The sequence below is a fragment of the Hordeum vulgare genome, chromosome 7H, assembly GCF_904849725.1.
Source record: "Hordeum vulgare subsp. vulgare chromosome 7H, MorexV3_pseudomolecules_assembly, whole genome shotgun sequence".
NCBI classification, from domain to species: domain Eukaryota; kingdom Viridiplantae; phylum Streptophyta; class Magnoliopsida; order Poales; family Poaceae; genus Hordeum; species Hordeum vulgare.
In genome coordinates this window covers 315,601,403-315,673,491 of record NC_058524.1, presented here as the reverse complement: position 1 = coordinate 315,673,491, position 72,089 = coordinate 315,601,403, and the positions used below count along the sequence as shown (strand labels likewise).

Below are 72,089 nucleotides of genomic sequence, written 5' to 3'. Positions count from 1 at the left end.
CATTCACGAAGAGGATATTCCGAAGACTGCTTTTAGGACTAGTTTTGGCTCGTATGAGTATACGGTCATGTCTTTTGGTCTGGAAAATGCTCCTCCGACATTTTGTCGATTGATGAACTACATATTCTCTCCGTTCAAGAATGAGTTCGTTTTGCTGTATCTCGACGATATTCTTGTCTTTTCGGAGATTGAGGAAGAACATGAAGAACATCTCAGATTGGTGCTTGATAAACTGAGAGAGTACAAATTATATGCCAAGTTTTCCAAGTGTGAGTTCTGGTTGAAAGAAGTCGTCTATCTTGGGCATATCATCTCTGCCGAGGGCATCAAAGTTGATCCGTCGAAGGTGCAGGCCATTGTTGAATGGAACCTCCGCAGAATGTGAAGCAGCTTCGAAGCTTTCTTGGGCTTGCAAGCTATTGTAGAAGGTTTGTTGAGAACTTCTCCAAGATTGCTAAGCCACTCTCAAATCTTCTTCAGAAATGTGTGAAGTATCCTTGGTCTCGAGAGTGTTAGTTGGCCTTCGACACACTCAAAGAGAAGCTCACCTCTACTCCAGTCTTGGTTCCTCCTGATGATTCCAAACCCTACCAAGTGTTCTGCGACGCCTCTCTTCAAGGTCTTGGTGCAGTTCTGATGCAAGAGAAGAAAGTGGTTGCTTATACCTCCAGGCAGTTGAAGCCAGCGGAGAAGAATTATCCTGTGCATGATCTTGAGCTAGCAGCAGTGGTAGATGCTCTGATGACTTGGAGACACCTCTTGTTGGAACGAAAGGTTGAAGTGTTCACCGATCACAAGAGTCTCAAGTACATCTTCACCCAGCCTAACCTGAATCTCCGGAAAACTCGTTGGGTGGAAATACTCCAAGATTTTAATCCGAGCGTTGAGTACATGCCAGGCAAAGCTAATGTCGTGGCAGATGCTTTGAGCAGGAAGGCTTACTGCAACAGTCTCATTCTGAAGCCTCTCCAGCCTGACCTTTGTGAATCTTTCATAAAGCTCAACCTTCAGTTAGTACCTCAGGGATTTCTTGCAAATCTTCAGATCTCTCCTACCTTGGAAGATCAGGTCCGAGCAGCACAGCTTCTTGATGCAATGGTGAAGAAAGTCAAGATTGGCATGGCAAAGGGACTTCCCAAATATAAGTGCTTCAGTGTTGATGCCAGAGACACGTTGTTCTTTGAGGATCGTCTTGTCGTTCCGAAAGGTGATCTCAGAATGGTAATCATGGAAGAATCTCATAACTCTCTGCTCTCTATACATCCAGGAAGCTCCAAGATGTATCAGGACTTGAAACAGACCTTCTGGTGGACTTGCATGAAGCGTGAGATTGCTCAGTTCGTAAATGAATGTGATGTATGCCGAAGGGTGAAAGCAGAGTATTAACGTCTAGCAGGTCTTTTGCATCCTTTGCCCATTCCCGAGTGGAAGTTCGACCATATTGAGATGGATTTCGTCACCGGGTTTCCAAAGTCCAAGAAGGGTAATGATGCCATCTTCGTCGTCATCGACAAGTTGAGTAAAGTGGCTCATTTTCTTCCAGTCAAGGAATCCATCTCCACAGCTCAGCTTCCAGAGTTGTACACTTCCAGGATATTGTCTTTGCACGGCGTGCCTATGACAATTTCTTCGGATCGCGGGAGTATCTTCACTTCCAAGTTCTGGGACTCTTTTCAGTCTGCGATGGGCACGAAGATACGATTCAGCACAACTTTTCATCCTCAGACTAGTGGTCAAGTGGAGCGATTCAATCAGGTCCTTTTGGCTGAGAGCATGTGTTATCTCTTTTGGCATGAAGTGGGAAGATTGTTTGCCTTTCGCTAAGTTCTCGTATAACAACAGTTATCAAGCTAGTTCAGGCAAAGCTCGATTTGAAATTCTCTATGGCAGGAAGTGTCGTACCCCGCTCAACTGGTCCGAGACCGACGAGCGTCAGATTCTTGGGAATGACTAGATAGAAGAAGCTGAAGAGATGTGTCGAGTCATTCGGGATAATCTCAGAGCAACTCAATCCTATCAGAAGACCTATTATGATAGCAAGCATCGCGACATGTCTTATGAGCTTGATGACTTCGTCTATCTCAAGGTGTCCCCTATGAAGGGTACACAACGCTTTGGCATCAAAGGCAAGCTTGCGCCTCATTTCGTTGGTCCTTTCAGAGTTGTTGGCAAGAGAGGCGACCTTGCGTACCAGCTCGAGCTCCTGTCAAACTTTGCAAATGTGCATGACGTGTTTCATGTCTCTCAGCTTCGGAGATGCTTCAAGACTCCCGAGCGCACTGTTCATCTTCAAGACATCGACCTTCAACCCAACCTATCGTATCGTGCGCATCCAGTTGTGGTTCTTGAGGTGGCTGAGCGCAAGACCAGCAACAAGACTGTCAAATTTCTCAAAGTGCAGTGGTCACACCATTCCGATAAACAGGCTACTTGGGAACGCGAGGATCACCTCCGTTCTGAATTCCCAGAGTTCTTTCAGTCTTAGATCTCGGGGCGAGATCTTTTTGTATTGTGGGAGAGTTTGTAATGCCCCAAGAGTGTAACTTGCCATATCTGGAACCTTCTGTATGTGGGTCCTTCTTGTCATTGCAATGAAAGCGCAATGCATGTGTTATTTCATGTGTCACCTTGTCTTGTTTTCCTTTGCATGCATGCATCCATTCCATTCATACATGCCTATTGTGTTGTTTCCTTGTGATCATATATATGAGATGATGATATGTGATTATGTGGGTGTTGTTTGAAAGTAGGAGGTTATGTTGGTTTGCACTAGGGTTTTAAAAACAACTCCCTTTCTCTATTTATCTCAAGCCCAAGATTCACTTGCTCCATTCCTGATTCAAAACTTCCCATGATTTAGTATGTTTTGTGGTGGATGTGAAGATATGTATCTCCTGTTTTGAACTTTGTTTGAGAGGTGCAACTATTCACAAAACAGAGGATTATATTCTGTTTTGTAAATATTTACTTGCTCCAAAAATCCCCTTTTCTTTTTATTCAAATAGGTCATAATCCCTTATGACCAGGGGTATTTTTGCTTTAGTTTTAGCATTATCTGATTAGCATGTGCATTTATTTTTTTGTCTGGTGTAGGGTTTAAATAAGAAACCCCAGTGGGTTTCTTTTTCCTTACCTGTCACCAACATGGGCCACTTCCCCCTCGGTGAGGCCCATCTCTCTCTGTTTCCCCAGCGAGAGCCGACCGTGCGTTCCTTCTTCCTTCTCCTGACGGCGTCCACCTGTGCCTGCTTTCCGTTAGAGACTGCAGGGAGAGAGCGAGAGGGTTTGACGGCGGCGTCCCATCCGCGGCCCCCATATAGCCTCGGTTTGCATGCCCCCCTTGGCCTAGGGTTTCGCGTCCCCCTCGTTGCGCCGCCACTTCCTCCCTCCATCTCCTTCTTCCTCCCCATGTAAGCTCTGTGTAGATCGGCTAGCAGAGAGAGAGAGAAGTAGCCGCCGTCGTCCTCCGCGCACCCCTTGCCTCGCGCGCCGGCCAGCAGGTCAGGGAGCGTGGGGAAGGTGCCCGCGTTCCATTCCCGTCGTCGGTGAGGCCGGGGAGTGACCACACCGACGGGAAGCTCCTCCTCTTCGGTGTGTTCCCGGCGGCCCCGTCCCTGCCGCGCTTCTGCGACAGTTCAGCTACAACTTCTTCAGATCGTCGTCTGGTCTTCTACAGGCTTCTTCCCCGATCGGTGACCTCTCCTCCTTCCCCTAGGTGAGCCTAGCTTCTTCCTCCCTTCCTCCTCGGTAGATGTGTAGTAGGAGATCGTTGCCGTGCCTCTGTTCGGAGAGGAGCACAGCAGGCAGGTGTTGTTACTTGTGTGTGCATGTGTGGTGTGCTCGGCTCGTTGTGACTTCAGGGGAACGACTTCCCACGCAGTAGAGCAGGTAGCCGTAGTTGATCCCACTCGCACAGCAGTAGGAGTAGAAGGCCAAGCTCCGGTGTACGTCTCTGCCGTCGTCTCTGTGCAGAGCAGGGCATGGCGATATTGTTGTCTGTGTGTTGCCTAGTAGAAAACCCCCTCTGTTAGGCCAAGATCTGTAGCGTAGCGTAGTGGTTTGCAGTGTGGCATGTAGATGCAGGTGGTCGTGGGTTCGAGTCCCTGCGGTGCCACCCCCTTTTTGTTATATTTTCCTCTCGGGCACAGTAGCGCATAGGAACAGCTTAACGTGCTAGACTTCCCTGATCTGCCAAGTGTGTGTTCCATAGCGCAGTGGTATGGGATGCAGGTGGTGATCAGGGGCTATGGGGTTCGATCCCCCCAAACCTTTTATATTCTTTTGCCTTTTTCTTTCTGTTTTGCATTTGTTCACTTGCATACTTGTTGTGATAGGCTTAGCACTCATGTGGTATTTATTTTAGCCCACAACCAGCAGGGATTCCTAGTATTTTGCTAGCAATGTGAATATGCATGTGTAGGACCTTTTGTGCATATGTGTTATGAGAGCTAGCTCATGTATGTGAGTGTATTTAGCATGTGTGTAGTGTAGTGATGATGTGTATCTGTTACTTGTGCTCATGGGTGATGTTCTTGAGCACTAGTTAGTGCAAGTGAGTGTATGTGAGTGTGTGTGGGTTCACCCCCCCCCCCCCACATACTTTGTGTGTGAGTATAGTTGATCATGTGTGTATGTGTTGTGGTGTGCTTGTGTGTGTGTGTCTCACACATGCCCAAGGCAAGTTGTGCCTTGATAATCACTTGTGTGTAGCATGTATGTGTAGGTGTAGGAGGCTTGATGTAGTGTAAGTTAGTGGGGTGTTCTAACTAGCATGTGTAGGGCTTGCTATAGTTGTGCTTGATGTAAGTGTGTGTGTGGTGATGTGCTAAGGCACATGAACATGGGGTCTAACCCTCATGTGCACCATTGGATTTGTGTATATGTGCAAGTGCATGTGTAGGAGATAATCTAGTGGAAGCACATGTGATGATGCACTATTCATCTCTATGTGATTCCATGCTATTTTTCTTCTTAAATTTGAGCCCATTTGTTCTATGCAAGTGCCTATGTATTATATATGTTTTTGGGGTAGAATCATCCGAGGAATCCAATGGTGGGTTCAGATTCCACTTTGGAACACTTTCTGGAAATGTCATATTTCTGTTTTGTTCCATGTTTAAGAGCTTGGTTCCATGTGATGTGATGAGCCCAAGAGGTTGAATCCTTGTTGTGGCAGTAGAGGGTGAACACCTCTATAGCATGTTGGTTTTGTTTTATTCTTAGGAGTTCATATGTGCAAGTTGTGCCTAGTCAAAGTAGGCATGTGGCTGAAAATTTCAGTTTAGTGAAAATCTGTGATTTTCACTAAGTCTGAGAATCTGCTCTTATTTTCTTCCCTTGTAGTTGTGCTTGTAGAAGTTGATGTGTTGGAAATCAGCCGCTGCAATCAACTAAGATGTTGTAGCTTTTGTGTTTGTCTAGGTCTCTGTCAATTTTCATTCCATTTGGATTCCTGTAGATATTGTTTTGGGTGTTGTCAAAACGCTTCAGAGCATAAACAACTAGTGAGAATCTGAGATTTTCACTAAGTTCGTGAAAACCGATATTTTTGTCCAAGTTAGCAGCTGTATAACTTTCTGTGTGAAACCCCTTTGTATTATCTTTTTGCTTGTGCTTGTAGAGATTTTGAATAGCTACTGCCACATATCTTATTTGGCACATTTGGGTGGCTGTAGGTGCCTTGCATGTAGCCCTCCAACTGCTATGATGTGGTTTATGACAGATTGTATAGTTTTGATGTTTGATGCTTGTGAGTGCATAGTTGATGGTGTGGTGATATTCCTTGCACTACCCATCCATACTTGTTTGTTTTGTGATATGGCAACCTAGGAATACCAGAAGTAAGCCATTGGAGTGTGTTGTGATGGATTTGATACGTAGGACTCCATTTCTTGTTTCGTTGTTTCCGGTTGATCTGTAGCTCCATTAGTAACGTCCTTTATATGTTTTTCATTGTTTTCGCGTGACGCATCTGTTCATGTCATCCTCATGCATGTCAAGATAGCTTAGAGTGCAGTTCTGTCCAGGGACTTGTATTTTCTTCTCATGCTTGTGCTAGTGACTAGAATAGAGATGCATGTTCATTTTCATCTCATGCATCATGTACTTGTTGCATCTTGTTGTGTTGTTGTTCATTGGATGCTATTCTTATGTTGGGTAGCACTGGGATCGGAGAACGAGTACGTGGATCCAGGAGAGTACGTGCAGGACGAACAAGAGCAGTTCCAAGCTGAGGACATCACACGCAAGATGATATGACCTTGATTCCATCTCTAGACTTGTTATGCTAGATTCATGTTTCCTTCGTCATATGCTCGCTGCCTACCACTGAATTAATTGCCTCCTGATATTGCCATGAAACCCAAACACTTATCCCTACCTAGAAAATCTTGAATGGCTAAGTAGGCTTGCTCAGCTTCTACTGTTAGCGTTGCTAGTTGTAGGTGCAATTGTCTCATGTGATAACATGAGTTCGATATCATTATGTTAAATCTGTTATTTAATTAATGCACCTATATACTTGGTAAATAACGGAAGGCCTAGCCTTTTGCCGGGTGTTTTGTTCCGTTATTACCGCCATAGTTTCTGGCTACCGGTGTTTGATTCCATAACTGATCGCTCCTAACACATTCGGGGTTGTTATGGGGACCCCCTTGATAAATCGTATAGTGTTAAGACTTGTCCGGCAGGACCCAACATTGGTGTTAATTTGCCAATAACTTAATAATAATATGCACAGGGAATAGCTACCCCGAGGAATTAATCAACAACCCGGGCCAGGGCTCCTCATGAGTGTTAGTCCAAACTAGAGCACCGTGCGGGGCCATCCCGGGGCAACTCGGGAGATTTCTCTGGCCAGTGTACGCTTCGCTTATCCGGCGTGTCCTAAGACTGAGATACACGGCTCTTATCAGGGTCGTCCACACGTCGAGAGGTCCTACTAGTCTTGTCTTACCTTAGCGATATATCTTGCGTATAGGAATCCCGGTTAAGCTTTGGTTCTCCCCAGAGTTGAGGTTTTCCTCTAAGGAATCCGACGAGATCACGAGATTCGTGATAGAAGATTACTTTGCGGCCCGTGACCGTTTGTGATGGACTAGTTGGAGCACCCCTGCAGGGTTTAATCTTTCGGTAAGCCGTGCCCGCAGTTATGTGGCAACTTGGAATATTTGTAAATATCCGGTTCTAGATAACTTGAACTATTCTAATAAAATTGCCAATTGTGTGCGTAACCGTGACTGTCCCCTTGGGAGACCTCTCTTCGATCAGGAACACAGTGGGGTTATGATTGACGTAAGTAGGTGTTCAGGATCACTTATCGATCAGCTATTCATCGATCGCTAGTATAGACCACCTTCTAATACTTGGTCTACGTATGTTAGCCACTATAAAGCTTAAGATGCTGCAAACCTAAACACTGAACCTTCCTTTCCTAATAACTTGACTAGTTCTCGCACCGAGGTCATAGATTGTTGAGTCCCCGTGGCTCACAGATTACTTCAACACACCAACAGGTATAGGTATGCCCGACACAGGTCATCCCGACGGCACGCAGCTGGCGTGGCAATACGATGAGGAGAACCACCGCCTGTACGTGAACTATCCAGAAGACTGAGGCGTGGTCGTGATCGTGGGCAAGCATGCAGGGTAGCATAGCCTTTTCTCATGTGATGTAGTCCATAGTGGAACTACCTTGTTTGAATAAATGTGTGATGTAAACTCTGATATTAATTATGAGATGGCAGTTGAATCCCTAATTGTCATTCTATTATTATGTAAGTGCTATGTTACCGTGCTTGCGAAACGCTTAGATGCGCTTCTTTCCATTTTGGGGCCTAGTTCCCTAAATCCGAAAGGACCGCATCTTAGACGTTACACCGCGGCCACGCAGGAGGCGGCTTGCGTGAAGTGTGCCTTCTGCGCGAGGAAACGACCTCCACACATAGGCGCGGTCACTTAACGGGCGGGGCCACCCGCCAACTTCTTCGGCCGATGACAGGCGGGGCCCGCCTACCGGCAGCTCGTCTTCAACCTCCCGCTGCACGGCGGAAGAGGGGCTCGTCGAGGCTTGCCAACGCCACAAGGCTCCATTCCTAACGGCCCGGCCATCAGGGCGTACGCGGGGAGGAGCCGCACCATCCTGGGTGCTTTACCTCCGCCGGCTGGCTCTGATACCAGCAATGTAGGGACCCCGACTTACGAGTCAAGACCGTCGAATGAACATGCTCAGTGATCCTAGAGATCAATGCTCACCGAACACACTGTAATGAATATTAAGAGTCTTACATCCATACATATCGTTTGATGCAACAAATGACCATTTCGGTCAAGTCTTACATATATAGGGCCTTGAGGACCAACACACCGATCTAGTCCAATAGCGGAAATATCGGTCAAAGCGTGAACCCATGCCATCAGCCTTAACCTACATGCATTCTGACTCGGAAGCATCCTAGCTCGTAAGAACGTCATCGAGTTTCTCTTCACATATCCTGCTCTCTCCTACCTGGTCAATGCAATAACCAGTGGCAAGCCAATGAGTACTTTTGATTGTACTCGCAAACAGCCCATGATATGAACAATGCAAGTGAAGGATAACAATAACATGCTCCTTTGGTGCGTATCTCTTGGTGGTAAATAAACATGATCACAGGTATGCATCATAAGTTAATAATCACTTTTGAAGAACAGGTTACAGATATCAATATATCTGCCACAGGCTGAACCACCCGGGTTCACCCTATATGCCAAGTCACCAAACTTGGACATATCGTTACTTTCAAAATAACTCCTTTTTCTCACAACTCACACACACCTGATTTATGCGGAAATTACTGGACGTAGTTTAAGCAGCACCACCCAACTGTCCTTGACCGTGGACACGGCTATTCGAATAGTTTTACACTCTGCAGAGGTAGTACGCTGGACCCACGAGATATGGGAAACTTCCATGTCATCCACGACTCGTTGTATATAACATACCCGAGGTAAGTACCCGATCAATGCCTTTCCCCTGACGATACTAGACAAAGAGGTCGACTCGATTGGTACCCAGCCCACATGTTGTACGTCTTATGAGCACCGACTCTGGACAATATCAACCATGCGGGGACCAATGGTGTGCGCAAAACTCATAAAAATGGCATAGTCGCCCTACCTGGCATGACCCCATCACGAGAGTGACCACACATCACTCCCGCCACTAGTAATGTGGCTCTTTGCTAGCACCGACCAGAGTAATCAACACAGCCCCGTCCCATAAAGGGGTAACGTGGTCGCACATGTAAGGTTGGGACGGTCGACATATCAAAAATCTATTCCCATTTCCAAAACCATACTCACACAAATACCCGGTGACCACTTCACCAAAAGTGGCCACCTAACACATCATCACCCTCAGGCATTAGAGGCACCCGACGGGGTTTTCATAAGTCTTTGATTTATACCAACAATATGCTCATGCTACTGTTACTCTAGCTTTACTTGTCAACATGATACAAGCATGACCCTCATAGGTGGTAGGATCAAGCTGAATGCATGTGCTCCGGAGGAGCCATCGGTAACATCACATCAATGATTTACGGGCACTTATGATCATATGCACTGGAAATACTTGCTATACTAACATGCAATATAACATATGCTCAGTCATGGTCAAAGGGCTGCTTGCCTTTGCTATCATAGCTCTCGGGGTCTTCAAGGTCTTCCGATCCAACTCTGAGAACTCCGTCTACTCATCAACTATTGTCAAAAACAATCACAGTCAGGCACACAACTAGCAGAACAAAAGTGCTATATAAAATAGAACTTATATTTTTCTTGGACCTCTCTCGTTATAAGAAAAATACCTGAAGCTTGAGGAGGTTTGGATCATCAGGGATTTCTGAATGGAGGAAAGGAGGAGTAGGGGATCCTTAATGAAGCCCACAAAAAATATTATGATAAAAATGAGTGGAGGCACTCATTTAAAAATACTACTTGTATAAATATTTAGGAAGTTGTTTTAGTGGATTTGGAGTTGAAATGAATATTCTATGGATTTTCTAATACTAGATAAATAGCAATAGGAAGCTATTTAATTAATGCAACACAATAAAGCCTGATAAAAATGTTGACCAAGGCTTCAAAAATAGGGCATGATATCAGAAGGCTCTAGAAATTGGAATCCCTCCAGTTGGAGTTGATTTGAACCCTATAGGATTTTTAGAAAGTGGGGTTTAAATTATCCATATTTGGATTCAAATAAAAATACCACAGAAAGACTGCTTCGAAAAATGTGCAAAGCACATATTCGGATAGCCCTGAATTTTAGAAACTTGCAGGAGTTTGAATCAAACAATTTGGAGTTAGAATGATGTTTGAATGGATTTTTGAAGTTATGCAAAAAGAGGAAAATGAGAAGATGGAGCTCAGCCTTCGGGGGTTATCTTGCGCCCAGGGCGATAGATAGGCCTTTCGGCTGGCCCACTGGCTCGGCTTGGCCAGCCGCGATCACGCAGGAGGCGGCTTGCGCGAAGTCCACCTTCTGCGCGAGGAAACGGCCTCTACAGAGAGGCATGACCACTTAATGGGCGGGGCCACCCGCCAGCTTCTTCGGCCGATGACAGGCGGGGCCCGCCTACCGCCAGCTCGTCTTCAAGGCTTACCTCCGCCACAAGGCTCGTCGAGGCTTGCTGGCGCCACAAGGCTTCGTTCCTGACGGCCCAGCCATCAGGGCGTTCGTGGGGAGGAGCCACACCCTCCTCGGTGCCTTACCTCCGCCGGGGGGCAAGAATCTGGGCGCTGCTCCGGCCGCAGCGGATCCAGTGACGACGACCAAGGAACTGGCTCCCCTGGCCACCTAGAGGAGGAAGGGGAAGCGGGGGACTCCGGCGAGATGAGGGAAACTCCCTAGAGGAGCAGAACGGAGGGGAGGGGTTAGGGAGACGCGGTGCGCTCGCTGCCATGGCTGCGGCCACAACGGTCGTTGGAGAGGATAGGGGGCTCGAGAGGAGCCGAGGGTTGGCTTAGAGCTAGGTTAGGAGGAAAGGGAGTGGATCAGGGTTTAGGGCGCCCGGGGAGGGCCATATGGAGAGGGAGAGACGCGAAGGTTCTCGGATGCACCCTGGTGCTCTTTGGGCATGGCGACCACGCGTGCCTGAGACACCTTGGCTGCATCCTCGCGTTGGGGAGGGCTTGGACTGGTCAAGGGGAGCGTCCTGGCGCGCTCAAACATGCTGCCATGAAGGGACCCGAGCTACAGAAAGAGAAGAGAATGCAGAGCACCGCTATTGCATGCTGCCAGTGTGGTCACCATGGCCACTCGTGTCCAATGGTTTGCAATGACCAGTCAAACATGTCCAGCACGAAAGGCACACATGCAGGAGAGTAACTCTAGAGTTTGGCTGCATCTGGGGCTGGTTTGAATTGGTTTTGACTGAGGTTAAGATTCCAACAGGAAACTTGGGGCTGGCAAAAGTGGTTTTCACAGGAAGGGAATGGAGGTGAAACCTTGTCTACCAGTCCTAATTATGGAAGGACTACAACAATGCCAAGTTTGAGATCAGGCAGAGGTGTGTAGCTAGTACTTGTTGTACAAAGCTACATTTCTGCCATAAATCAACTTGTAGATGTGTTGCTCATTTTTCCTACATGAGCATGCCATCTATTGGTTTTAAATGATGCCTTGGAATGCTAGGGGTCGTTTGGGAAGAGATGGGGGCTTTGGCTTAAGCAGAAGTGGGGCAAGAGGGGTAAAAATTGTGATTCCAAGGGTAAAATGAGGAATAGTTACATGGAGCCTCTCTCCAATAATTGACCAGTGTCCATGGAAATGTTACTGGAGGTAGAATGTAACTATATGAAGTTGTAGAAAGTTTAGCTCAAGGGTTAAAGTGGAAAGGGCCAAAGTAGCCAATAAAGTGAATGCACACAAGGTGGTTGATGAGTGGCAGAGCAACCAGATGGACTTCAATGGATATGAAACTTAACACGATCAAATAATAGATAAAAATAAGCTTGGACACCAAATTTGGGATTTGGTGGAGAAGGTTTCCAATGTAGACTTGGAAACCCCATGAAATGGGCAGAAATGGCTTTCTGCTTACAAAGCTATTCAAATCAATTTCCATAAATCTAATATTTGGTGTGGGGGCATTATTTGAGCATTAAGGCATGCACAAAAAATTTGGTGTCAATTGGAGAAACTTTATAATGTAAATTTTCCCAAAGTCAGAAATCAACAAAGAGAGTTTTGAGGGGCTTGGGACAAGTTATTCTATTCTCCTTGATGCACCACTTGGGGTGGATGCATTATTGGAGTATCAGAACATGTCTACCAAATTTGAGCACAATTGGAGATACTTGACAATGAAGAGTTGCTCAAATTTGGATCTGGATTGATAGGGGTTTAGAATAATTAGGGGAGTCAAATCAACTTGTATTCGGATGAAACTTGGCAAGATCATCAAACATATCATAGGTGACATGCTGGAATTTTGCTGGAATTTATTAAGAATATTTCTTATAGAAATATTCCAAAAGCTTGAAATAGGCAGGAAGGGTTTTGAAGGGGTTTCCCAATACTTTGAACATGACCATGGGTTGAAACTCATATATATGGAATATATATATGTTCACTTAGTTTCCCTAAAATTTCTCAAATATTTTGAAAGCAATAAAAATAACTTTCCTTCATAAGAGACCATTTCCGTCCTCACAGAAAGGCATTTAAATAAAATAGTAAAATAACTTTTAAAATCATAATATTGTGGTTTTTGGGAGATATTTTGATAATAGGTTTTAAATAAAATATTTGGTGCAAAATAAATTCCCTAATTTGAGGACTTGTAGTACAAACCTCATTTCAGGGGTTTTGAAGGCTTAATTCAAAGAAATGCAGTTTGGTGAAAATAATATTTTGTAAAAATAGTTTCTGGTCCTAAACACATGGCATGATCATTAGGCAGGAGTTTTGGACTTAGGAGGTGAGTCTGGAGTGTAACAAGAACTATTGGGAAGCAACCACATGCATAGAAGCAAGCAGGCAAACAACAGTCACTTCAAGCATCACAAGCATTCACAAAAAAAAATTGGTCCTAATTTTTGAAATAAGTTAATTAGTCAGGAAAGCTAAACACATGGTGTTACAGAAGGTCCTGGGACCAGAGCTTGAGCTCGTCGTCACCGTCCCGATAGTCCTGCACGAGCATTGAGTGGGCTTGAAGGGGCACCAAACACTGTGCCAATAATTCCTTAACAATCATTCCTCCAGTCAGCCTCCTGGCGTTGATGTTGCGGGAGAAGTCCTCCAGCATGGGCAAGGGCCGAGGGTCGGAGAGCTTCGTCGAGCTCCACGCAGAAGTTTCTTCCGGCAGCCCCTTCGGCTCCTCCAGCCGAGGGTTGGCATCCCTGAGACTCATGAGAACCAGCGGTGCCTGAAGTTTTCCACCTTCTTCCCGGCCTTCAGGAGAAAATTGCCTCTCTAGGCTGCTACGAAGGAAACGCATGCCGACAAATGGGCGCCGTCGTGCAGGCGCAGTCTGAAGAAATGATGGAAGAGGGCTATTGAAGGACACATGCCCACGAAGGCCTCGCAGTAGAAAGCAAAGACGGATAGAAGCAAGATGGAGTTAGGCTAGAGATGAAGGGCTTGGATCCCGTAGTGATTCAGGATAGCGGTGAAGCATGAGGAGAAATGCGGCACTAGCCCGACAAAGACACCATGGAGTAAGAATGGGGTATACCACCTTCGACGCGGGTCGCTTCTCTGTGGCGCCAGGCCAGATCAGGGTCCGCCCGTGCTCATTGGTCTCGGACGCGGTCCATGGAAGCACGGGGGTGAGATCCACATCCTTGGAGAGGACGCACTCTAGGAGCGGAGGAGCCGTGGCAGGACCTTGTGCCACTGGCTTCTGCTTGCCGGCGGGCACCATCGCAGAACTGGCAAGGGAGAAACACGGCGCTAGACCTCGGAGATGCCGGTTAGAGTTGGAGACCGAGGAGGAAGAGTGAGTGTGGGAGAAGGGAAGCAATAATGGACCAACACAACAAGTCAGACTCCTGATAACTCGAGCGGAGACAAAAGGTAAGGGGAACCCGACATCAGCCGCATGACGCGCGCCAGACCTGGCCCACACGTGTTAAGGGCCCACGATGCTTCGGGTCACCCTCAAGGCTTCGCTGGGAAGCCAGCCGAGGCGTGCCTCGGGCCCGGGGGCTACTGTCGGCGTTATTGGAATGGGTGTACCCAGACCTGCCTGCCCGCGGGCCAAGGCTGGCCCACTTCATTGACCAAAACCAGCAGGCCTGGCACCCCTCAAGGCAAGGCTCTCGTGAGGGGCCAAGCCTTGCGAGGCGAAGCAGTTTCAAGAGCCGCAGGGGGCCTCATCAGGGCCCCTCCAGAGCGGCGGAGATACCGAGGCAAGACCCGACCTCAAGAGTTAAGGATGACATGTAGGAAGGACAGGTGAGCAGCAAGCAACAGGGAGGAGCATTTTCCCCTTTAGTGCAAAGGGGGCAAGGACGTACCAGGGTTCCCAAGACATCTTCCAAAGGTTTCCCTTCTGGTGTAACAAAGCCGTCACCGCCCCCCAGCAGGACGGGCGTCATCATTGGACCCGACTCTGTTGCACTGACAGTCACTTTGCAGGCGAAGACCACCTTTGGGCAGGGGGAGCATGTTCACCTGGTGCCCTTCAAAATTGGCCATTGTGGTATCCCTTCCCGCTGAAACGATACGGGAAGAGGACCCGGGCCGCCACTATATATATAGGATAGGATACTTCATAGAGAAGGATGGGTATTCTTTCATTTTCACACCGGCACCACACAAAGCCCACCTAGCCTCACGAGTCCCTCGAACACTGTACTAGTTCATCCATCAGCCGCCACGAGAGGCAATCCACCAAAGCAGGAGTAGGGTATTATGCTTCCCAGTGGCCCGAACGTGGGTAAACTGTCGTGTTCTGGGTCTTCCTCACCATCGAGTGAGTTCTTTGCCATCCCCGGCGAGTAGCGAGTTAGGTGGAGCGAGCTTCCGAGAGATCTTCGTACACACACCTAAGTTCGAATCTTAAGGGTTTTTGCGGACCCCAAAATCTAACATGTGAGATATGGGAGAGGGAAAGTAGCATAGAGGGGAGTGTCTAAGGGGGTGGTATAGTGCAAGTGCAATCAAACAAGTGCCGAAAGGGACAAACACAACATGAAGATGTGGTAGGTGATATAGTCGCGTACTCGTTGCTTCGGGCAAAAGTGCGACTTTTATCAAAGCATAAACAAGCAAAACAAGCAACACACAATTTGGTTTCATTCGAACGATCAGACGGACTCGACTCCACATAGGTGATACAAGAGTCATCCTACCCTAGGGTTTCTCGGGCTCAATAGTCATGCTTGCTTCGTGTCCTGGAGAGGAGTCTCCTCAATCTTCTGAGTTTTCTTCTGGTGTCTCTATGTCTCTTGTTATTGTTCGTCTAAACAACTTGGGTTGAGCTGGAAAGATTCCTTGACAACTTCTCATCTGGTGAGTTCTCGGCGAAGGGGTTCCTCATGGCTGTCGTCGACATGGTAATCTGTTGTCTTTGTAATCCCGTCATTGTCTTCTTGTCTTCCAAGGCATCGAGAGTTCCAAGTGGACAACCTTTATGCAATGACATATACAAGGCTTGGTAGAGTTCCGACTTGTCGGTTACATTGATGACAATATCGACACCAAGAGTGGGGGAAGAAGAGAACTATTTTCCTGCTCACTATAGCGAGGCGGACCAAATGGCGAGGTTCTCATCCACCAGCGGTTGTCGACACAACAACGATAAGGACAGATTCGCTCTTTTAGCAATGCATATCAAGATCTTGCATATCTTATGTCCTGAACATCGTAGGCAAAGGTTGCATCACCTTGTGGCAGTGTCGAGGGTGTCACCATCTTCGGAGTCTTTATGTCGTCATTCCTCGAGAAGATAGCTTTTGTTGGTGTCCTCTGGTCGTAGCGTTGCCAACCTTGTCCCCTAATATGTGGGTGATCGATTTGCAAGGTCCCTTCCTTTCAAGTTTCCCATGAGGACTTCAAGGAATCCAGTGATCACGGGCATAAGGGTCCTAGCGACCGTTTGGAAGTTTTGAGAAAACAGATGAGGAGAGTCAGGAGAATAAGGGTGGAAGTGCTAAGGCAAAACCTTCGCTTCCTTGGAAAATTTAGAAGAGGTGAGGAACATAGAGGTTTTGTAAGTCATTCTGAAGGGTCTCAAAAAATAGTTTGTGTTAACTAGCGTCCATGCTAACTAAGGTCTTCCTACATTCATGATGGCTCCGATACCAGCTCTGTGGGGACCCCGACCCATAAGTCGCGATCACCGAATGAACATGCAAAGTAATCCCAGAGATCAATGCTATCTGAACACAGAGAAAGTAAATAACAAGTCTTACATCCATTACGTACCATTTTACTCGAATATGGCCTCTATGGCCAAGTCTTCATATATTTCCAGCGGAAAATCTTCATCGATAGCGTGCACCCATCCCATCTGCCTTAGCCCTACAGGCATTCTGACTGGGAAGCGTCCTAGCTCGCATGAACGTGACCAAGGTATTCTTCATCATATCTTGTTCTCTCATGCCTGGTCAATGAAATAACTAGTGGCAAGCCAATGAGTAATTTGAATGTACTCACAAGCAACCCATGTTTTGGAACAAGGCAATAACAATGCATGATATAGAACTAATAGATAAATTGCGGAAAGCAGATTTTTAAGTGCAATGACATGATCAATTTCTTGTTAGGGCATGCATCATGAGGTAAATCATATCCATACGAACAGGTTACATGTATCAATGTCAACTGAGGGTCGAACAACCCATGTCCATTCATCAAGACAAGTCGCCTGACTTAGCTTATGGATCATACTGCTATCTTTCTCACACAATCACCTTTCTCACACACGCACAATTGGTTTGTGTGAAAACTTATTGACAAAGTATTAGCAGCACCACCAACTGTCCTTGAACATGGACACGGCTATTCGAATAGTTTTACACTCTGCAAAGGTTGCACGCTGCACCCACAAGACTTGGGGAAATTCCATGTCATCCACGACTCGTGGTATATTACATACCCGAGGTAAGCACCCGAACAATGTCTTTCCCCTGGTGACACTAAACAAAGAGTCCACTTGTTTGTGTCATCCCTCATGATCTACATCATACGATCCTTGCTCTAGATCATACCATCCATGAGGGCATGCGACAGTGTGTGTGGTGTTTGTGAAAACAACCCATGGTCACCCTACCTAGCACGACTCAGTCTGGAGAGGGTAAATCTGGCCCTCTAGCCACTAGTAATGCGGGATCTCTGATAGCATCCAACTAGGTAATCAACAAAGCCCCATCCCATAAAGGGGTATCGTGGTCCCACATGTAAGGTTGGGACAGTCGATATCTTAAATCTAATCATGTTTTCGAAACCAGAAACACAACTTGCCTCGATACACGACTTCTTCCTAAAGTGGTTACCTAGCCCAACACATCTCCCTCGGGAATTAGTGGCACTCAAGGGGTTTTTGAAACCTCTTTGAAATCTTTTATTTCATCTTCACCATGCATATCCCCATCCCATTTGCATTGCAACTACTAGCAACCTAACTATTTCACCCCCCCACACACACACACAACCCTCATAAGAAGGTAGGGTCATGCTCAGTGCAAGTATCAACAAGGGGGTATCAGAGACAACCCACCAAGGTGGTCACTGATTCAAAATGATTCAGATGCAACAAAATAAAATGCCATATGACATGCATAAAAGGGTTTTATAGTCATGGTCAAAGGGCTTCTTGCCTGGTTCAGCAAAGTCTTCGAGGTTGACCACTTCGTCTACTTCGTCAACTATTGTTGGAAACAACCTCGATAAGCCACACACCAAGAATAAAAACAATGTTCTCTATAAATAGGAATTTATTTTTCTTGGACATCCGTGGTGATAAGAAAAATACCTAAGGTTTGTTCTAAGGGATTTGGATCATCGGATAATTTTGAACGATGGAAATGGAGGCATCACTAGCCCCACAAGAAGTCTCCATAAAATTTATTCTTAAAAATGAGTGCATGCTCCCATTAAATAGGACATGATTCTAGAAACATTTAGGAAGTGGTTTCACTTGATTTGGAGTTGCCATGAATTCCCTAGGGATTTAATAAATTGAATAAATGGAAATGGGGCTATTTAATTGGCCTAGCATAAACAATGCATGAGAAAAATGTTAAGTAAGGCTATAAAAATAGTGCATGATTTGTAGAGTCTCTGAAATTTTGAACCACTCCATTTGGAGTTGATATGGACCCTCTAGGAATTTTGCAAGGTGGAGTTTAAATTATTCAAATTTGAATTTGAACACCATAGAAAATATTTTTGGAAAAATGTGCAATGCATATATTTAGATAGCACATGATTTTAGGAATCCGTAGGAATTTGAATTTCCTATTTTGGAGTTCATATGAGTTTAATATAAATTTCTAATCCCTTTGGTAAAATAAAAAGAACAAGGGCTTTACCATATGGGCGAGAACAACGCTCACGATGCAAGATAACAAATGGGTTGGCTCAACAGCGCAGCTGCATGCCCACAGTAGGCACGTCGAAGGCGTACTCCTTGGTTTGGGCTTTCTTCGCGTGAAGGCGTATGCGTCTGGGAGCCATTTCCACCTAAACAGGTTGGCTCGTCTCGCAGGTCGCTGACGGGTGGGCCATGCCTATCGGGTTCACCCCTACCTCCCGCTTGATCAGTGTTAGATTGAACAAGATTGAATGAAAGTGAATGGACGATTAGTCCTGATTTCAATAGATTCTCAAGTACATATACATCTGGAAGAGGTGGGAAGAAGAGGTGTCTGTTCGGAGGCATCCCTCCAGAACAGGTGCCTGTTGGCAATAGAGAGAGAGAGAGAAGAGACATGACTGCTCAAGGATGGACACCCTTTGCCAATTAAGTTCTAACACCCCCCTTGTACAACACCGCTCCTTGAATGTTTCATTGTTGAAAGCGTCTTGCATATAGATCTTCCATCTTGAGAAATATTCCATATAATCTTGAGAGTCTCCCCCAAAAACCCTGTGGGGAAAATATGAGGAGAATAGAGTAGATATGTTGCTCAAACTCCTTTAAGCCCAGTGGGAAAAATAAGGAGAAAATTATGCAAAGCTTTTGATTCCATTGAACATGAATTTATCTTTCAGGTTCTGAGAAACAAAGGTTTCAATGAGAAATGGATCTTACAAGTAAAGCAGCTACGCTCCTGTGGGTCTTCCTTAGTATTGCTAAATGGGGTACCTGGTAGAGAATTTAGGTGCAAGAAGGGTGTCAGGCAGGGAGACCCTATGTCCCCTCTCCTCTTTGCCATTGCTGTAGATTTCCTTCAAACCATGGGAAATCACTTGCTGAGGACTCGTAATATTGAGCTACCCATCCCTTGTAATGATAAGGACTTCCCAATTGTGCAATATGCAGATGACACTCTTATCATCTTGCCTGTTGTAGAGTCCCAATTGCTTGAGTTCAAAAAAATGCTCCTCCTGTTCTCACAATCCACTGTCCTTCAAGTAAACTACCGTAAATATGCCCTATTGCCAATCAACATTGATCATGTTGAGTTACAAAGGCTGGCTGATTCCATTGGTTCTAAGGTTGGTTCCTTACCTTTCACATATCTAGGCCTACCTGTTGGGACCACCAAGCCAAGAATTATATACCTAATGCCCATGGTGAATAACATGGAAAGAACACTTTCTGCTAGCTCTTCCTTCTTGGCACAAGGTGGTAGAATGCAATATCTCAATTCTGCTTTGTCTTCTATACCCATCTTTTTCCTTGGTAGTTTGGACATACCCCCAGGTATTCTCGAGCGGTTGGAAAGGATACAAAGGCAGTGTCTTTGGAGAAGAAATGGTCAAGATCACGCACCTTCTCTTGCTGCCTGGGACTTGGTATGCGGACCTAAGATCAAAGGTGGCCTAGGAATTATGAATCTGGCAGTCCAAAATGATGCTCTTCTACTTAAACATGCCGATAAGTTTTTAACAGAGTAGAAGTACCCTGGGTGGATTTGATACAAAACACCTACTACCATAACACAATTCCACAAGTCACATCCCTATGTGGATCTTTCTGGTGGAAGGATATATGCAAGAGGATGGACACTTTCAGAGCTGTCACTTGCATTCAACTAAATAGAGGGGATACTTTCCTCTTCTGGTCTGATTCTTGGACACTGGGTGACTCAACTTTGCCCCTCGCACATAGGTTCCAAAGACCCTTCTCTTTTTCTATTGACACGTTCTGCACTGCTGAAGAGGTTCCAAAGCTTTTGAGACTAGCACCATGACAAGTCTATTCCATCTACCACTTTCTAATAGAGCCTTTCAGGAATTGCAAACTGTTCAGAGCCTTCTTCAGAACCTACACACGGAGCATTCCAGGAAGGATGTCTGGCTTTGGAGTGGGGACAGTAAGGGCTTTTCTGCCAAAAGGTATTACATGCATGTTCATCAACCAATTATTCCCAACCCTCTTCTCAATTGGGTTTGGAAGAGTTGTTGTACCATGAAAATAAAGATATTTGCCTGGATGCTCATTATGGACAGGCTAAACTATCAAGACATGCTTGAGAGACGCTATTGGAATGTTTCAGACTCCAATTTGTGTGTTCTTTGTCATGCAAGGATCAAAGAGGACACGGATCATCTTTTCTTTACATGCATGTTCAGCAACAGGGTTTGGAACTATCTTCAAATTTCATGGCAAGGAAACTCCATGTGGGACAGTACTCCGAGGGACGAAGGGGAATTCCATCACCCCTTCTTCTGTGAAGTGGTCTTTACTGCATGACGGAATATTGGGATCACCAGAATGCAAAGGTTTTCAACAATGAGCGTCCAAGCTTCAATAGATGGAAATCCAATTTTGTACATGACATCTCCCTTTTATCTTATAGAATTAAGGCTATGTTTAAGGAAGATCTCCTGAAGTGGATCTCCTTTTTACCTCCCAGAGGTTTGTACACTCTCCCCCACACCCCATGTATATTCTTGTCACATCTTGTACATGAACCTATTGTGATATCAAATAAAAGAAAAGGTTGTGGGGGTGTTTACCCTATAGTAGTTTGTCAAAAAAGGAGAAAATGATGCAACATATGATGATTATTGTCTCTTGATAACTCATATGAGAAAAACCTTCGAAGAAGGAGAAAACTCATCAATAAGTTTAGAGAACAATTAATATGTATGGCGGGAGCTGGATCTCCCTGGGCATCTTCGGACGTCGCTCTTTTCTTTGTATGGGAGGAGTCGCTCACCTCCTTCTCATCATCTTCTTCCTCTCCATCCAAGTTGGAGGGAGCCAGTGTCTCTTCGCAATTAGTGTCCAGGGGACCCTTCGACCCCTTCTCATGCTCCTCCTTCTCCCTCGGAGCAATGTACAACTTCTTGGCTAACATGGTCGCCAACAGTGGGGTCATGACGTCTTCGGGCAAGGGTGCCAGGCAGTTGATCTGCTCGGACTTTTTAAGCTAGATCTGCAACCATGGGAGAAGGAATAAGTAAATACCTTGTCAAAAGGGAAGGGGTGGGAACTACAAATATGGTAAAAACCTTACCAGCCCTGAAGGATTGAGGAGGGAATGGCCTTCGTCTTCCTCCTCGGCTAGCCAAGTCTTTTGCGGCTTAAAAACTGCCTTCCACACCTTCTCGCGAGTAGTGCGGGAAAAACTCCGCACAGGGCCCGCCGCACTATCTGGATCCTCCGAATTCAAGTCCAACACTAGGACGGGCCGACGCTGGTAGGGGAGAAGGCGGTGATGCAACATCACGTGAATTACATTAGTGAGCTCGATTTTTTCCACTAGATTGGAGATCTTCTTCGTGAGCTCCTTCACCTCCGTTGCTTCCCCTAATCTAGGGCCTTTTCCGTCCAGGACACAAGGCAGGTGGGAGGGCCAAATCTAAACGCACGAGGAGCCAGCTCAACTGTGTTGCACGTCTCGCTGATGTAGAACCACTCCTTCTGCCACGACTTGATAGTATCGATGAATGCGCCCTTTGGCCATTTGGCCCCGCTGAGCTTGCTAATCATCGACCCTACAAGCTATGCATTTGCACATTTATGCATTTGAAGGACGGGAAGTCCCGAGCTACCATCGGTTTAAGGAAGAGAGGAACTCGCCTCGCAAGCCAAACTACCTATGAAGTAACAAAAGGAAGGTTTCAGCATTTGAGGCTAGTTCGGGGGCTAGCGAGGGAGTTTGGGACTAGGGGGTCCTCGAGCCTTCTGCCTATTCTCATGGGTCGGACTCCCGGGCCTGTTCGACCGTCAGTAGAAGTATCAGACCCAAGATGGACTCTTCCAAAGACTTGGCGTGCAATACAAGGCGATGTAGTAATCGGCATATTCCTTCTCTATTCTAACAAACCTTGCGTGACCCTAGCAACCCTCGCACATATGTAAGCCACGGGTCCATAGTTCGAAGGATACATTAAGCTCATTACGATTAGGGTTTGGACCACAACATACAATCTCAAAGTAGATCAACTTTGTACTCTGTACTACTCCATCAATACCATAAGGAGCGGGATATAGGGTTTTACCTCCATCAAGAGGAACCGAACCTGGGTTCAACATCATCTTCTTCGTCTCTTGTTAACCATCGACCCTAGATCCACAGTTTGGAGCCTCTTCTCGAGATCAACCAGTTTTGACACCGATAGGAGGGGTGTGAAACCCACCCTAACTCGGTTTCCCCATACAAATGGACTCTAAAAATGTGCTACAATGTGGTATTTCCAAATTACATGGGCCTCGCCCAATAATAGGGTCATGCGGCACTTATAATAGCCTACAGACAAAATTTATGAAGTAGCATCTTGTATATTTCGTCCATGCCTTCATGCTGTCAATATGGTGGCTTCAAAGTGTAAAAATCACCACTCGAAACTCCATTGTTCTTTCCCGTGCGTGCACCTTCTTATCCATGCTTGATTCCTCTCCAATGGTCATCCTTCTTGTCCATGCTAGGTCCTGCATTCATAAGTAAACCAAAAGTACCTAATTTAGGTAGCATCATATGATCATGAACATCAGAAGGATTTCCAATAAACGGAAGTACGTGGTAATTCAATTGGCACGTGCGAGCTCTAGTAATTGGTCCAGTATGTATAACAACATGGGCTATGGGTGTCACAATGGTATTGATGTTCTCCTAAGTCTTGATCTTCGCTTTCATGCACATATTTTACAACATGCCACATGGTGAAACGAGGAGAAATAAGGTGTATAGTCGCAAGATATTCAACCAAATGGGATTGCCCCGATGATTGAGCATATGCACAAAGCAATGGTTGTCCTTACCAAGCTGGCTAATCTTTATACTCACAATAATTTTATGAATTTCATGTCAGAAAAGTACCAATGGGTTGAGGAAATTTTCTGAAAAGTTTCTCCAAATAATGCTTTTTGATATTCGACGAAAAAAGTCCAACTTTAATGCCGAATTTGAGGGTCCTCTTGTAGCGCACATGTCACATCGTGTGTTTTTCCTCTCCTGATTAAGATAACATAGCTCAAAAATTAGGACCAAATAAAAAATTTATGTGCCTTGATGCTTGACTTGATTGTAATTTGCTTGTGTGCTTGTGTGTGTTTTAAATCACAAAGAATTCTCCTTCTCTCCAGACTCATCTCCTTGCTCCAAATCTTTGTGTATAGGACCTAAAATAGTTTTCAAAAAATATTCGTTCGACCATAAAGCATTTGTTTGATTTAATAATTCAAAAGCCCTTGGACTGAGGGTTGTACTACACGTCCTCAAATTAGGGAGGAAGTTTTGCCCCAAATATTTTATTTGGATCCTATTATCAAAAAGTCTTCCCAAAACCACAAATTTATTATTTGAAAGTAATTTTTGTTTTTATTTAAATACCTTTTTTCAGGCAAAAAATGGCCTTTTATAGTGAGAAATTATTTTCATTCGTCCAAAATATTTGAGAAAATTTAGGGAAACTGAGTGGACATATATTTTCCATATATCAGAGTTTCAACACATGGTCATGTTCAAAATATTGGACAAAACCCTTCAAAACTTTTTCCATGAATTTCAAGTATTTGAAATATTTCTATAATAAATATTCTAAAATAATTCTAGTAAAATTCTTGCATGTCACACATGATATATGTGATGATCTCACCAAGTTTTCTCCCAATCCAAATTGATTTGATTCCCCAAAATATTCCAAAACCCTCTTTGTTCATGACCAAAGTTGAGCAACTCTACATTGCCAAGTGTCTCCATTTGTGCTTAAATTTCGTGGACATGTTCTAATACTCTAATAGGGCATCCACACCAAGTGGTGCATCAAGGAGAATAGACCGACTTGTCCAAATCCTCTCAATACCACTTCTGCTGATTTCTAGAATTTGGAATATTTTCACCGTCAAATTTCTCCAATTGATCCCAAACTTTTTGGGCATGTTCTAATGCTAAAATAATGCCACCACATCAAGTGGTGCATTAGGGGCAATCAATTTGCATGGATAGATCTAGAGGAAACAATTTCTACCCATTTGTAGGGTTTATAGATTTTACATTGGAAACTTTCATCACCAAATCCCGAATTTAGTGATCAGCCTAATTTCACCTAACATTTGATCCTGTTAAATTTCATAGCAATGAGAACAAGTTATCTTTCCCAAAAAACCATCAAACACCTTTTCGTGAAATGGTAAAAGCGCTATTTGGACCAGTTTCACTATCCCCTTGCTTTCATCTTTTTACCACAACGCCTCCTAGTGTCCAATTACCTCGAGTAAGAAACTCAACCCCAGCTCAATCATTGATGGGCTAAAACCGACTTTTACATCTCTAGACAACCACCTTTCCCTCCTGTCCCTTCTGCTCTCCTCCACTAATAGCTTTTCCAGGGCGTCCAAGGCCATTTGGACATTATTTACCCCCTCTTAGGACTAGTGGCAAAGTTTGGCCATGCCCGGGATGCAAGTGGCATGCCTTGGAATGCACAGCTCGTGCTATAGAGCGTGCTATAGTGATCCCACACGGTGTGAAGGCACCCATCCTGGTCCCCCGACAACCTCGAGCCCCTCCCCGCCCGCGAGTAGACTGCCCTTAGCATCTGGGACACGCGAATGTCTCGGGCCCCTCTTTCCTCGCCCCTCCATGAACCTCCTCGTGTGTGCCCGACACTGCAGAGATCCTCAACTCGCTACTCCCGTAGGGGTCCCGCCTCGAGCTTTCCCCTCTCCAACTCTTAAGAGCATGGTTAATAGTATAGCCAACTGCTGGCTATAAGCAGTCTTATAGCCCATCTTATAGCCAGCTTGTACAATAGTTAGCTATAAAAGAGTACTACTTTTATTATATATGGCCCACCTTTCATTCTCACAAAACACCTAGGAGCACGTGCTAGAGCTGGATCTTCACGAAGAGCCCGTTTCCCTTCTCTCTCCTCTTCTCTCTTATCCAACTCAGCAAAAATATAGTATTTTAATTCTTACAGCCTACTGACTGTACCTTATTGTACTTGCTCTAATACCCTACGACCTGGATAGCCCCACAATCACCACATGGACCTCAGGACGACCTCCCCAACCAACAGAGTCGTGCCCACGGGCGGTCGTGAGCCTCGTCCACGGTGCGCTACGACTTGGCCATATATGGCGCTCCCGAGCTCACTCTCGCGCACATGACGTTCCATCTCTCGTTAGTGAAACTCGGGGTCCGACCAGCTCCTCCTCCCCTGGCTTTTGTTGCCACCCACGGTCGAATCCCCGATGGTAGTCTTCGCACAAATTCGAGCCACCTAGAGCTTCCCCTCTTCCACTGACAAACTCCGAGCTTATCCTAGCCACCTTGAAGGCCCCCGTATCCGCCATTTATCTCCCAGGACGCCAGGCGCCCGAAACCGGTGACGAATGATGATCTCTTCTGTGACCACCCAATGCATTCCCATTGCGGACATTCCCAGCAGGCGTTGTGCACATGGTTGGATGCATGATGGTCTCCTGAGCCCTCCGGTAGCTCGGGCATCGCTGGAGGTGGCCTGATCCTCCGAAATGGCGCCAGCACCCGCTCGACCCTACATCCCCTTCTGGCAAGGAGGGTAACGGCCCTGCCAGTGGAGCCAGCGGCCCCACTGGTCACCCTCTCAGCTATCCGCTCGGACCCGCTGTCATATTAAGTGGAGGCGAAATCCGCAAGACGTGTCTTTGGCCAACGAAAAAGTATTCCCAAGAATACGCGTTTTGCATGGCACCCTGCTCACACACCCGAGCTGCTGGGCCGACCCAACTACTATTTGGCGCGTGTGCGCCGCTTTGGCTGTGTGGTATACTTTTTTCCTTTTTCTATTTTACAGAGTGGCAAATAAATTCCTAATTTATTGATTCAAATTCCTAATGGAATCTAAAAAACATTCTATACAAATATGTGCATTGCACATTTTCCAAAAAAACTTTACTCTATTGTTTCAATTCAAATTCAAATTTGAATTATTCAAACTCCACATTGCAAAATCCCTAGACAATCCAAATCAACTCCAAATGGAGTGGTTCAAATTCCTAGATGTTCCAAAAATGTTGCTCTATTTATCTAGACTTAGTTAACGTTTTTCCTATGTTATATTTTGGTTGGACCAAATAAATAGCCCCATTTCGATTTATTCCATCTTATTAAATCTCTAGCAAATTCATCCCAACTCCAAATCCATTGAAACCAGTTTCAAAAGTCTTGTAAAATCAAGCTCTATTAAATGAGTGTCTCCACTCATTTTTACGGAAAATGTTTTCTATTCACTTCTTGTATGTCCACTAATCCCTAAATTTTCCTCTTCCAGAAATACTTATTGATTCACATCCATTGAAATTCCCTTGGCTACTTTTCTTATACCCAGAGGTGTACTATAAAAATAAAACTCGTATTTATAGAGTTTTTTTATTCCTTGCTTGTGGTGCTGCTTAGTGTGATTGTTTACGTCGATAGTTTACAAGGTAAACGAGGTGCTCAGAGTTGGACCAAAAGTTTGAGATGACCTCGAAGACTTTGCTGAGACATGTAAGCAACCCTTTTACCATGACTATGAAACGATTTGTATGCAAGTCATATGGCACTTTGTTTCATTGCATATGAATCATGATGAATCGATGACCACCATGGTGGGTTGTCTCGGATGTTTCTTCGTTGATACTTGCACTGAGCATGACCCTACCTTCCTATGAGGGTTGTGCAGGTGGGAACTGGTTAGGATGCTAATAGTTTCTACGCTAATGATATGGGAAAATGCATGGTGTGGGAAAAGAAATGATTTCGAAGACTTTTCGGAAACCCCGTCGAGTGCCACAAATGCCCGAGGGCGATGTGTTGGGGAACGTCGCATGGGAAACAAAAAATTTCCTACGCGCACGAAGACCTATCATGGTGATGTCCATCTACGAGAGGGGATGAGTGATCTACGTACCCTTGTAGATCGTACAGCAGAAGCGTTAGAGAACGCGGTTGATGTAGTGGAACGTCCTCACGTCCCTCGATCCGCCCCGCGAACAATCCCGCAATCAGTCCCACGATCTAGCACCGAACGGACGGCACCTCCGCGTTCAGCACACGTACAGCTCGACGATGATCTCGGCCTTCTTGATCCAGCAAGAGAGACGGAGAGGTAGAAGAGTTCTCCGGCAGCGTGACGGCGCTCCGGAGGTTGGTGATGATCTTGTCTCAGCAGGGCTCCGCCCGAGCTCCGCAGAAACGCGATCTAGAGGAAAAACTATGGAGGTATGTGGTCGGGCAGCCGTGAGAAAGTCGTCTCAAATCAGCCCTAATTGCTCCATATATATAGGAGGAGGGAGGGGGACCTTGCCTTGGAGTCCAAGGGACCCTCAAGGGGTCGGCCGAGCCAAGGGGGGGGGACTCCCCCCCAAACCGAGTTGGACTTGGTTTGGTGGGAGGAGTCCCCTTCCCTTCCCACTTCCTCCCTCTTTTTTTTCTTTTCCTTTGATTTCCTTTTCTTGGCGCATAGGCCCCCTTGGGGCTGTCCCACCAGCCCACTAAGGGCTGGTGTGTCTCCCCAAAGCCTATGGGCTTCCCCGGGGTGGGTTGCCCCCCCCCCCCCCGGTGAACTCCCGGAACCCATTCGTCATTCCCGGTAACTCCGAAAACCTTCCGGTAATCAAATGAGGTCATCCTATATATCAATCTTCGTTTCCGGACCATTCCGGAAACCCTCGTGACGTCCGTGATCTCATCCGGGACTCCGAACAACATTCGGTAACCAACCATATAACTCAAATACGCATAAAACAACGTCGAACCTTAAGTGTGCAGACCCTGCGGGTTCGAGAACTATGTAGACATGACCCGAGAGACTCCTCGGTCAATATCCAATAGCGGGACCTGGATGCCCATATTGGATCCTACATATTCTACGAAGATCTTATCGTTTGAACCTCAGTGCCAAGGATTCGTATAATCCCGTATGTCATTCCCTTTGTCCTTCGGTATGTTACTTGCCCGAGATTCGATCGTCAGTATCCGCATACCTATTTCAATCTCGTTTTACCGGCAAGTCTCTTTACTCGTTCCGTAATACAAGATCCCGCAACTTACACTAAGTTACATTGCTTGCAAGGCTTGTGTGTGATGTTGTATTACTGAGTGGGCCCTGAGATACCTCTCCGTCACACGGAGTGACAAATCCCAGTCTTGATCCATACTAACTCAACTAACACCTTCGGAGATACCTGTAGAGCATCTTTATAGTCACCCAGTTACGTTGCAACGTTTGATACACACAAAGCATTCCTCCGGCGTCAGTGAGTTATATGATCTCATGGTCATAGGAATAAATACTTGACACGCAGAAAACAGTAGCAACAAAATGACACGATCAACATGCTACGTCTATTAGTTTGGGTCTAGTCCATCACGTGATTCTCCCAATGACGTGATCCAGTTATCAAGCAACAACACCTTGTTCATAATCAGAAGACACTGACTATCATCGATCAACTGGCTAGCCAACTAGAGGCATGCTAGGGACGGTGTTTTGTCTATGTATCCACACATGTAAATGAGTCTTCATTCAATACAATTATAGCATGGATTATAAACTGATACAGGAATTATAATAATAACTATACATTTATTATTGCCTCTAGGGCATAATTCCAACAGTCTCCCACTTGCACTAGAGTCAATAATCTAGCCTTCACATCACCATGTGAATTTACATTGTAATAAATCTAACACCCATACAGTTCTGGTGTCGATCATGTTTTGGCCGTGGAAGAGGTTTAGTGAGCGGGTCTGCCACATTCAGATCCGTGTGCACCTTGCATATATTTACGTCCTCCTCCTCGACGTAGTCGCGGATGAGGTTGAAGCGTCGTTTGATGTGTCTGGTCTTCTTGTGAAACCTTGGTTCCTTTGCCAGGGCAATGGCACTAGTGTTGTCACAGAACAAGGTTATTGGATCCAGTGCACTTGGCACCACTCCAAGATCCGTCATGAACTGCTTCATCCAGACACCCTCCTTAGCCGCCTCCGAGGCAGCCATATACTCTGCTTCACATGTAGAATCTGCTACGACGCTTTGCTTGGAACTGCACCAGCTTACTGCACCCCCATTAAGAATAAATACGTATCCGGTTTGCGACTTAGAGTCGTCCGGATCTGTGTCAAAGCTTGCATCGACGTAACCTTTTACGGCGAGCTCTTCGTCACCTCCATACACGAGAAACATCTCCTTAGTCCTTTTCAGGTACTTCAGGATATTCTTGACCGCTGTCCAGTGATCCACTCCTGGATTACTCTGGAACCTACCTGCCATACTTATGGCCAGGCTAACATCCGGTCTAGTGCACAGCATCGCATACATGATAGAACCTATGGCTGAAGCATAGGGGACGGAGCGCATATGCTCTCTATCTTCATCAGTTGCTGGGCACTGAGTCTTACTCAATCTCGTACCTTGTAACACTGGCAAGAACCCTTTCTTGGACTGTTCCATTTTGAACCTCTTCAAAACTTTATCAAGGTATGTGCTTTGTGAAAGTCCTATCAGGCGTTTTGATCTATCCCTATAGATCTTAATGCCTAGAATGTAAGCAGCTTCTCCTAGGTCCTTCATAGAGAAACTTTTATTCAAGTAACCTTTTATGCTCTCCAAAAGCTCTACATTGTTTCCAATCAGTCATATGTCATCCACATATAATATTAGAAACGCTACAGAGCTCCCACTCACTTTCTTGTAAATACAAGATTCTCCAACCACTTGTATAAACCCAAATGCTTTGATCACCTCATCAAAGCATTTGTTCCAACTCCGAGATGCTTGCACCAGTCCATAAATGGATCGCTGGAGCTTGCACACCTTGTCAGCATTTTTAGGATCGACAAAACCTTCGGGTTGCATCATATACAACTCTTCCTTAAGGAAACCGTTAAGGAATGCCGTTTTGACATCCATCTGCCAGATTTCATAATCGAAAAATGCAGCTATTGCTAACATGATTCTGACGGACTTAAGCATCGCTACGGGTGAGAAGGTCTCATCGTAGTCAACTCCTGGAACTTGTGAAAAACCCTTTGCCACAAGTCGAGCTTTATAAACGGTCACATTACCGTCGGCGTCCGTCTTCTTCTTAAAGATCCATTTGTTCTGAATAGCCTTGCGGCCTCGGGCAGTATCTCCAAAGTCCACACTTTGTTCTCATACATGGATCCTATCTCAGATTTCATGGCTTCTAGCCATTTGTTGGAATCTGGGCCCACCATTGCTTCTTCATAATTCGCAGGTTCATTGTTGTCTAACAACATGATTGATAAGACGGGATTACCGTACCACTCTGGAGCAGCGCGTGATCTCGTCGACCTGCGTGGTTCAACAGAAACTTGAACTGGAGTTTCATGATCATCATCATTAACTTCCTCCTCAACCGGCGTCGCAATGACAGAGGTTTCCCCTTGCCCTGCGCCACCATCCAGAGGGATGAGAGGTTCGACAACCTCGTCAAGTTCTATCTTCCTCCCACTCAATTCTCTCGAGAGAAACTCCTTCTCGAGAAAAGTTCCGTTCTTAGCAACAAACACTTTGCCCTCGGATTTGAGATAGAAGGTATACCCAACTGTCTCTTTTGGGTAGCCTATGAAGACGCATTTTTCCGCTTTGGGTTCCAGCTTTTCAGGCTGAAGCTTTTTGACATAAGCATCACATCCCCAAACTTTAAGAAACGACAACTTTGGCCTTTTGCCATACCACAGTTCGTATGATGTCGTCTCAACGGATTTTGATGGTGCCCTATTTAAAGTGAATGCAGCTGTTTCTAATGCATAACCCCAAAATGATAACGGCAAATCAGTAAGAGACATCATAGATCGCACCATCTCTAACAAAGTACGATTACGACGTTCGGACACACCATTACGCTGTGGTGTTCCAGGCGGTGTTAACTGCGAAACAAGTCCACATTGTCTTAAGTGAGCACCAAACTCGAAATTCAGATATTCACCCCCACGATCAGACCGTAGGAACTTGATCTTCTTGTTACGATGATTTTCCACTTCACTCTGAAATTGCTTGAACTTTTCAAATGTTTCAGACTTGTGCTTCATCAAGTAGACATAACCATATCTACTTAAATCGTCAGTGAAGGTGAGGAAATAACGATATCCGCCGCGTGCCTCTACGCTCATTGGACCACACACATCGGTATGTATGATTTCCAACAAGTCACTTGCTCGTTCCATTGTTCCGGAGAACGGAGTTTTAGTCATCTTGCCCATGAGGCATGGTTCGCACGTGTCAAGTGAATCAAAGTCAAGTGACTCCAAAAGCCCATCAGCATGGAGTTTCTTCATGCTCTTTACACCAATATGACCCAAGCGGCAGTGCCACAAAAATATGGCGCTATCATTGTTTACTCTAACTCTTTTGGTCTCAATGTTATGTATATGCGTATCGCTATCAAGATTCAATATGAACAATCCTCTCACATTCGGTGCATGACCATAAAAGATGTTACTCATAGAAATAGAACAACCATTATTCTCAGATTTAAAAGAGTAACCGTCTCGCAATAAACAAGATCCAGATATAATGTTCATGCTCAACGCAGGCACTAAGTAATAATGATTTAAGTTCATCACTAATCCCGATGGTAGCTGAAGTGACACTGTGCCGACGGCGATTGCATCAACCTTGGAACCATTTCCTACGCGCATCGTCACTTCGTCTTTCGCCAGCCTTCGTCTATTCCACAGTTCCTGTTTCGAGTTGCAAATGTGAGCAACAGAACCGGTATCGAATACCCAGGCACTACTACGAGAGCCGGTTAAGTACACATCAATAACATGTATATCAAATATACCTGATTTTTCTTTGCCCGCCTTCTTATCTGCCAGATACTTGGGGCAATTGCGCTTCCAGTGACCCATACCCTTGCAATAGAAGCACTCTGTTTCAGGCTTAGGTCCAGCCTTGGGTTTCTTCGGCGGATTGGCAACAGGCTTGCCACTCTTCTTCGAATTGCCCTTCTTGCCTTTGCCGTTTCTCTTGAAACTAGTGGTCTTGCTCACCATCAACACTTGATGCTCTTTACGGAGTTCAGACTCTGCGACTTTCAGCATCGCAAACAACTCGCCGGGAGACTTGTTCATCCCTTGCATGTTGTAGTTCAACACAAAGCCTTTATAGCTTGGCGGCAGTGATTGAAGGATTCTGTCAGTGATAGCTTTTTGCGGGAGTTCAATCCCCAGTTCAGCTAGACGGTTTGAGTACCCAGACATTTTGAGCACATGTTCACTGACAGACGAGTTTTCCTCCATCTTGCAAGCATAGAATTTATCGGAGGTCTCATACCTCTCGATCCGGGCGTTCTTCTGAAAGATAAACTTCAACTCCTGGAACATCTCAAATGCTCCATGACGCTCAAAGCGACGTTGAAGTCCCGGTTCTAAGCCATACAAGACTGCACATTGAACTATTGAGTAGTCCTCCTTACGTGCTAACCAAGCGTTCTTAACATCCTGATCAGCCGTAGCGGGTGGTTCATCTCCTAGCGCGGCATTAAGGACATAATCCTTCTTCCTAGCTTGTAAGATTAGCTTAAGATTACGAGCCCAGTCTACAAAGTTGCTTCCATCATCTTTGAACTTAGCTTTCTCTAGGAACGTATTAAAATTCAGGATGACACTCGCGTGAGCCATGATCTACAACACAAATATATTCAAAGTGGACTTAGACTATGTTCAAGATAATTAGAGTTTAACTTAATCAAATTATATGCTAAACTCCCACTCAAAAAGTACATCTCTCTAGTCATTTGAGTGGTTCATGATCCACTTACACTATCCCAAGTCCGATCATCACGTGAGTTGAGTATAGTTTCAGTGGTAAGCATCCCTATGCTAATCATATCAACTATATGATTCATGATCGACCTTTCGGTCTCACGTGTTCCGAGGCCATGTCTGCACATGCTAGGCTCGTCAAGCTTAACCCGAGTGTTCCGCGTGCGCAACTGTTTTGCACCCGTTGTATGTGAACGTTGAGTCTATCACACCCGATCATCACGTGGTGTCTCGAAACGACGAACTATAGCAACGGTGCACAGTCGGGGAGAACACAATTTCGTCTTGAAATTTTAGTGAGAGATCACCTCATAATGCTACCGTCGTTCTAAGCAAAATAAGGTGCATAAAAGGATTAACATCACATGCAATTCATAAGTGACATGATATGGCCATCATCTCATGCTTCTTGATCTCCATCACCAAAGCACCGGCACGATCTTCTTGTCACCGGCGCCACCCCATGATCATCCATCAACGTGTTGCCATCGGGGTTGTCGTGCTACTTATGCTATTACTACTAAAGCTACATCCTAGCAAAATAGTAAACGCATCTGCAAGCACATATGTTAGTATAAAGACAACCCTATGGCTCCTGCCGGTTGCCGTACCATCGACGTGCAAGTCGATATTTCTATTACAACATGATCATCTCATACATCCAATATATCACATCACATCGTTGGCCATATCACATCACAATCATACCCTGCAAAAACAAGTTAGACGTCCTCTAATTTTGTTGTTGCATGTTTTACGTGGTGACCAAGGGTATCTAGTAGGATCGCATCTTACTTACGCAAACACCACAACGGAGATATATGAGTTGCTATTTAACCTCATCCAAGGACCTCCTCGGTCAAATCCGATTCAACTAAAGTTGGAGAAACCGTCACTTGCCAGTCATCTTTGAGCAAAGGGGGTTACTCGTAACGATGAAACCAGTCTCTCGCAAGCGTACGAGTAATGTCGGTCCAAGCCGCTTCAATCCAACAATACCGCGGAATCAAGAAAAGACTAAGGAGGGCAGCAAAACGCACATCACCGCCCACAAAACCTTTTGTGTTCTACTCGAGAAGACATCTACGCATGAACCTAGCTCATGATGCCACTGTTGGGGAACGTCGCATGGGAAACAAAAAATTTCCTACGCGCACGAAGACCTATCATGGTGATGTCCATCTACGAGAGGGGATGAGTGATCTACGTACCCTTGTAGATCGTACAGCAGAAGCGTTAGAGAACGCGGTTGATGTAGTGGAACGTCCTCACGTCCCTCGATCCGCCCCGCGAACAATCCCGCGATCAGTCCCACGATCTAGCACCGAACGGACGGCACCTCCGCGTTCAGCACACGTACAGCTCGACGATGATCTCGGCCTTCTTGATCCAGCAAGAGACACGGAGAGGTAGAAGAGTTCTCCGGCAGCGTGATGGCGCTCCGGAGGTTGGTGATGATCTTGTCTCAGCAGGGCTCCGCCCGAGCTCCGCAGAAACGCGATCTAGAGGAAAAACTATGGACGTATGTGGTCGGGCAGCCGTGAGAAAGTCGTCTCAAATCAGCCCTAATTGCTCCATATATATAGGAGGAGGGAGGGGGACCTTGCCTTGGAGTCCAAGGGACCCTCAAGGGGTCGGCCGAGCCAAGGGGGGGAGGACTCCCCCCCCCCAAACCGAGTTGGACTTGGTTTGGTGGGAGGAGTCCCCTTCCCTTCCCACTTCCTCCCTCTTTTTTTTTCTTTTCCTTTGATTTCCTTTTCTTGGCGCATAGGCCCCCTTGGGGCTGTCCCACCAGCCCACTAAGGGCTGGTGTGTCTCCCCAAAGCCTATGGGCTTCCCCGGGGTGGGTTGCCCCCCCCCCCCCCCCGGTGAACTCCCGGAACCCATTCGTCATTCCCGGTACATTCCCGGTAACTCCGAAAACCTTCCGGTAATCAAATGAGGTCATCCTATATATCAATCTTTGTTTCCGGACCATTCCGGAAACCCTCGTGACGTCCGTGATCTCATCCGGGACTCCGAACAACATTCGGTAACCAACCATATAACTCAAATACGCATAAAACAACGTCGAACCTTAAGTGTGCAGACCCTGCGGGTTCGAGAACTATGTAGACATGACCCGAGAGACTCCTCGGTCAATATCCAATAGCGGGACCTGGATGCCCATATTGGATCCTACATATTCTACGAAGATCTTATCGTTTGAACCTCAGTGCCAAGGATTCGTATAATCCCGTATGTCATTCCCTTTGTCCTTCGGTATGTTACTTGCCCGAGATTCGATCGTCAGTATCCGCATACCTATTTCAATCTCGTTTTACCGGCAAGTCTCTTTACTCGTTCCGTAATACAAGATCCCGCAACTTACACTAAGTTACATTGCTTGCAAGGCTTGTGTGTGATGTTGTATTACCGAGTGGGCCCTGAGATACCTCTCCGTCACACGGAGTGACAAATCCCAGTCTTGATCCATACTAACTCAACTAACACCTTCGGAGATACCTGTAGAGCATCTTTATAGTCACCCAGTTACGTTGCGACGTTTGATACACACAAAGCATTCCTCCGGCGTCAGTGAGTTATATGATCTCATGGTCATAGGAATAAATACTTGACACGCAGAAAACAGTAGCAACAAAATGACACGATCAACATGCTACGTCTATTAGTTTGGGTCTAGTCCATCACGTGATTCTCCCAATGACGTGATCCAGTTATCAAGCAACAACACCTTGTTCATAATCAGAAGACACTGACTATCATCGATTAACTGGCTAGCCAACTAGAGGCATGCTAGGGACGGTGTTTTGTCTATGTATCCACACATGTAAATGAGTCTTCATTCAATACAATTATAGCATGGATTATAAACTATTATCTTGATACAGGAATTATAATAATAACTATACATTTATTATTGCCTCTAGGGCATAATTCCAACACGATGGTGTTGAGTTAGGTAACCACTTGAGGAATAAGTGGTGTACCGAGACAAGTTGTGTGTATATGTTTAAAAAACGGAGAGATTTAAGATTTGTTGCTCGTCCCAACTATTTATGTGCGACCATGATACCCCTTTACGGGACGGGCTTTGTTGACTACTTTCGTCCATGCTAGCATAGAGCCCACATTACTAGTGGCGTGAGGGCTAGAGTTACCCTCTCAATACGGGGTCGTGCCAGGTAGGGCGACATGGGTTGTTTTCATAGACAACGGGCACATCATTGCGTCCTATCAGGGATGGTACGATATAGAGCGAGTCTCGTATGATGTACGTCATAAGGACATGGGCCAACGAGTGGACCGTTTGTTTAGTGTCGCCAGGGGAAAGAATTTGCTTGGGTGCTTACCTCGGGTATGTAATATACCATGAGTCATGGTTGACACGGAAGTTACCCTAGTCTTGTGGGTAAAGCGTGCAAACCCGTGAAGAGTGTAAGAACTATTCGAATAGCCATGTCCACGGTCTTGGACAGTTGGAGCTCCATCTTAATCTAAGTCGGATTTTTTCACAAACTTGGTGTGTGTGTGTGAAAGATGACACTTGAGCTAAGTCACATGACTCGACATGATGAATGAACATGAGATTTTCAACCCCCTGCTTATGATGATATCAATATGTTGTTCGTATAGATATCTGCAACCTCATGATGCATGCTTTTACAAGTTGATTGATCATGACATTGCACTCAAAACTAGCTTTCTACAACTTACTTACTTACTCCTATATCATGCATTGTTATTACCTTGTTATAAACAGGGGTTGCTTTGAGTACATTCAAAGTAGTCATTGGCTTGCCACTGGTTATTTTATTGTCCAGGCATGAGAGAACCGAGTATGATGAAGATTAACTTGGTGACTTACGTGTAGGCTAGGACGCTTTCCAGACAGAATGTCTATAGGGTTAAGGAAGATGGCATGGCATCACGCTATCGATGAAGATTTCTGCTCCAAATACATGAAGACTTGGCTATGAAGGCCATAACTGAGTAAAATGGTACGCAATGGATGTAAGACTCTTGTTATTCAGCTTCGATTTGTTTAGTGAGCATTGATCTCTGGGATAACTATGCACATACATTTAGTGAACACGACTTATGGGTCTGGGTCCCCACAAATTGTGTATCGGAGCCATCCTCATTGTGGGATGCCTTAGTTAGCATGGACATTAGATAGGACAAAACAATTTTTTCAGACCCTTTAAAATCAGTTACAAAACCTATATATTTCTAAATTCTTCTAAATATTCAAAGGAAGCGATGGGTTTTGCCTTAGCACTTCCACCCTTACACTCTTGACTCCCCTCATCTACCTTTTCAAAGCATGCAAACGGTCGCTAGCACCCTTATGCCCTGACCATTGGATTCCTTGAAATCCTTGTGGGTAAATTTAAAAGGAGCGATCTTGCCAAATGATCACCCACATATTTGGAAGACAAGATTGGCAACGCTACGACAAGACGACACCAACAAAATCTACTATCTCGAGGTATGAGGACATCAAGACTCAGAAGATGGTGGCACCCTCTACACTGTCTCGGAGGGATGCAACCCTAGACTACGATGATTAGGACATAAGATATGCTAGATCATGATATGCGTCGCTAATAGAGCGACCATGTCCTTACCATTGTTGTGTCGACAACCACCGGTGTATGAGAACCTCAACATTTGGTCCCCCTAACCATAGTGAGCAGGAAAACGGTTCTCTTCATCCCCCTCTCTTGGTGTCGATATTGTCATCAACATGACCGATAGGTCGAAGCTCTATCATGCCTTGTCAATGTCATTTCATAAAGGACCATCTACTTGGAACTCTTGACGCCTTGAAATACAAGAAGACATTGACAAGATTACAAGGACAACAGAAGACCCTATCAATGACAGCCATGAGGAACCACCTTTGCCGTTAGCTTACCAGATAGAAGTCGTTAAAAGTTCTTTAGGATCAACCTCGATCATTCCAACAAACAATTCCAAAATACATGGAGACACCTGAAGAAGACCTAGAAGACTAAGGGGACTCCTCTTCAAGACACAAAGCAAGCACGACTATTGAGTCCAAGAACCCCTAGGATAGGATGAGTCGTGTATCCCCTATGCGAAGTCGAGTCCGTGTGATGGTTTGAATGGAACCATGTTGTGTTTTGCTTGTTTGTGCTTTTATATAAGATGCACTTTTGCCCTAGGCAACAATTACATGACTATATCACCTACCTCATATTGATGTTTGTGTTTGTCCTTTTCGACATTTTTTTTATTGCACTTGCACTATCACTACAGGATTCAGCTTCTTTGCCGTCAGCCAAAGCAGACGGCAAAGGGGTGTTCCTCGATCGGCAAAGGCCTTTGCCGTCAGCCTCCTGTCGGCAAAACTTCTATGACTACTGTCGTTGATAAATGACCTTCTTTGCCATCTGCCTCCACACAATGGACGTCAGAGGTCTTTGCCATCAGCCGGCAAATGGCAAAGAAATTAGACGACATCCGATAGGGCCAACTCCGTTAGGTAGCTAACGAAGCCTTTGTTGTGTGCCATGTGGTGACCCTTTGTCATCTGCTGGCTGATGGAAAAGGGCGACGACCATTTGTCGTCTACCATGGGCCGACTCTTTCCGTCTGCCATGGGGCAACCCTTTGCCGTTTGCTGGCTGATGGTAAAGGGCTTTGTCATGTGCTGGCAGATGGCAAAGAGCCTGTATTGCTCCTTTTTTATTTGTTTTCTTTTATTTCCCTGCATTTTCATAACACACACACACACACACACACACATATATATATATAGTTTCAGACATCTTCAAAACATATATTTCACATCATATACATTTCCAACATCATCATGAAATGTTTAACAAGCTAGAGAACACATAGTCTAGCACAATACATAGTTTCACATAGTTATCCATATATACATACTTAAATTTTACATTGTTTGTCAATACAAATGAAAAAACCAAACATTAAGTGTCCATCAATGCCAGTTTCCATGAAATGAATCAAATCTGCAAAAATGGGAGTAATTAAGAAAGTTAGAAGAAGAAGAAGACTAACATATACTCCCTCCGTCCCAAATTCTTGTCTTAGGTTTGTTTAGAAATGGATGTATCAAAATACTAAAACGTGACTAGATACATTCATATCTAGACAAACCTAAGACAAGAATTTTGGGTTGGAGGGAGTATGATGCATCTAAACATATTTAATTATATTCCAAGGGTAATAAATAAGTGTACATAAAGATGAAAGTTAACCTGTTATCAATCATATTATCATGGAGTACATACATGGATAACAATTATGGTCATGACAACAAGCATATTATTTAAAATGATAGAGTAAACCTTACTTGGTGTTCCTTAAATAATCTTCATAAAGATTATGCTAAAACTCGAAACGAATATTTTTAATATTAATCACATGATGTCTATATATTATTTACTTAAAACAGAAGTCAAATAAGCTATCATGTTTGTCTAGATAGATTGAATTACCATGATCATTAATATTAGAAAATAACAGTTTAGACATATCGCACCAAACAACAGACTATGTATGTTGATTGAACATAGACGTGTACATATACATACGAAAGAGAGTGCAACAAACATATTAATAAACAATTATGTCTAATATACTAAACTATGCGTACAATATGATGGTTCAAATTGCAAACTATAGCAAACATATATTAAAAACCAAAGATGAATAATATGCAAGTTCTACTATTTAAATTTCATTTCCCAGGTGTTATGGAACTTTGTTTATGCCATGATGTGTATGTGCATGTTAAACGAGTTTTAGCCAGGGAGATTGGATTATGGAACTTTGTTTATGCCATTGCCCCTTGAAAATATGGAGGTAAGTACGTAGAAAACAGATACATTAGTAAGAAAATACGGATTTGTAAGTATGTACTATTTTAAGACGCTGCATGATGGAAGTATGGAGAAACATATTTATTTATTAAAAATGTAGGAATATATAAAAGTTTATTAGTGAATAAAAATTAAGTATTGAAAAAATAATACCGCGTGCATCTCACGCATAGCATGGCAGAACTTTATATCTAACTGAATCACATTTCAGACCGTGAATAATATGTTGCTAGTCGCTTTTGGATAATGTTTGGCAGAGACCTAACATTATGATATGGATAGATCCATATTTTTTTCACACTCGCATTGTTATTCCTATATGTAAGAAGGATAAAATTGTACGTATTAAATTTGAAAAGCAAATTTCTCACATATGACAGAAGACACAAGTTCAAGATATGGTCAAGCCATGGCACATGTTTTTTTTTATTTTGAGAAATGAAAGCATTTTCTGCTATCACCTACATCATGTACTCATATATTATTATTATATAAGAATTTTTAGCAATACATCATTGAGTAAATGGTCCAAATAAAGGAACAACAATATACAATATCTTCTTCAGAATTACCTTTCTCCGAAGATGGAGCAACATCTTCAACATTGCTTCCAGAGGTCTTTGAGTCCCCGGCATCATCTTCCCTGGTTGTGCCCGTCACCAATTCTTCATTTAGTGCACTCTAGTGGACAGAATCCAAAGAATCATTCACCTCTTGCGCTTTGTATGCACGCCCATATTTGTCAAACATGCTAGCACAAGAGGAGCAACTTCCCCGTAGCTTGGAGCCCTAAGTGAAAACAAAGGTGTAAATTTTCAGTCTATAATTGTGACGCAAAGGCATGAAAGTTACTGCAATCTGAGGTAGAACAGCACAGCTACTATTATTCCATCAACCATTTTGATGACATGAGATCTGACAATGTTCTGTTTTCTGCTGTTTATAATAACAGAGTGGACAACACCGGGGGTATATAACTCTTCTTGAATAAGACAACAGGCTATCCTTCCAATGAATTCGCTTTAGTTTAATGTTCATCGCAATACACATAGCATGACAAAAGATGAAAGGTCCTAACTCTTTGCCAAAGGAAATAAGTACTAAGGTTAATTTGACTTGCTGGACCCCTCAAACACAGCTAGGCTGGACCCCTCAATCACAAGATAAACCGCTTGGCAGCCACATGGTCCTAGTACATCTAAAACTACTTTTAACTCATCTTTCGAACAAAATGACTCAAAGCCCAAAGAATTGAAGGGCACATTGTGCTAATCATAAAGAGAATTACTGAACTAAGGGAAAGTTTTATTCCACAATCACATCCATACAAATGTTTTAGCATAGCAAGGAATAAGGGAAGCATTTGGGAATGGAGCTTTCACCCATTGTTGTTCCCATTCCTGTCCCCCTAAGACGACGTCTACTGCTCCGCCCTGCCGACCAACACCGATGAAAACAACAGCGGCAAGTACAACACGGACAATGATGAGGATGAGGAGGAGGAGTTGCTTGCCTCCCACTAGAAGCTTGGGTTTCCACCAGACCCGGTCCCAGAGCCCATGTTATTCTCACGCTTTCTTGTTGCTGCTATAGGTGCACCACCGCCGTATCTTCCCTGGAAGCTTAGGAACTGCTGCTCAAACAGAGAAAATCAAGGAGATTATAAGACATTTCCTATCTCGAAACACATGTTATTTACCGAAGAAACAAGAAGAGTAATGTCTAATCAGAAAATGTTGCACATTCATTCATTCTTATTGTTATTCTTGAGCGCATAGTGTACTCAACATTCACCATATTTCATACCTGGGCGTAAATTTACATACTAACCAGAAATTTTAATTGGTCAACATTGTTTACTAATTAGGTTATTCATCCCCAAATGACCAGTGGTTCTTGCTGCCTTGTGGCACCTGAACAAATTTCTCTACATAGGCTTAAAATGAAGATTACTTGCTGGAAATAGTCTAAAGCATGGGTGGCACTTGCTACAGACCAGACCATGCGAGCAGAAATTCTCAAGAACACAAGACTAGAGACTTGTAAGTTTCTACTTGCACAAGTTTTAGAATGGAATCAAAGTACCCCAAGGACACAAGCACCAACCATATTGGGAAACAATGGATACAACATAACAAATTTCTAGAAACTGTTGGCTACGCTAGAGCAGAGCAGAGACGCGGTAAAGAAACAAGGGGAAGAAGGAAGTTGGCCTTGTGCTCGGGGTCTAGATGATGTCACCATCGAGGTCAAGGTCGTTGAGCTCGTCATGTCCCACACATCTTCATCCTCCTCATCGATGCCATCCATGGAACCAGAGGGTGCCTGATGTTGTTGCTTCTGCGAATCGAACAAGCAAAGAAATTAATTAGGCATCTCATCCGATCTGCTCAAAGCCACCTCATACACATCACCAGTTGCATCCAAATCAAAGAAACAAATAAATTCATTTGTACAGAGAAGTTTTCAAATTCCTTCAGTGGCAATTTTGGGTGATAATTGATATCACGTGCTAGATCAGTTAAAAACTGAAATAAGGTTCACACCTTGCAGATTCATCATATCAAGAAGGTTCAGACCTCATAGGGTCATCATATCAAAGACATTCAGACTTAGAAATTCATCATCATATCAGAGAGGTTCAAGCTTCAAAGCAAAATTCATCATATCAAAGACGGTAGGTGCACTTCATACCAAATAATGAACTGAAGCAGTGTTCTAGTAAACAGATCCAAAGGAACTCACGGTCGAGGTCGAGGTCATCCGGCTTGGGTGTGGGGTCATCCTTCTCGTCCATAGATGGTGGTTGCTGCTTCTGATAGAATCAAACAAACAAATAAGTTTAGGTAATGATAACATGCACAAACTGAAACACCATTCATCCATTCATTTAGTAGCAAAACAACATCTAGTATTAAAAGACACATAAACACAAATATGGGAATACCTTCAAATTGTAGTGAGTAAACAAGCTAAAATCCTCATAAAAAATCTTCATTGAGTTGTTAAACTGAATTTCGAGCATGGAAAACGGCACTTGCTGCATCCACATTGAACAAAATAAATAAATAAGTAAGGATTACAAATACAGCAAGCAACCATTCGGTCTTATAGAGGAGTTGTCAAATCCATTCTTCGGGCGGGTTCATTCAGCGGACAAACATCTGCAGTACAACACACTAGGTTGAAATCAATACGACGGACAATTCATTCTCCATGAAGGTCAAGCTCATAGCTAAAGAGAAAGAAGAACAGGGAGTTCAGAGAGAGAGGACGACTCACCATGGCTGCACGAACCAGCAGATGTTGCCTCCAGCTGGAGTGATGGCCATCCGGCGGAGCTTCAGGAGGGAGGGTGAGACGTTGTGTGCATATGGTACAGAGGGGAATGGTGTGGCGGCGGCTTCTCGAGTGAGTGGGAGGCGCTTCATCTGTTGGAGGGAGGGGGAGGCGCTGCAGTTGTAGGAGGGAGTCGGGCTGCTACGGGAGTCGGGACCGGCGACGGCGAAGACCGGGTCGTCGACGGATCTAAATCTGAGGCCGGAAGAGCGAGGGGAGCAAGCAGGGGCGGGTCGAGTGGCGGCAGGGCATGATGGGCGGAAGCTCACTTACCAGGCTCGACCGAGAACATGGTCCCCGGAATGAACCTAGCGCGGGTGTCAGGGCGGCGAGTGGGCCGACGGAGGTGGGGCGGCGAGGAGGCCGGCGGTTGCAGACCGATGGTGAGGCGAGGGTGCGGGAGCGAGGCTGTGGTGTTGTGGGACGGAGGGAGGGGGAGCCGCGGGCTGGGAGGGAGCGGCATGTGGTGGTGGTGCGGGCAGCGCGGGGTGGGAAGATTGGGGAGAGAGAGAGGTGGGGAGTGGGGGAGAGAGGTGAGGAGTGGGGGAGAGAGAGATATCGTCGGTGGGGAGCTCCGTTATGTGTCCATCGCCTAGTAGGGCCTGCCTAGGCTCTTCGTCGTCTGTCTTTTCAATCCTTCGTCCGTCAACACACGGCAAAAGAGCACACTGATGGCAAATGGTATCTTTGCCATCAGTCACCTCTTCGCCTTTTTTTTTGCCAGCTCACGACAAAGAGCTTCTTTGCCATCAGCCAGCAGACGGCACAGATTAGATAGATGGCAAATTCTGTGATTCATGTAGTGTATAAGACAACCTTAGGCACACCCCTTTATGCTACTCTGCTTCTCCCCCATCTCGTCAACTAAAGACCAGCAAGACCTAATGCACCAAGGATCCACCGCGATAGACAACTAACGTCAAAGACCTTGACTACAACCTACTCAACCAAGTGCAACCCCGTAGAGCTATGCTTTCCCTCAAAAACTGGAAACCCTTCCCCATAATTAACCTAGGTCTCACCAGTTACCCTAACTCAAACCTCTAACCATGAGTTTAATACACAGACTTGCCAGAACACTTGTTGAGCTTGAATAACCCCTTCTTAGCACTTGGTTCATTATGGCACAAGCGATCATAGTGAACAAACATACTTCATTCTTATGCTAGCACCAGAACCTGGATGCCATAGGGGAATTGGTTATGGATATGTGACTATGAGACAAATGATATGATATGACTATAATAGGTGTCTTTAGGATAGTGTTAAGACTCTTTGGTGGATTACGACATTATAATAGTGATGGGCGAACTTGGTGGATCAACAGTCGGTAGAATAGCAGAGATTACCTCTCCATTGAGAAAATTGGATTTAGTAGGATAACTCGGGACCACACGTTGAAAACTCTAGGTGGCATAGTAAGTTGATTTGTCAGTTATATTGGTGGAGTGATGAGGTTATAATAACGACTTGGAGGAGCAAGTACGAATTCTCGACGGACACGGGATTGGAAGTAAATTATGTGATCCTGATAGTGTTGGTGTTGAAGTAAGACTACATGGTTCAGAGTAATTTGGATTTAGTCCAATGATCTTGATCGTGATACCATGTTTCTTGGTGGTTGTTGATATAGGAAAACTATAAGTTGTCAAAATTGATTTAAATATCTATATAAGCTTGACCTTGGGGTTTAATAGATCATCATAATGGTAAGTTGTGGATCTACGGTAATAATAATCCTTGCCATGATATGAGGGTTATAGAAACTCAAGGTGGTCGTGTAGAACTCCATCGACATTGGATTTGTAGGGATAGTGGATCATGAGATGATCGATGGCATTTAGGGATCACTTGATTGGATTCGTAGGAATGAAATAAGATCTTGGATTTGTAGTATGTTATTCAAGCTTACCAGCTTGTATGATCCCGAAGATTTTTACATAGAGATACATGTGAGTGGGTTATAATATACATAATAGATGTTGGTTTAGTCCTTCTCTCAAACCTTGGAGGTGAATAACATAAGTGATGTTGGAGATATCTTATATATGGTACTTTTGATGATATTGGATGATTCTCTTTGCAGAATTAGGTAGGAATCCTCGCATTTAAGATCTATTCTCAAGGAAAGGACAAACATTTACTCACATCCTAAGCTCCATGAAACCCCGAAGTTTTACCAAGCCAACATATGGTCCGATTATTACCATAGGTCTTGGATCTAAGTCATTATAGTATAGCCAATACTCCACCTCGACCACCACCAATCATGTCCATGAGGAAGGTGGGCATAGAGAACGAGATTATGATGGACCATAAACCCCTAAACAAGTGACCATCCGGAGCAAATGTCCGCTTCTCTAACTTATCCCATGACCAATGTGCTTATGTGATGTTTGGAGAAAAATGTTGTTGTACTCATGGATGACATACTTTTTTACCCAATAAGAGCAGAAACACCTTAGTCCTATTTGGAAAAGCCCCAGAAGCATCGATTGACATTCTTCTCATGTGTATGATTTTACCTTGAAGAAGTGGACTCCTCAAAGCACCCTCCAAGTAGGAGAAGACATTCTTATCCAAGGAAGATGAAGGACCACTACGGTTGGGAAACCACGACAATGAAGAAGAACGAGAAGGAGCAATAGAGGTCAACTGCCACTCCTCTGCCAGCTGCTTCAATTATGCCAAGAAGCATTGACGTTCAACCACGTTGAATCCTTCGAACATCAAGAGAAATGGTAGAACCCCTTTTTTGGTCTAGTGAAGGACATGGATTCGGACTGGATCATGGTGATACCCCTGTCAAAGGTGGTTCACCCCACTTGCCAAGCCTCAGACCTTGGGGATTCGGTGGCTGCTCCATACTTTTCGGTAGCCAGCTCATCTAGGACCCCTCAAAAACCTTTCTAGATGGTAGAACCCATTTTAAACACCAGACTCTAAGCTTAGTCTTAGAGACGAGGATCAACCCAAACTTTTCCACAAATGGCTACGAAGAGGAAATAAGACCAAACACTCGAAGACACACCAGAAATGTCTGTCCTTGACGACGAAGACAAATGGCCAAAGACTAATGAAGAACACACCTCGACAACTACTCAAGTAGAAGATCTTGACAAGAATCCTACGCCGACACACCTCAAAACTCTCAAGGATGAAGACCACCTGCGAGTGTAGATCACCTGCCTTAAGGAAGTCTAGGAATTCCCCGTCGACGGGAAGCTACACCAAAAGGTTGTCCCTTCTATTCGAACAAGAGGCTTCTAGATGTCACTAACCTCCATGAGCAACCCCAGGATTAGCACCCACACACAATATGTTCCCACGTATTCCGACTTTGGAATGCACACGCAATCGAGTCCCTTGCCCTAACCTTGTTCACCAAGCCCTTGACCTCTAGTTAAGCTTAGGATGTTGCAAGAAGCACGTTCACCATCCGACGAAGACAAACAAAGCACTCGAAGCTGTATCATTAAGCACTTCACGATCCACTGAAGCAACCACATCGAAGAATGAGCAACATGCATGGGAACATGAAGACTACATCAGAACCGAATTTCGTATCTTTTCAACATCTAGCCTAGGAATTTCGGGAACGAGATTCTTGTAAGGGGGTAGGTATGTCACACCCTGTGTTTTGCCTCTCCTTCATAAGTCAACATAGCTCAAAAATTAGGACCAACTAAAAAATTTCTGTGTGTGTGTGATGCTTGACTTGATTGCTATTTGCTTGTGTGCTTGTCTATGTTTTAAACCACAGAAAATTCTACTTCTCTCAAGACGCATCTGCTTGCTGCAAATATTTGCCCAATGACCACACCATGTGTATTGGACTTAAAACTATTATTACAAAAAAGCATTTATTTGATTTAAGCTGTCAAAGGCCCCTGAATTGAGGTTTGTAGTGCAAGTCCTCAAATTAGAGAGACGTTTTGCCCCAAATATATTATTTGGATCCTATTATCAAAAATACTTCCCAAAAGCACAAAATTATTATTTTAAAAGTCATTTTTGTATTTTATTTAAATACCTTTTTTGAGACCAGAAATAGTTTGTTATAAGAAAAAAATATTTTCATGCTTCCAAAATATTTGAGGAAAAGTAGGGAAACTCAATATACATATATTTTCAATATATAAGAGTTTCAAAACATGGTCATGTTCAAAATATTGTACAAAACCCTTCAAAACCTTTTATGTGAATTTGAAGTATTTTAAATATTTCTACAATTAATATTCTTAAATAATTCAAGTAAAATTCTATCACGTCACACATGATATATGTGTTGACCTTGTGAAGGTTCATCCCAATCCAAGTTGATTTGATTCGTCAAAATGTTCGGAAACCCTCTCTATTTAGAACTAAAGTTGAGCAACTCGACATTACCAAGTGTCTCCATTTGTCCTCACATTTTGTGGACATGTCCTACTACTCTAATAATGCATCCACACCAAGTGGTGCATCAAGGAGAATAGCTCCACCCATCCAAATCTCCTCAGAAGTTCTTCTGCTAATTTATAGAATTGGGAATATTTGTAGTGTTGAATTTCTCCAATTGATCCCAAACTTTTTGGGCATGCTATAATCCTCAAATAATGCCACCACACCAAGTGGTACGTGAGGGGGAATTAATGTGCATGGATAGATATAGAGGAAACCATTCTGCCCATTTTTAGGGTTTATAGGGTTTACATTGGAAACATTCATCACCTAATCCCAAATTTGGTGATCGGCCTCATTTTCACCTAACATTTGATCCTGTTAAATTTTATAGCAAGAAGAACAAGTTATCTTGCCCAAACAACAATCAAACACCTTTCGATGAATTGGTAAAAGCCTTGTTTTGAGCACGTTCACTATTCCCCTTGCTTTCATCTTTTTACCACAACACCTCCTAGTGTCCAATTAAAGAAACACGACCCCCAGCTCAATCATTGCTGGGTTAAAACCCACTTTTACATCTCCGGACAGCCACCTTTCCCTCCTTTCGCTTTTGCTCTCCTCCACTCATGGCTTTTCTAGGGTGTCCAAGGCCATTTGGGCATTGTTTACTCCCTCCTAAGACTAGTGCACAAGTTTGGCCATGTCCAGGTCACAAGTGGCATGCCCCGGCATGAAGAGCTCGCTTTGCAGCGCGCTACAATTCCCTCGCACACTATGACGGCGCCCATCCCAAGCCCCCGACAGCCTCGAGCCCCTCCCCGCTTGCCAACAGAGTTCCCTCGGTGTCCAGGACACGCAAATGTGTCGGCACCCTCTTTCCTCACCCCTCGATCACCCTGCTCGCCCATGCCCGATGTCGCAGAGCTTCGCCACTCGTTGCTCACGCATGGGTTCCCGCCTAGAGCTTGTCGCTCTCCTCCTCTTAATCCCCTGCGACTTGACTAGCCCCACGAGCATCGCATGGACCTTGGGACAGCCTCCCTCGGCCAACAGAGCCATACCCGCGGGTGGCCATGAGCCTCATCCATGGTGCGCCACGACCTAGCCATACATGGCGCCCCCGAGCTCACTCTCGCGTGGATGTAGTTCCCTTTGTGGCTAGTGAAGCTCTGGGTCCGACCAGCTCCTCCTCCCCTGGCCTTTGTCATCGCCCATGGTCGAAGCCCCGCCGATAGACTCCGCGTAAATTCGAGCCTTCTCGGGGTTCCCGTCTCCCCTAACCAATTCTGAGCTTATCCTAGCCACCCTGAAGTCCCCCGTATCCACCATTTCTATCCCAAGACGCCAGGTGCCCAAAACCGGCGACGAAGGACTATATCTTCCATGGCCACCAAAGCCATCACTGTTGCAAACCTTCCTAGTAGGCGTGTTGCACATGGTGTGACATGGGGTGGTCTCTTGAGCCCACCGGTAGCTTGGGCGCCGCCGGAGGTGGTCTGAGCCACCAAAATGACACAGACGCCTGCTCGGCCCTGCCTCCCATTCTCTCTAGCCAACATCGATGCAAGGAGGGAGACGACCCTGCCAATGGGGCCGACGACCACACTCGTCAGCCTCTTAGCTGTCTGCCCGGGCCTACTGTCATATTAAGTGGAGGCAGCATCCAAAAGACCCATCTTTGGCCAGTGAAAACGTATTCCCAGGAATACATGTTCTGTGTGGCACCCTGCTCACGCAACCGAGCTGTTGGGCCGGCCCAACTACTATGTGGCGCCCGGTGCGCCGCTTTGGCCCTCTGGTGTAATTATTTTCCTTTTGCTTTTTTATAGACAGGCATACAAATTCATAATTAATTCAAATAAACTCCAAAATTAATGATTTCAATTCCTAACGGAATCTAAAATCACATCCTATCCAAATATGTGCATTACACATTTTTCAAAAATCTTTTCTCTATTGTTTCAATCCAAATTCAAAATTGAATTATTGAAACTCCACGTTGCAAAATTCCTAGAGAATCCAAATCAACTCCAAATGGATTGGTTCAAATTCCTAGATGTTCCAAAAATATTGCTCCCTTTATCTAAACTTACTTAACATTTTCCCTATGCTATATTTTGGTTGGACCAAATAAATAGGCCCATTTCCTTTTATTCCATCTTATTAAATCTCTAGGAAGTTCACCCCAACTCCAAATCCAATGGAAGCACTTCCAAAAGTCTTCTATAAACATGCTTTATTAAATGAGTTCCTCCACTCATTTTTAAGAAAATATTTTTTGTTGACTTCTTGTAGGTCCACTATTCCCTCCATTTTCACATTTCAAAAATCCACGTTGATCCAGATCCATTGAAATCCCCTTGGTTACTCTTCTTATAGCCAAAGGTGTCCTATAAAAATAAAAATTTAATTTATAGAGCGCTTTTATTCCTTATTTGTGGTGTTGCTTACTATGATTGTTTCTGACGATAGTTGACGAAGTAGATGAGGTGCTTAGAGTTGGACCAGAAGTTTGAGAACACCTCGAAGACTTTGCTGAGCCAGGCAAGCAGGCCTTTTACCATGACTGTGAAACCATTTTTATGCATGTCATATGCCACTTTGTTACATTGCATCTGAATCATGATGAATCGTTGACCACCTTGGTTGGTTGTCTCCGATGTTTCCTAGTTGATACTTGCACTAAGAATGACCCTCCCTTTCTGTGAGGGTTCTGTGGGTTGGAAGTAGTTAGGATGCTAGTAGTTGCTATGCTAATGGGATGGGAAAATGCACGGTGTCGGAAAATAAATGATTTCGAAAACTTTTCAGAAACCCCGTCGGGTGCAACTAATGCCCGAGGAAGATGGTGTTTAGTTAGGTAACCACTTGAGGAATAAGTGGTGTACCGAGACAAGTTCTATGTATGTGTTTTTGAAAACAGAGAGATTTAAGGTTTGTTGATTACCCCAACTATTTATGTGCGACTACGATACCCCATTATGTGATGGGGATTTGATGATTACTTTCGTCAATGCTAGCAGAGAGCCTGCATTACTAGTGGCGAGAGGGCCAGATTTACCCTCTCGATATGGGGTCGTGCTAGGTAGGGTGACCATGGGTTGTTTTCACACACACCGGGCACACCGTTGTATCCCCTCGGGGGTGGTACGATCTAGAGCGAGTCTTGTATGATGTACGTCATGAGGATGTGGGACAACGAGTGGACTATTTGTTTAGGGTCGCCAAGGGAAAAGCCTTGTTCGGGTGCTTACCTCGGGTATGTAATATACCACGAGTCGTGATTGACACGGAAGTTCTTCGAGTCTTGTGGGTAAAGTGCACAAACCTATGCGGAGTGTAGGAACTATTTGAATAGTCTTGTCCATGGTCTTGGATAGTTGGAGGTCCTCCTTAAACTATGACCGATGTTTTCACAAACTTGTTGTGTGTGAGAAAGATGATACTTGAGCTAAGTCAGATGACTTGACATAATGAATGAACATGAGATGTTCCACCCCCTGCTGATGATGATAACTCTATGTTGTTCGCATGGATATCTGCAATCTCATGATGCATGCTTCTACAAGTTGGTTGATCATGATGTTGCACTCAAAACTAGCTTTCTACAACCTATCTACCTAGTGCTATATAATGCATTATTATTACCTTGTTCCAAACATGGGTTGCTTGTGAGTACATTCAAATTACTCATTGTCTTGCCAATGGTTATTTTACTGGCCAGCCATGAGAGAACTAGATATGATGAAGATTATGTTGGTGACGTATGTGCGAGTTAGGACGCTTCCGAGTCAGAATGCATGTATGTTTAAGGCAGATGACATGGGTACACCCTATTGATGAAGATTTCTGCTGCAAATATATGAAGACTTGGCTATGAAGGACATATCTGAGTAAAATGATGCGCAATGGATGTAAGGATCTTATTATTCAGTTTTTGTGTGTTCAGTGAGCATTGATATCTGGGATCCGTGTGAACGTACATTCGGTGATTACGACTTATGCGTCGGGGTCCCCACACCCCAATATGTTGTCCTATCCTCACGAAAACTTGAAAGTCTCAATAGGAATAGAAGGGCCTATCGTTGATGCTTTAACAAGGTGTATATCGTCACAAATACATGTACCAACAAGCAGAGAATACAAGATAGAGGCTTAGACTCGCCAAAAGCCACAACAAGAATATCTCAATACGTCAATACATAACAATCACCATAGAGAAGAGTAGGATCCGACTACGCATGAAAACATACAAAAGAAGACTATGTCCACCCTGGTAATCCCAGACTGCTAACCTTGAAGCCTTCCTATGATTGTAAAAGAAGAAGAAGAAGAAGAAGAAGAAGAACTCCAAAGAAAACAAGCATCGCTCTCACGTCAAGGTGTTGCTTTACCAATACCTACACCTGTTGTTGTCGTAATCTATGACCTACGGGGATTCATCAATCTCATTTCCAAGTGTATCAAGACTAGCAAAGCTTAATGGGAGAGGAATGGTTAAGTGGTGAGGATAAAATAAGCACTAAACGTTTTATATCTCGCTAACTTATAAGTACAAGAATAAGAAGAGTGATCTACATATAAATGATCGAGACCTGGTAATGATCAAGAAGTGTTCCTGAACCCCTACTAACGAGTCAATCAGAACCTCGCTATGTTCTCTTTGGTTCAAACCTCACAAGAAGAGACGGTCACGGATACGCACGTGGTTGGTGTATTTTTATTTGATTTAGTGTCAAAATCTCTACCATCGAATATTATAAATTTCCAAGTAACCACGTAACCGCATGAACATATTTTCGTAAGATTTAACCCTGCAGGCGTCCTCCAAGTAGTCCATTATAACTTCAATGCGCATCCAACGGGAAAACCTCACACCGTGATAACACGATTCTTACGACAAGGAATCTTGGTGGACGAAGTGCTAGTCAAAGGTAAAATTGAACCATGAAGACCTCTCGACGTGTCGACGAACTCAATAGGAGTAGCGTATCTCATTCTTAGGACACGATTGGATCGACTAAGTTTCCGGCTGGCACACCTATTGGTGGCCCCGACTACTGCGATTTTGGACCAAACTCATGAGGAGCATTGGCCCGAGTTGTTGATGGATTAGCCAACGAGTTGATCATTCCCTATGCAAGTTTTATTAGTTAAAGCAAATGTAGTGCCGAAGTTGGGCATTGCTGGAAGATTTTTATCCTAAAATGAATGATCCGGGGGGCATAATACGACACATTTGTTAGAAGTGCTCATCGAAGAACATAACACCTGTATAACGGAAACTAGGGCAACAAGAGTGGAAGGAAGCACCAATCAAAAGGATTAATGGGTGTGAAATGGTTAAGTGGTGAGACTTCAACAATCACTAAGCATTTTATCTGGCTAACTTACATGTATAAGAATAATAAGAGTGATCTACGCCTAAATGGATGTGAACTAGTATTGATCAAGAAGTGATCCTGAGCACCTACTTACGATTCAATCATAACCCCAGTATATTTTGTTCTTGGTTCAAACCTCATAAGAAGATATGGTCATGGTTACACACACAGTTGGCGTATTTCAATTGGATAAATTGTCAAATTTTCTACGACTAAGAATTATAAATTTCCAAGTCACCACGTAATCACGGGAACGACTTTTCGTAAGATTTAAACCTACAAGGGTTTTCCAAGTAGTCCATCATAAATTCCACACGCATCCGATGGGAAACCTCACAACATGATAACATGATGCTTATGATAAGGAATCCCGATGTACAAGCCACTCGTGAAAGGTAAAACAAAACCAGTAAGAACTCCCGATGTGTTAATGATCCCAATAGGACCCTTGTATCCTGTTCTCAGAACACGATGGATAAGCAAAGCGTACATGTTATACCAATCTTCTAGTTACCCCGTGGCGGCTCAGCACAATGCTCTATTTTGGACCAACACTCATGAGGAGCACTAGCCTAGGTTGTTGATTAATTATCCACGGGTAGATTAATCCCTATGCAAGTTTTAATAATTAAGTAAGTGTAGTACCAAAGTTGGGCCTTGCTAGAATAGTTTTATCATAAAATGAATGATTAACAGGCCTAGAGTACCCCACATGTGTTTGAAACCCTCATCAAGGAACATAACACCGGTACAAAGGAAACTAGGGCGGCAAGAGTTGATCAAAGCACGAAGCAAAAGGCCGATCCTTCCACCCTTTACCAAGTGGAAAGATGCATTAATTAAATAAACAAGATAGTGTGATACCCCATGATATCCATGTCCCAACATGGAACAAACTGCATGTGTAACTAGAAACACTATAAGAGGGGCTAAGAAAGCGCTAACTTAGCCAAACAATGGTTTGCTGGGATGGTGGATGGTTAGAGGATCGACAAACAAGTGGTAGGTAGCAAGACATAGCGATAAAAGAGACAACTAGCATAACAAAGATAGTAGTGATATCCAAGGTAATAGTCAGCAGAAGTTGGTAAAAAAGCTGAACCAAACACAACCTAAGTGAAGTTTGATATGCAACGAGTTTCATATTAGAGAAACTCCACATTTAAGTGATTTAGTTAACTTTAGATTAGGCACCCAACGAGTTTAAATGTTATTTAGCATGGAAAGAGCTGAAGCACAATTAAACTATCTATCTAGGCATTTCAAATGAGACGAGAAACAATATATAGCATTTATGGAACAACCCCATATGTAAATTTTGAATTTGGTCCATATCTGCCAAAAACATATTTTATATTTATTAAACATGAAAATAAAGTGCACCATGTTATTCTACACTATTTTCCAAGAAATTTACATATGAACATCATTTAATTCAGAGCTACGGTTATTTAGAGATGAATTAAATTGTTTTAGCATGGCATTTATGCATATTAAGTGCAAACAAAAAGTTAAATATTTATATCATACAGTAAAGTTGGATATTGTGAAACTAAATTAAATTGTGCCCATTTTACATATATAAATCATCTTAATTTGATGCACAGTCATTTATTTATTAGCATTTTTAAATAGAGGTATTTTGTGTAAATATGCATCGGGTCAAATCTGCTAGTAGGACGAACCAGGAAGTGAGCGACAGATAGAGAATAACACCCATGGACGAGGGTTAGCGGGTGCCATCGCTCACCTTGGGTGGGCCGGCCCAGCTTGGGGGTGTTGGGGATGTGGTGGCTGGGCCAGCTACTGCAGCCCGTGTGAGCGAGGTCAACACATGCTCATCCTCCCGCTCAACGCAGAGGAGTAGGCGATGCAGGTGGCAATCAGGGACGGGAGGACCTCCATGGGTGGTGAGGTAAGGAGCATCCAGAGTAGCGGATTCCTCCAGGGACGATGGGATCCGTCCGAGGAGGACACGGAGGCGCGAGATCCTACCGGGTCTCGGTCAAGGATGATGACTACTTGCGGTGGGGGTGTCCATTGCGGGTGGAGCCCCTAGATCCTACAATAGAGAGGGACAAGAGATGATGGAGGCTAGGGAGACAAGAGATAAAGAGAGGGAGGATACGAGTAATGAAGCAACCAGAGTTGTTGGTTTGCTGGTTGGCGTGAGGAGGAGGTCGAGACCAACATGGCAAGACGGCAGCTCCAGCTGGTGCGACAAATGGAAAGGTAGACTCCTTGCAATGGGGTTGAGGTGGCTGACAAGGTCGGGCATAGGAGAGTTGGCACGGGGAGGGGCTTCTCCGGCAGAGGCGTGTGGGAGACTCAGGCGAGCTCCATGGCGAGGTGAACAGGAGGAGCGGGGTTGCTGGCGCTCATGGGTGAGCTGTGGTTGCGGGGTGTCTAGGCATCTCGCCACGCGGACGCGTCCATGGGCGGCAGTAGGTGGAGATCCAAGTGGCGGGCGTTGGCTGGGTGTAGCGAAGTTGGAGGCGAGGATAACCCAAGGAAGATGGAGTGACAGCGGAATGGAATTGTTGGATGGGACAGTCGTCCTAAAATTTAGTGTTGGACTAGTAATGGACCAGGCGGATGTTATGTATAGTAAGGACAAAAGAGGAGACAATTTAGAGGCTAAACCGTACCCTACAATTGCGATGGGATGACTCCGGTTTAGGCTAGGTTGATCTAAATAAAAACCAAAGATGTTTGGGGTCTTTTGGGGTTGACCCGGACCAAACGGTGAGAGACACACATTTTGGGCCAGGGCAAGTTATGGGGCACATGCGAGGGGTCAATGCACTATGTAGAGAGGCTGGGCATTTAGAAGAGAGGCAAAATGGGCAGCCCAAAAGAAGTTTTAACGCACCACAATGTGCGACATTTTATTCAGCCTTAGTGTTGCTATATGTTTATCTGTTGGGGTATCAAACAATCTCTACATGCGACGAAGTTTGGCAGGCGGTCTACCTACATTATATTAAGATCGCACACCAACTTTTGACCCATTTCGAGATGATTTTAGTCCAACTTTAAAAGTAATATTTTAACAATGTCGTGGGCATGTTAGAATGTATTTTCTCTTGAAACAGTCAACGACAAGAACAAAGAGAACTAGTAACTAATAATGAATGAAACTTTCCAAAAATGTCAGCAACAGAGTGCCTATGCAATGCGAATGCCGTGATGATGAATGTGACAACCAAATAAATCACATAACGATTACGAAATGCATCGAAGGCATCTGGAGCATCAGTCTTGGGTTGTTTCAACTCTCACCCACTTACAATAAATCTCGACCCGAGATCTTGGGATGAGAAGAGAAAGAGGAAGCTGAAGTGTTAAAGCTAAGCCGCTTCTTTGACAAATGAGTGAATCCAAGAAACTTTGAAGGTTGCAAAGAAATGAAGAATGACAAGATGAACAAGATTTTTTTAAACCACTCTAGTTGAAATGAGATAGACAACGGATGAGTAGGAAAGAATTTGGACAACACCCGGTTTAGAAGAGAAGGCAATAATTGCTAATATTAAAAAACATGAAAAGAGGACACACCATTCCGTTAAAATGAATAAGCAAGGAAAATAACATAATCTTAACAACACGAGATGATGGTTCGAAGAGTCCAACATGAGAAAACCATTGAAACAAAACAATAGGTGTTAGATTGTTGAAAATAAAAGAGAGGAGAAGAAAATGACAAATACTACGACAATTGAAATGAAAAGCATCCTCACAAAGATGGATTTAACGGTGTTGTTGGAAAATCAACAATGAAATGAATAAGCTTGTTGTGGCCTTATCAAAAACATCTCAAAATTATGAGGTGAAAATCTACCACTAACCGGAACAATTGGTTGTTTCAGAGCAACAAGATATGAATTTTTTTTCTTTCATCGAGATAAAAATGAACACTTGTATCATCAATGGGCACCATGAATTTCAACAATCCTTATGAAAGGCTTTAGGTGAACTCCAATCCAAGATAGATCCAAGGAAGAAATCATGGGTAGAAAATATATCATGATCAAACATATTGACCGGTTCAAATATCCCATTCTTGACAATTTTTCTTTGAGACACCTCACGAACAAGGAATGCTATAACACCGAGAATGAATTGCACTTTGAAATGAAGGACACAGAGTACTTGAGCTCCTCCAACAAGAATATTGAATAATACTTCAATAATAAATTAAATCCTTAACGAACCACCACTAAGAACCTCGTGGAAGAATTCCGCAATTAAATGATGATATGAATGGAAGGTTGGAACAAAAATTGGTTGAGGAGTTGCAATAATTTAGATGGATCTTCGACACGAGATAACAGATGAAGCTTCGAACTCCAGAAAAGAAAAGATGAGCAACTTATAACACAGAATTTGACATCATGAAAAACTCCGGATGAAGGGTTAAAATCTCCTCGAGGAAATACGAATAAGAATTATGTTATTCCTTGTACTTAGCTAAATAAGTTTCTTGGCCTTGGAAATCTGCAATTATAGCAGCAAAATTTGGCATATGATCAAGGTCAGTCTCGTCTTCCTCACGGGCTTGGTTTTTCTTTGGGGGGTTTGGCATGCCAGTCTTCCATTTCTAGCTCGACGTGTGAGCCCCGTGTTTAAATTCAATACCCATGCGACTCTGATCGGGGTTTGGCACCTCGCCGACATGCATGTTACCTTCATCCATTAACGGGTCTTCACCATGTCAAGTCCATCACGTGTATCCCTCAATGAACCCCCTCTTGAATAAGTGATACTCGATGTCATGAATTGGATATGATAATGTATTTGTACAATACTTGCATGGACAAAGGACATAATCTTCTTTGCCAATTCTCCTTCTTGTCCGTTTTGGGAAAGCCATGAACTCCTTCGTACCTACCACATACCTTGAGTTTCTGCAATCCACATCCATTCAGATTGTTCCATCTACACATGTGATAGGTAATTAGAAAAACATTAATATATGGATTAATGGATGCACAAAGATTCATGAATAAATCACAAGATTGTTTTTCAAAATTTACAGAGGGCGCTACATAATGTTATCCAGTCGTGCGATGACACTAATCGATGACCAACAAATTTACACCTACAACTCCACTATTATATGTATTTGATACCTTAATTAGTCCAGTCAATGAAAAGAATACCGTAATTAATTAGCCATGCGGTGACGTCCACCCAGCTGAAAGAGCAGCATGTAGCCGCAACATGGCGAGCCAACGGGGTCGAAAAGCAAAGCTTAGCGGGGCAACCACCTGAAGTCCGAGCTTCACTGTCCCACCTATGACTGTGACGGATGTGTTCCAATAGCGCCGGCACCAACCATGGGGATTGAGCTCCTATTATATCTCGCCGCCAACCAGGGATTGACCTCCTAGCATGCCACCACCACTCATCGACCAAGGATGTTCTTCCTATAACACCGACACCACCGATTGACCTAGATATGACCTCCAATCCGGTAGACACTACCTCGGTTGTCGCTCCTATCCCTATTAGCATAACGACTGTTTTTTGTGGGTTTCGTGAGAGAGGCTATTTACAAACCCATAAGTACCGGGTAGCACATCACATATAGTTATGTTACGGGAACCATGTATCACACACATAGCCATGTCACACGATTTGGTGTGGAAACCGTGTGCCATATACAACACAATGTGATAAATAGTTCCCCGTCCATTATCAGATACTTATAGATTAGATGTCTTCTGCAAATGCCAAAATATGCTCCAAATCTGTAGCCCCCAAATTCCTTGTGTGGCGCTGTGAATGAAGGAACGCAGACCAGTGTTGCTGATGGTTTTAGTGCGGCTGATCCCGTTCATACCACCACTCTTGGCAGCACCATTGGCGCCGCTACCATGACCACACAAGGCCAGTGTACTACAGATCTGAATCTGCTTGCCAGGTCCAAATCATTCCTCATATTTTTAGCATGTCCAAAGCAAGCAGGTCACCCAATCCGTCCTAAATTGGACCCCCTCCCTCTTAGGAAAGCAATAAAATGTCTGATCTAGAGTCTGACTCGATCAGACTCCCGCCACATGAATTCTATTCCGAGTTTTGTGCCGTCGAGAAGTACCAAAAGCTGATTTGTGTGCACGAACACACTCTCGGTCAATGTGTACACACAGAGAGATTCAACATTGGCAGACGGTTTCTCAGTTTTCCCTTAGAGGTTAGTGCTAATTTGATCCTTTAAGTATTCATAGGGATATGAGGCTTGTGCCTTCATTTAATATTCATAGGGATATGAGGCTTGTGCCTTCATTTACTGGTTGGATGATGAATGACATGGCAGGGCTCGGAGTGTTATCACCAAGCTTGCAGAAGATAACATAGAGCTGAAGAATAAACTAACCGGTCCGGAGTGTACAATCAGTACGATACAGCGAGAAAGAATCAATCATAGGCAAAAGATGAAAGCAAGAGACAAGAAGGAACTAGGATGTGTAGTTGTAGTTGTGGAATTAGCCATCTTCTATGCTATTTTTGCGATGATGATTATGGTTTTTGTTTGATTATTACTCGTTGCATCAATAAGCAGAGCTCACCTATTGCTTACCAACTATCCTATGAAAAATGCTTGTTTCACACACATTGTGTTTCACATAAGCGTGTGCATAGTTAAATAAAGCATCTAGCGAAGTGTGTAAACTTTTAAAATGTACCATGTGAAACAGTTAGCATACCAACGCTGTCGGGACCCCGATCCTAAGTCATAAGAACCCAGCCTGTAAGACATCACATCACTTTGCGGCCTCACGCACGGTAAACTCCAAGGCTGCCACCTTACCTTGGCCGAGACCGTTTGCGTCTTTTGGCTCACATATATGAATGTGTCTCTAGCATTCAAACGACAAGGAACACGGGTCGACATGACTAGTTATAAACCCAAGAGGCAGATCCGTACAGGGACATGCATACATAACCCAGCAAAGCAGGTGTTAGTCAACTGCGTGTGTTGACGAGTCGTAGCAAGCTACAGGGACTCCATTACACCGCATGACATTTCCCCGAAGGGACAGACACAACAGCAAAGAAGGATACATGCCGGTCAATCAATGTGTCCGGAGTAGTAGCAAGCTACCAAGGCTCGGTGGTAGCACAAAGAGGCATTTCCCCGTAAGGAGTACTACTAAAGGCACACAACTAGGTGTCGAATCACACACATACAATGCAGTTCAAAACATACACACAATATGCACGGTATGTGTATAAACAACATAGCATCACAACATAACTCTATGACTCAAGCATTTATTAAAGACTCATACGAGTCAACATAGTGTGATATTACAAATAGGGGTCACATGACCCAACACTCAAGTTATACAAGCAGCAAGCTGAAGCAAAACATGTCTGGGTACAGAGATCTACTAAAAATGGCTGGAGGAGCCTGAAAAGCTACAACGACCCCACCAAAGGAGCCAGACCTCTGTCTGGGATTCCCAAGCTATTCTGATCAACATCAAACTCATCGCGTAGAAACCTTTAATGGGATTAAGGTCTCCTCTGGAAAAACATAAATTAAGCAACCGTGAGTACAAAGGTACTCAGCCATACTTACCTCAGAACTATCTACATATGCATCAGTATCAAAGAAGGGGTTGTGGAGTTTAATTGCAGCAAGCAAGCTTTGACTCTTGGCTAACCTGTACTACGACTACAAGTACTTTCTTTGAGGTGGGATAGCGCACACGAGTCCACATATTCACCAATCAATACACCACTATGGATCCACTCTCATCTCCCTACGAGAAGGCCATCCATAACACTCACACTTATCTTACATATTCTAGAGTATTCATTCCAATTTGTCTATGTACCACATAATGTTTCCAAGTAGTCCATATCCGAGTACGCGGCTATTCGAACAGATTAATTCACCCTGCAGGGGTATACTTCTTCACACACGCTCTCACCACTTATCACCATGTGCACGTCATGCATCTCGGCAACCTTCAAGCGGAAGCACTGGCGTGGGTGTCGGCTACGACCGTTAACCACACAAAACCCTAGTCCAGGTTTATCGCCTATTTGAGACTGAACCCACAAGGAAGTCCGGCTGATGTTTCCTCTACGGCCCCAAACGATGTGCGCAGGGTTCCCAAGCCCACCATCCGGGTGCCACTTGGTACACCGTACCACTGTGTATCTACCGCACTGAAGCCTACCCCATCGGGCCGAGCTAAACACGGCCGCCAAAATTTTCCTACAAACACCAGAAACTAATTGCAACTCCTAGACAGAGATCTAGGCGACTAATAAGCCGAGGGGGTCATATTTCAGGGCCCAATGCATGGTAGTATCTTGTCTTGGATAACATACATAAAACTCAGTTCTTAAGGCCGGTTCCAATGATACAACCCACCATGTACTCCTACATGGCCTCTCATCGCTACCTTTACCAAATCGGATTCACACACTTTACTCCCACATAGTAGGACATGAACACAACCATTCTGGTTCATTGTCCAGATGGATCACACCCGACACAACTCTAAGCATAGAAGGCACAGTAAGCAAACATGGATGAGTAAGCACAACAAGGCTCAAGAAGTTGCTACTCATGCTAAGTGGTTTCAACTATTTAATATGGCAAAAATAGGTCATGCAGAGGAATAGGTTCAACTACCGAAATATGTAGCAATTGAATCGTTGTTGTCCTAATGCAGTAAAAAGAGCAAGAGCGAGAGAGTGGGTTATATCAGTATACTCAAGGGGGGGGGGGTTGCTTGCCCAACAGTTCCGAAGATAGCAATGAGTCATCATCAATGTCAATGATCATATCGTTGGAACCATCGTCTACCAAGAGGGAACGGAACCGACAAAGAGAAAAAGAACAACATTTACTTGACGGAAATGCAACACTATGATGCATGAGCCTGACATGGCAATATGATGTGATTAGGCCTAATGCACCCAGCAACAGATTTAAATGAAGTAGGTTTGAACCAACGTTCAAATTCAAACTTCATATGTGGTTATTTAAATGTCATTTATTTGATTTGTCCAAAACAGAGGACAAAAGTTATTTTTCATATATTATTTATTTCATTTGGAGTTATATTTTATTTTCTATGATTTTTCCATCTTTTCAGCATTTTCTGGAATTGTTTTTTAACCAAAAAGGATTATTGAGTCAGTCTGATGTCAGACTGAGATGAGCACGTCAAAGGCGCGATCCCAGGTCAAACCTTGTTTTGGGCCCCACATGTGAGTGGCTGAGGGTTAACAGAGTTTGTTTGGATTTAAATCTCTATTAATTTAGTTAGGTGGGACCCTTTGTCAGTGACCCATGGGTAATTAACAGGGGGTTAGTGCTAACTAAACTACTGACCGTCGGGACCCATCGGCCAGTGGCTCAGGTGTCGGCGCTGCTCACATTAGGATGCTCCAACCCGTGTGCATAATGAGCACATTATGAACTATGCAATAGTGGTAATTTAGAGCGATGGGGTACTCATAATTGTGATTGATTATGTAGGAATTGTAACCGCGTGCCAAGGCGCCAATATAATCCATCAATCACCTGCTTCAAATGCCATTCCTCCTTTCTTCATACCACGCTTCATTCACCACCATCTTCATCGTCCCGGACGGTCGTGCTACACACTTACCAACACTCTAGAATCTCGCTTTCTCGCTGTTCATTTACATAGGGCCGCCATGTTGACCGATTGCGATGATGACAGTTTTGCCAGTCTGGTGCCTGATCTAGGGTCAACCACGGAATCCTCGTGCTCGTCTTCCTTGAGTCGGACGTTAAGACATGACCTCCATGTTATCTAGCTCATGAAAGGGACCCCACCACCCGAGTCATCGGACGATGCCCAGATGGATGAGGAGCCACCAAAAGAAGAAGAAGAAGATGATGAGGAGGAGGAGGAGTCGCTAAAGGAAGATGACCAGACAGATGAGGAGCCACCGAAGGATGAAGAAGACAACAATGATGACGAGTGGTAAGAGCCGCCGAAGGACAACGACTAGGCGAACGAGGAGCAGCTGAAGGACGAAGAACATGATGATGATTAGGAGGAGGAGGAATGGTCAAAACAGACGATGACGACGAGGACGCCGACAAGGAAATGAAAAGCCAGTGGTTAGCACAAGAAGCGTCCAAGTCAAGTTGACGTTGCGAGGCCATCCAACAACAACAAGAATAAGAAGAAGTAAAGAAGATTGCATATCTATGTTGCAGTTGGCTCATATTTACACCTAAACTTTGTTTCTCTTGTCGATTTCATTGCAAACGGTTAAGGATACAGATTCAGCAGCGATCATTCACATTATCACATATAGTTGGTTTCTTCAACTGCGTGCCCTGTCAAGCACAAAATTCGGAACAACACATCCTATGTGTTGCCCAGAATTATTGCACACAATTCACAAACAGTTCATCTGAGTAACCTATATGCCGTATATTGCACAAATCCATATCTGAGCAACTATTTACGATATATTATTTTTTCGCAACCAGTTTGACAATGTGAATAGTATGCCGTACATCGCACACACTTGTGTCTTTTAACTGTTTGTGTTATTTTGCCTCATCACAAACAGTTTGTAAATGTCACATTTTCGCCATGTATTACACGCTCACGTTTTATCTCGATCATGGTTGATTGATTAGGCATCACACATAGTTCCTTTTATTGGCGATGGACCTTGAACTATATCATTTGTGATTCATGCATCATACACAGTTTCATCGAAGGATCTCTCAAACAATTGTCATCTTGGGACCTTCCTGCAGTAGTGTGGGTGGAACTTTCCGCATGATTGACTTGCACTTCTCAAGCAACATCTAGCCTAACCACTATGATATGGGGCAAACACGATGGGGTTGATATTTTGATACAAGGAGGATAGAAGCGATAACAACAAGAGACAATCAACAAACTCTCAAGAACAATCTCCAATCACACATTCATTAGATCCATAGAAACACACAAGGATACATCGAACCGAGTGCAACACGGGATACAAGTAACAAGGTAGTCTTCCCACACCAGAGATATGTGGCCTTGAAATCTGTAGAAGATCTTCCCTATGAAGGGGGCTTTGCATCTAATGGATCTTCTCACATGGAGTTCATATCCATGCGAGGAGGGAGCCGAAGGAGCTATGCTCAACTATCTAAGAACCAAACATATTCTAACGATAGAAAGGAGGAGAAGGAGTCCTATTTATAGTCTTGGATTAGTAGAGGTTAGAGATAAGGGGTATCCGCATTTGCCCATGCAGGGGCCAGATGTCCAGGATGGGGGTGGAAGTCCTAGGCTACAGGACGGGCCGGATATCCGGGTCCTGGACGCTCGTTTCCATGCGGTTCCGGACAAGACGTGTCGGATTTCTAGCGAGGGGCCAGAATTTGCTGCCAATGTCGGATGTCAGGGGATGGCGCGGATGTCCAGCTGCTGGAATTTTAGCTGGTGTGGTTGTCTGGTTTGGTGGCACCGGATTTTTGGGCCCCCTGTTGGATATCCGACAACTCGAGTGTCTTGGGGCCTTTCTTTGGAGCTTCACTTCATCGGTTTTCTTGTACACCTTCATGGTTTCTTGCCCTCCACTCTCAGCGTCTTTGATGTTGTGTTCATGGTACCTAAGCATGCATAGAGTTTACGCTTGATGTAGTGATAGAGGCAAATGTGTCCCGTCTTTCGATGAGATGGTGGCTATTGTTTTTGGTGGATTAGACTTTGACAATCTGACTATGAACATGCAACGAAGTCGCGCTTTGGCAATCGCGAAACCAACTCCGAGAGGTTATTAACCACGCGTTAGCATGATGAACCTAAATACGAAGGTCTATTTCATGCTCGGAAATGAAGAACAAGTAAGAAATTGAAATTGCAATTAGGATATTGTAAATATAATAGGGGAGCTTTATTGATGAATGTAGGATTTTATGACGTCTTGGTATGCCAGTAGAACACAAATGAAGGAGGTGAAGTTCCAGGTATGGCTAACTGTAATCTAAACAAAACCCAAGTCTTAACGATGCCCTAAGGGTTGTATATATGGGGAATAGAAGGGAATTCCGTGACCCCTTGGAGTAGGGGTCCGAAACCATCACTAAGTCAGTTTCCCCACACATACGGACTCTAAAAACAGCCTTTAATGTGGCATTTCAAAATTACATGGGCCTGGCCCAAAAATAAGGTGACGCGACACCTATAATAGCGCATTGACTAAATTTATGAAATGGCATCTTTTATATTCTGTCAAATCCTTCATGCTCTCCTTATGGTGGCTTCAAAGTGCGAAAATCACCAATGGAAACTGCATTGCTCTTTCCCACATGTGCACCTTCTTCTTCATGCTTGATCCAGCTCCAATGGCCATCCTTCTTGTCTATTCTAGGTCCTTCATTCATAAGTAAAATTAAAATATCTAATTTAGTCAGCGTCATATTTTCATGAAAATTAGAAGGATTTCCAGGATACAAAAGTACCTAGTAATTCAATTGGCACGTGCAGGCTCTAATAATTGGTCCAATATGTATAGCAGCACGGGTTGTGGCTGTCCAAATGGTATTGATATCCTCATCATCTTCCCCTTCTTGAAATCAAGTCATCCTCGATGGAAGCTCATCTTTGTGATTCAAATAAGTTTTCAAATCTGCAATGTTAAAAGTGGGACTTTCGGGGTGATTCGACGATATATGGGACTGACAAGGCCCCTGCCTATGGTTCTACAGGGACCATGGGTTCACAAAGAGCATCACCAATAGCTGCATGCACGACAGTTTAGTCAGGTTCGGGCCGCTCAGAAGCGTAAAACCCTACGTTATGTGGATTATGTATGTGCTCACAATACATGTACTCTTGTCTGTCAAGGATGATCGAGGGCCGCAGCTATGCGTGCAGAATGAAAATAGAGTCGATCCGTTCTAAAGGTACTCATGGACCTCCTTTTATAGTCCAAGGGGTTACCACAGTGGCTAAAACAGTCCGGACGATAGCTGCCAAAACTACTGACACAAGCTATAATGGGAAATACCTAACCCTAATGGACTAAGTTAGGTGCATTAAATGCATCATGAGGTGGTGCACTGGTAACGTTCCCCAGCAAGGATTGCCTCTCCTTCTGTGTCAGTCACCCGACTACCTCTTATTCTCTTCACACGCCATGGATGGGTGTCATTAAAGCTGCTGCATATCTTTGGATGTTGTCATCGGCCTCTAACACTAAGGGAGTCCGGAACTAAGGGGTCCTTGGACGGTCGACCCATCTCTTAGCGGCTGACCTAATGGGCCATATTATTGAAGACTCGACTGCGTGACAACCTTGTATTCAAGAAGGAAAGCTCTCAAGACTGGCGTATCATCCAAGTCTAGTAGTCTAGGTTGGCACGTCCACCCCCGACTCGAGGTCAGTTGTATGTGACCCTAGGAACCCCTGGTGTCTATATAAACCACAGTGTTTCATCCACATACGTAGGTTGACTCATCTAGGGTTTTAGCTCATATGATCTCGAGGTAGATCAACTCTGTAATCACACATAAATATAATCGACAAGGACATAGGGTTTTACCTCCTCAAGAGGGCATGAATCTGGGTAAATATTGTCTCCTTCGTCCCCTGCAACCCATCGATCTATGGTCCATAGCTCGGGACCGCCTACCCGAGATACGCCGGTTTTGACACCTACAATGGTGCTTTCATTCAGAGTTCCGCTATAGGATCGCATGAAGGATTGATGGCACGATTAGTCATTCTCGAAGAGATCCGCAACAAGGACATCTTTGTCCCCGCACAGATCTTCATGTTCGGAAGCATCATTCTGCATGCTGATCCGGCCGACCACCTTGGCCAGGTTGGAAGCTTCACCCTCGGCCAGGAAGTAAGGTTCGGGAGCCTAGAGTTCACCATCGACCCCCGGCGAGATCTTGTGTTAACAAGGCTCCTAACTACTTACAAGGAGCTCACAAGCCCCGATGCCTTGACTTCGGAAGCCGTGGATCCCGCTACCGGGGTGACTTTGACCTTTGGTCCGGCCTTAGAGCCAAAGATGATCGAGACGCCTGGATTCGGCTCAGCCGAACACAGCCCGGGAGTGTCCTCGAATGACCCCGAGACATTAGTGCTGCAGGCGTATCCTGAACAATCAAATGGGACGGACTCCACCGAGACTCCGTTACTACACGGGTTACTAGACCGGATCCAATCTATGGGCATGATCGGTGATCATTCTCCGATATATGATCGAGTTGGGATTAGACCCGACGATAGGAAAATTCACATCCCACCCATCACGCATTTGGTCGCCCCTGTCGAGTGCCCAGCTAAGGGCTTCCCACATCAACCACCAGAGTTAAGGACGGTCTACATCATGGTTACTGAACATCCAGACTCATCCGATATTCCGGAACCCGGATCTCATCCCGAGACAAAATCGGGGCCAGGGGCCGACCCAGCACGCAACCCAGAATCAATGCAGCACGGTCTCGTCGTAACCACAGACCCTGGGCCTGTCGTGCTAAAACCCACTAAAGCGTGGCGCACAGTCGCCAAGGTCTCGGACTCTCACTCATGGGAACACAAAATTTCATCTCACCCACCACCCAGTTCGAGCATCCCTCAGGAAAAGCGGAAGGGTTCGGTTTGTTGGACCCACACAAGGTTAAACAATGGCCATGTGAATCAATACACCACTTTTGGGCCAGATTCCTCCTCCACGAGGATAGGGCATAGGGCCACGACAAGCAGGAGATGACCAACGCCTTCCAGCATAGCTGCCATGACGAGGGCATCCTCAATACCCTCACCCATTGCCTAATTCAAACTGTCGCCGAGCTGTCAAACTTGGTACTCAAATATTGCCTCATGGAAAGCACTTGGCAAATGCAACAAATGTGCACGGAGCCTGGACATATCGAGCAAACCAGAGGAACCGTAAGAAGGTGTACTCCCTCATTCACAGGGCCCAATACATCCGGGCCTGCAGAGAAAAGGTACAAAATGCAGACGAGAGCCAAATCGGTCCTCGGCGTACTACTGGATGAGCTTTGCCACATACACTCGGCCCCACCTAACACAAGCTCCACCGACAGCCTCCGAGCATGTTGGGTCGTCAGGCAAGTTGCCAAAAGTGGAGAGGCCATCCTCAAGGCCCCACTTGTGGAGCAACGGTCGGGAACGCCGCCTGATAGCAACTTGGAGATGCTAATAATCTAGGAAACATTTTCCTCAAAAAATCAGAGAAAGAGAGCCCTTCGAGAGCTCCATCAAGTCCACCATTTAACGGCGGAAAATCCATGGTCGAACACACCAATTACTTTCAACAAGGACGACCAACCAATTAATCACCAACACAGGTTGAGCACCTGCCGCCCTAGTCCTAAACCGCATAGTTGATGGCTTTTGACTAAATAAGGTGCTAATGGACTAGGGCAGCGATCTAAACCTCATTTACGATGACACACTCAAAAAATGTAGTTCGACAGATCTCAAATCAAACATAGCAACACCACCTTCCGAGGTATCGTCCCTAGGAAAGAAGCATGCTATACCGAAAACATAGTACTCGACGTTGTATTCGGCACACCTGAGAACTACAGATCCGAAGAACTTTTTTTCATAGCGTACCCTTTCACAGCGGTTACCATGCCCTGTTGGGACACGAAGTCTTCACAAGATTCCTGGCCATACCACATTACGGATACATGAATCTCAAAATGCCAGGACCAAACGGTGTGATCCTAGTCATAAGTGACTCCAACACATCGCTCCGAGCTGGAAAAAACGACATCTCTAGCCCTTGAGGTACTAGCAGAAACCCTCGCCGCACAAGAACTCACCACACTCCGTTACATAGTGGACAAGGACGACGTGATCATCAATAAGTGGTCCAAGTCCACATCCTTTAAGCCGAAGGACGAGATCATCAAATTTCATGTGTATCCTATGAACCCCAGTAAAACGACATCCATTGGAGCTGAGCTGGCCCCGCAATTGACGAGGCGTTTTATACCTTTTTGCACGAACATTGGGACATATTCACCTGGCACCACTCACACATGCCAAGAATCCCTCGGGGGCTGGCGGAACACGGCCTGAATATAATAGGAGGCGTTAAACCTGTCAAACACGCCTTGCGCCGATTTTTCGAACCAAAGCCTCAAGATATGGGTGAAGAACTTGCCAAAGTACTAGAAGTCGGGTTCATAAAAGAAATTAAACATCCCGACTGGTTGGCAAACCTGGTCATGGTACGAAAGAAGGAAAAAACTTGGCGGCTATGCATCACTTTCAAAGACCTCAATAAGGCCTTCCCTAGGGACCCTTCCCCTTACCTCGAATAGACCAAATCATAGATGCAACGACCGGACACGACTCTCTTTGCTTCCTCGATGCTTACTTCGGATACCATCAGATTAAAATGAGGGAATCCGATCAGGTCACAACCACCTTCATAACCCACTATAGACCATTTAGCTTTAATACAATGCCTTTCGGATTAAAGAACGCGGGTGCCACTTACCAGTGCATGATCCAGACATGCTTGGAGAAAAAAATCGGCAAAATAGTAGAGGCATACATGGACGGCGTGGTCGTCAAGACCAAGCATGTTGGCCAGGTGGTAGATGACCTCACGCATACCTTCGCGAGCCTACAAAAATACGACATATGACTTAACCCGAACAAGTGTGTCTTCAAAGTCCCAGCCAACAAACTTCTTGGATTCATTCTATTGCAAAGAGGAATTGAGGCAATCCATCCAAGATTCGAGCCCGGTAACAACTCGCGGTCCCTACAAAGCTGAAGCATGTCCAAAAATTGGCAAGCTGCAAGGCGTCCTTGAGCCGGTTTATCTCTCGCCTCGGCGAGAAACCTCTCCCACATCACATGTTGCTTAAGAATACGAATAACTTCGAGTGGACCGATGAAGCTACAACAGCTGTGGAGGAAATCAAAACGCTACTCGCTAGCAACCCCGTTCTAGAAGCACCCTGCATAGGGGAACCGATGTTCCTATACATCTCGTCCACCAATCAAGTGGTCAACGTGGTCCTGGTCATAGAACGGGAGGCCGAGGGTCACCAACTATGGTATAAAGGTCGGTATACTACGTATCCAAGGTGATTACCCCATACAAAACCATACACCCAAACTATCAGAAGATTGCCTACACAGAGTTTATGGCATCACGCAGGCTCAGGCACTATTTACAAGAATGTGAAGTCATGGTAACATCCGAGGTACCCCTGACTAACATGATTAACAACAAGGATGCCACCGACCGAATAGCAAAATGGTCCATCGAGCTCCTGCCATTTGAGATCACTTAAAAGCCACGACGAGCCATGAAATCTCAAGTGCTAGCTGACTTCGTCGCCGAATGGACAAAGGTAGAGCTCCCGAGGGAGTATAGCACTTATGCTCATTGTACCACATACTTCGACGGGTCCTAAACTCTCGCCGTACTAGGGGCTGGTGTGATCCTCACATGCCCTACCGGGGATAATGTCCAATACGTTCTATAGATCATGTATGCCGATTCGAATAATGCGGCAGAATATGAGGCACTACTACACGGTCTTCGGATGGCAGCCTCAATGGGGATACAATGGCCCGAGGTACGCAGAGATTCCAACCTCGCCATCTCACAAATCAAGAGCGAATTCGATGCAAAAAAATTCAAAAATAGCAGCATAAAGAAAACCGTCTTGAAGATATCAGCACGGTTCGAGGGATTGGAGTTCCAACACGTCTCGAGAGATATTAACCAAGCCGTGGACATCTTTGCCCGCTTAGGCACAAAGCATGACCCCGTCCCCACTAACACATTCCTAGAGAGGCTTTTGAAGCCATCTGTGGTATGGCAAGACAAGTATAGTAGCACGATAGCTAATGGTGTAGAACAGGTTACACCCCCATGGCTGAGACAAACGATCAAATTGTTGGCGGATCTACAATCGAAGAAACACCTTTGGCTCACGAGGTCATGGCACTGATCGCGCCATGAATCGAGCCCTTTCTTGCTTACCTTCTGCGCAAAGAGCTCCCCGAAGACCAGACCGAGGCAAGACGTATCATACGCCGATCAAAGGCCTACAAGGGCCATGAGGGTGAGCTATATAAGAAAAGGAACACATGAGTCCTCCAGAAGTGCATCTTCGAAGAAGAAGGGAGGCAGCTTTTGGCCGAAGTACACGCAGGTATGGGCGGCCACCATGGAGCAGCATGAGCCCTCGTCAGCAAGGCTTTTCGAGCTAGTTTCTTCTAGACCTTAGCCTAAGCGGACACCCACACACTCGTTCAGCATTGTGTAGGGTGTCAACTTTTTGCAAATCAAAGCCACATGCCCCCAACAACTCTTTGAACAATTCCGATCACCTAGCCCTTTGCGGTCTGGGGCCTGGACATGGTCGGACCACTTAAAGGGGGGCCAAGAAAAAGAAATACCTCCTGGTTATGGTGGACAAGTTCATCAAATGGATCGAAACAAAGCACGTAAGCTCCGCTAAAGCAAAGCCGGTGATCAAATTCATATACAGTGTCGTATATCGTTGTGTTGTCCTGCACAGCATAATAATGGATAATGGATCCAATTTTTCTACGCAGGAGGTGAAAGATTGGTGCACAAACTTGGGCATTAAGCTCGACTGTGCCTCGGCATATCACCCCAAGACAAATGGACAAGTCGAACAAGCCAATGGGCTCATTATGAGTGGTATCAAACATTGGCTGTTCC

General features: G+C 44.6%; 1 protein-coding gene and 1 long non-coding RNA gene across 2 annotated transcripts; both read right to left on the bottom strand.

Moving 5' to 3' along the window:
* Positions 1-39,266: 39,266 nt before the first annotated feature.
* Positions 39,267-41,695, bottom strand: LOC123413653. The gene is made up of 3 exons (XR_006613791.1): positions 41,639-41,695; positions 40,829-41,045; positions 39,267-39,383 (listed from the first exon to the last, which is right to left on the bottom strand). It is a non-coding gene; the product is annotated as an uncharacterized LOC123413653 (long non-coding RNA).
* A 774-nt stretch (positions 41,696-42,469) lies between these two features.
* Positions 42,470-44,451, bottom strand: LOC123408820. The gene is made up of 5 exons (XM_045101861.1): positions 44,436-44,451; positions 43,869-44,167; positions 43,204-43,296; positions 43,002-43,071; positions 42,470-42,596 (listed from the first exon to the last, which is right to left on the bottom strand). Exons 1-5 carry the CDS (start codon positions 44,449-44,451, stop codon positions 42,550-42,552), a joined length of 525 nt encoding a protein of 174 aa, XP_044957796.1. The 3' UTR covers positions 42,470-42,549.
* Between the last annotated feature and the right edge of the window lie 27,638 nt (positions 44,452-72,089).

Excerpts from the sequence above, each read along its gene's own strand:
- LOC123408820 (XM_045101861.1), bottom strand. Across the intron at positions 43,297-43,868 it reads CATGTTCTCGGTCGAGCCTG|CAAGTGCCGTTTTCCATGCT; the intron begins GTAAGTGAGCTT and ends ATGTGGATGCAG. Across the intron at positions 43,072-43,203 it reads TTACTCACTACAATTTGAAG|AAGCAGCAACCACCATCTAT; the intron begins GTATTCCCATAT and ends TGATTCTATCAG.